This window comes from Pristis pectinata, chromosome 35, assembly GCF_009764475.1.
Source record: "Pristis pectinata isolate sPriPec2 chromosome 35, sPriPec2.1.pri, whole genome shotgun sequence".
NCBI classification, from domain to species: domain Eukaryota; kingdom Metazoa; phylum Chordata; class Chondrichthyes; order Rhinopristiformes; family Pristidae; genus Pristis; species Pristis pectinata.
In genome coordinates this window covers 4,384,684-4,445,631 of record NC_067439.1, presented here as the reverse complement: position 1 = coordinate 4,445,631, position 60,948 = coordinate 4,384,684, and the positions used below count along the sequence as shown (strand labels likewise).

General features: G+C 43.1%; 2 protein-coding genes across 3 annotated transcripts in view; one reads left to right on the top strand and one right to left on the bottom strand.

Annotated features, from left to right (window-relative positions):
* Positions 1–1,213: 1,213 nt before the first annotated feature.
* On the bottom strand, positions 1,214–42,078 carry sars2 (seryl-tRNA synthetase 2, mitochondrial). Of its 2 annotated transcripts, none has more exons than XM_052044406.1 (16): positions 41,816–42,078; positions 39,493–39,588; positions 36,957–36,986; positions 35,618–35,758; positions 34,056–34,110; positions 32,274–32,337; positions 19,303–19,408; positions 17,850–17,897; positions 16,108–16,216; positions 13,069–13,114; positions 11,630–11,717; positions 10,659–10,771; positions 8,395–8,488; positions 6,793–6,885; positions 4,326–4,391; positions 1,214–3,271 (listed from the first exon to the last, which is right to left on the bottom strand). In XM_052044406.1, exons 1-16 carry the CDS (start codon positions 42,056–42,058, stop codon positions 3,140–3,142), a joined length of 1,524 nt encoding a protein of 507 aa, XP_051900366.1. In that variant the 5' UTR covers positions 42,059–42,078; the 3' UTR covers positions 1,214–3,139. The 2 variants fall into 2 exon arrangements, with proteins under 2 accessions (XP_051900366.1, XP_051900365.1); XM_052044405.1 differs by having other exon boundaries at positions 10,659–10,775; positions 11,631–11,717; positions 41,816–42,068.
* A 2,126-nt stretch (positions 42,079–44,204) lies between these two features.
* LOC127586320 (alpha-soluble NSF attachment protein-like) overlaps positions 44,205–60,948 on the top strand; it is a 24,579-nt gene continuing 7,835 nt past the window's right edge. Inside the window, 5 exon segments of the mRNA XM_052044162.1 lie at positions 44,205–44,342; positions 55,104–55,183; positions 56,863–56,979; positions 59,237–59,283; positions 60,843–60,920. Of these exon segments, the coding sequence (XP_051900122.1) occupies positions 44,245–44,342; positions 55,104–55,183; positions 56,863–56,979; positions 59,237–59,283; positions 60,843–60,920 (420 nt within the window). The 5' untranslated portion in view covers positions 44,205–44,244.

The following is a 60,948-nucleotide window of genomic DNA, read 5'->3' as shown; positions in this document are numbered from 1 at the left end:
TGTGCATATGACAATAAACTTGAAGATCCCAGGAAGCTGTGGAAAGTGGTACAGGGAGGAGAAACAGAACTTGACCCCAAGGGCTACACAGGAGGATTCCTTGGGCCTTCAGTCTGGGAAGATGTCCAGTCACTTCATATGAGATCATTTCCAAATGTTGAAGGGATCAAGCAGAACTATGACTTTAAACTCTGTGTGGGTAAACTGGTTTATTATTGTCACATGTGACTGAGGTGCAGTGAAAAACTTGCCTTGCATACTGTTCATACAGATCAATTCATTACAACAGTGCATTGAGGTAATACAAGGTAAAACAGTAACAGAATGCAGAATAAAGTGTTTCAGTTACAGAGAAAGTGCAGTGCAGATAGACAATAAGGTGCAAGGTCATAATGAGTTAGATTGTGAGGTCAAGAGTCCATTTTATTGTACTAAGGAACTGTTCAATAGTCTTATAGCAGGAGGATAGAAGCTGTCCTTGAGCCTGGTGGTACATGCTTTCAGGCTTTTGTACCTCCTGCCTGATGGAAGGGTGGAGGAAAGAATGTCTGGGGTGGGTGGGGTCTTTTATTATGTTGGCTGCTTTACTGAGGCAGCGAGAAGTGCATACAGAGTCCACGGGGGAAGGCTGATTTCTGTGATGTGCCATGTCCACAACTCTCTGCAGTTTCTTGCGGTCATGGGCAGAGCAGTTGCCATATAGAGCCATAATGCATCCGGTCAGTGCTTTCTGTGGTGAATCAATGAGAATTGGTGAGGGTCAAAGGGGACCTGCCAAATTTCTTTAACCTTCTGAGGAAGTAGAGGCACCGGTAAGCTTTTTTGGCCGTGGCATCTATGTGATTAGACCTGGACAGGCTATTGGTGATGTTCACTCCTAAGAACTTGAAGCTCTCAACCTCAGCACTGTTGATGTAAACAGGAACACGTGCATCACCCTCCTTACTGAAGTCAATGACCAGCTCTTTTGTTTTGCTGACATTGAGGACATGTGTGTAGAACATAGAAATGCTCTTACCAGGTGTAACCTAACAGCAAGTTCCTCTACTCACCAGGAACGTATACGTGGAATAAACTTGCAGATAGAAAACATGAGAATCATTTGAGAATCAAGAATGGTTGTCTGCACATATGATTTAAGATGGTTTTAACTGGTTTTTCTCATTTGTGAAATGTTGTCATCTGCTGAAACAGGATGAATATTTACTTTGAATGCCATTTGGGTATTAAAAAAAGTTCATTGCCAATTCTGTAATATCTTTCACAACCACAGTTCATCCCAATGGATTTGACGGCTTTGCAGTGAGTGTTGTAATGTAGGAAGTGCAGCAGTCAATTTGCAAATGTAAACAGCAGTGTGCTGATGATAATGATTCAGTGAGGAATAAATGCTGGCCCCAGTACACCAGACTAACTCTCTGAAAATGGGGCCTCAGACAGCCACCTGACAGGGCAGGAAGGAATCATCTGAGGGTACGGTGCTAGCCCAGTACTGTCCTGGGAGTGCCTGCCTGGATCCTGTACTTTAGTCACTGAAGTGGGACTCAGAAGCACAATCTTCCAACAGAGGCAAGAGGAAGCAACTTACAAAAGGTTGCAGGTCAGAATGGCTGAAAGATTAACAATGGGTAGACTCTCTCTCTTTTCCAAGCCAATATGGCAAGCTGCAAAGCAGCAGTGGAACACCAATACAAACATACTTCAACAGTGCAAGAAGTCCCAGGTCATTGCCTGCATAACTACAATACAATTGCCAGACATTCTCAGAGCAGTTTACGAAGTAAGATTGCAAAAAAAAACTTTATTCTCTTGGTGCAAATAATTCTACCATCAGTGATTCACACTCAAATCCTTTTATGTCGTAAACAGTGATCTCTACTGAGATTCATGATCGCCTGCAGTAAAATTAAAATTCCACCATCTGCTCTGAAGTTTTCTGCAACTGCTCCCGAAGGTCCACTCCCTGGACGGTCTCAACTGACGGTTGAGCATGGGGATCTGAAAGCCTGAAGTCAAGGTCAGCTAAGGGCAGTTAGTCACACAAGTACCCTGCTGGGTGAGCACACTGTGCTTGGGTTTGCAGGTAAGGTGACAAAAGATGGCACAGTTTGCCCAGGACTAGGGGAGTTGCAGCTGCACGATATGTTGACCATCACCACCTTGGCTAAAGGGTTTCCAGAGGTTACAGAGTCAGAGAGAGATGGAGACAGGCCCTTCAGCCACCCATTTCTATTCATCCCACCTTAATTCCTTTTGTTTTTATTCTCCCCACACTCCCTTTAAACCCTCCCCTTCTCCCTGATTCTACTACTCACCTACACATTGGGGGCAATCTACAGTGGCAAAGGTTAATGGAGACTGAAACTGGCCAAGAATCTCATAGATACTTCAGGAGGACAACAGCAGAGGAAGACATCACCTCCAAGGTGTGTACCATCTCAATGGAACACTTGCTGCTGCTCCACTCTCACTGAAGAACTCTGTGCCTGATCCCAACACCATCATAAGAAGCCAAGGAAGTGGTCCAGGGAAGGCCAGCCTTGCCAGTGTCAATCCTGCCCATCACAGGGTCAGCCAATCACCAGTACAGTGCATGATTCCAACCAGTTTCTGGTGGTAAAAAGGAGAAGGGCACTACCTTGTTTAATTGGTTACAAAGAGTGGCTGATTATGTCACGCCCTGGTTAGCTTTGGAGTAGGCAATGCTGAGAAATGAGAAATTCTTCTTACCAAAGCAAAACACATTAGCTCCAACTATTGTCGACACACACTGATTTAGGAAGGATACCTGCTCCAGATTGCTCACCCATTGACACCAACTGGAATATTATGTTTAGGATGTTATTCAAGGTACAATTAGTCCCCCCCAACCTTTCTCCGCACCACAACTGCCCCCCCAACTTCTCCACCTTCTCTTCTCCCTGTACCCTCCCAACAAGTGTTCTTGGCTCATCTCTGGGTCAGGTACAGGAAGAGCAAGACTTTCCTTTGAGGATCAGGCAGAGGATGTATGCTTCCAAACCCAGCTGTAGAAAAGAAACTGGAGGTTGTCTGGTAAGACGAGTGCTCTTAATCAAGCCTCCATGACAACAGCTTCAACAAATCACAAATTGAAGGGATCCTCAAATCCATTTGCCCCTCAGTCTGAATGGTTGAGATTCCTCTGGTACTGGTTAGGTCCAATATATTGTAGGGGGCTGTGTTTGGGGTGACTGATCACTTCTTTGCCGAGATATGGTTGCAAGACTGTTGGCACACGAACACTGCCATCCTGAAGAATAGAAATGCATTACCACTTAAAAGAAATAAAAATATCTCCGTTTACCACTCACCACCCCCCAATTCCCTACACCACCAACACCCCCTCCACAAAAACTATCCAGCTTATCCTTTATCAAACTGGTGCTAACCAGAAGGGTTTCTGGTTTCTTAACTGTTTTTTGTGCCAAACTCAGCGAACCATGATGCTGCCAGTGACATCAACAGAAGAACGCAAAAAAGAGAAGCAGAAGGCAAGTGGGCCCCACAAACCTGTTCTGTCATTCAATAAGATCAAGGACAACTCTGCAACTCAAGTTCACTTCCCCATCCGATGCCCTGATCCCTCATGTCCAAAGGTCTATTGGTCTTGATCTCAACTTAAGCACTCAGAGTCGTTTGAGGAGTTTCAAAAGACTCACAACCCTGTCAAACAACAAGTTTGTCATCTCCAGTAATAATGGCTTCCCTCTTATCCTGAGTGTGCACCGATTTCAGGCTCCCCAACCCGAGGAAGTAGCTTCTCAGCATCTACCCTATCAATCCCTCTTGACGAGATCATCCCTCGGGTCCTCTGAACTCCAGTGAACACAGCTAATCTTAGTCTTTCCTACTCGTCTTATCCCTCAAATCAATCTAGTGGATCCATACTACCATTCCTTAGTACACCTTTTGTTCAGTATGGTTAGGGGAATAAGCACTCTACAGTCAAACAGCCTATCAAGACTCACCAAGAGTCAGCACTTGAGGGTGAAAAGGAATAAAGAAAATGATGGGTTTACAGTAAGCTAATTTATGCCTCGCTAGTACTGTTGAGAAGTGTTGCTGGCCATTTTCCAAATGATATTGAACAAATATAAAAGGAAAACAAAATCATGGTGCTATGGAGCAGTGGCAGGGGATCAAGACTAATTGGAGACTCTTAAAGCACAAGCAACGTGGGAAAAATCAGCACTCTCTGCTCTGATTTTATGGCAGGGATTGTCAACAAAATGCAGAACATTCCACAGATTATCCATCTTGCTGAAAATCACTGTGACACTGAGTCTGAAATCTGCAGGGTTTACCTTCATCTGGTTACATTCCAAGATAGCGATCAGAGTGCGCGGAACAGCACATGCAGTCCCATTGATCTGTGTTGGAGCAGAGACAGAGAGAAAAGTTAGCTGAATGGATGATTGCCTGTCAAAAAACATTGAGCTGAAATAAAATAAATTAAGAAACATGTCCCTCTGTTCCTAAAAACCACAATATGAATTCAACAAGAACTCCAATACAATCTGGATAGGAGACAAAATGAGTTTCTAACAGAGATAAAATCATTTTACCTTTAATTGTCAGTCTTACTTTCTGCTGTCTTTCATCACCATAACATAATAAACCTTCCTTCCAATCACAACACTCTATACTTTCTTTTCCTCCCCATGTGCATTCAAGTACACAAAAGATTATGGTAGCATTTTGAAAAATAGAATAACATTTCCATAGAGCTTTTTAAAGCCATCCCAAAGTAGTCAATGAAGTCCGCTTGAAGTGTGGCCACTGTTGTAATGTAGGGAACATACAGGCCAATTCACACACAAGCCCTGACATGTGTCAGTAAGATTAATTGAGGGAGACATACTCGTCAGGATATCATGGGAACTCACCTGCTCCTCTTCAAAATAAGGCCACATCCAAACAGGCACTCAGTCTAACGTCTCATATGGCTCCTCCAAACAATGCAAATTGCCACACTGCACGAGAAAGTCAGCTGAGACTTTTGTGCTCAAGACTCTTAAGTCTGACTTAATCCACAACCTTCTGACGCGAATGCGAGGCTGCCGACCTCCAAGTCACAGGTTGCAAAGGGAAGAGTTATCCCTTGTGCCTGGCTAATATTTTACCCTAAATTAACATCACTAAAAGCACAGATTGTCTAGCAACTATCACAATATGGGAACTTGCTGTGCACAAACAGGCCACCTTATAAAAACTACTCGAAGTGGTGTATAAGTACAAATCATTCTATCTGTGTTGAAGGTACAATTTCTCTCAATGCCTTTACCTGTAATCACTTTTATTTGTTGCTGCTTCCCCTTCTAGGACTTTTAATATAGTATGCCAACACTCCCTCCCCTCATTTTATTGTGAACTTACAGGTTTTAAAAAGATAACCAAGGTGTCAGGTGAATGTAAAAGATTCCATGACATTATTTTGAAAAGAAAGAACTCTGGAACAGATAAAGGCCATTCAACCCCTCAACCCAACAAGATCATGGCAGGTTTAAGTTTGAAACTCATCTACCCCACATTTACCCCATTTCCCTTCATACCAGTGGATAACTAACACCCATCCATCTTAGATTTAAATTTAACAACTGGCCCTCAATATCAATTGTTGGAAAGAGCAATCCAAATTTCTCTCATTGTGTAGAATGGTGTTGGAACTTCACCCTTGAAACCCTGGCTCCAGTCTTTAGACTCCTTTTCCTAGCCCCAATCCTCAACCTGAGCAAGTTGTTTCTGTACCATTATCAAATCCCTTGATGGCCTGTAAACCTCTATCAAATTGACCCAGTCTGCAAATTCCCACGGAATGTAAGGTTGGATTGTGCGCACTCTCCATATAATTGAGTCAAGAGATGCACTCCTTCCATCTTCCCAGGGTTGATCCCTCAGCTCACACCTAAAGTTCTTATCAGATCAGAGATTGGATCAGAGAAATTTGCATCAGAAAGCTGTTCAGCCCATCGTATCTCTGACAGCAAAACAAAACCATCTGGGTTCATCCCACTCCCCGGCTCTCCTCCCACAATCTTGTGGGTCACAGTTCCTCAAGATTGTCAGAGCTCGCCGTGGGCTATTCCCACCTTACAACAGTGACAATGCTTCAAAAGATGTTTCACTTTTTCCAGAGTCCTCCACGGACTCTGTCTACACCTCTCGCTGCCTCAGTAATGCAGCTAACATAATCAAGGACTGCTCTCCACCCCAGACATCCTCTCTTCTGCCCACTGCCCCCCCCCCCCAAAATCAGGCAGAAGATTCAAAAGCCTGAAAGCACGTACCACCAGGCTCAAGGACAGCTTCTATCCCGCTGTTATAATACTATTGAACGGTTCCCTAGTACGATAAGATGGACTCTTGACCTCACAATCTACCACATTGTGGCCTTGCACCTTATTGTCTGCCTGCACCTTCTCTGTAAATGTAACACTGTACTCTACATTCTGTTATTGCTTTCCCTTGTAATACTTCGATGTACTGATGTGATGAAGTGATCTGTATGGATGGCATGCAAAACAAAGTTCCTCACTGTACCGTGGAACATGCGTTGGGTGTAAAGTGCTTCAGGGCACCCAGTTGTGAAAGGTGCTGTAAAAATGCATTTTTCCTCCTCTGGCTTAAGAGCAAGTCAAACTGGTTCAAGGTCCTCTGCGCTGAGCCAATCTTGAAATCATTCCTTTGAGATTGGAACATCGAGGAGCAATTGAGACGACTAAAATGATAACAGGATTTGAGACGATAGGTAGTGTTTCCTTTCTTACTTACAGTGTGAGTGTACTTTAACAGAGTTGCTTCATCATAGTACATGATATTCAGCCTTCTGCTTTGGTAGTCTGTGCAGTTGGAGGCACTGGATAACTAACAAAGGGAAAGTAAAAAATTACTGTCACAATCTTGAAGGTAGGAGGAATAAAAGCAACACGGGAGTGGAAAGAAAGATTTACACTTCAGGAAATGCTATTTTCCAACAGCAGGGCGAAATCTCCCTAGAATGATGGATGACGACCATTGTATGAGATACAGTGCAGAAGGAGTCCTGTGTCCCAGAGGCCATTTACTCTCTGAAATACTGATCTAGTTGGTCCCACTTCCTGAGTTTTGTCCCCTCCATAGCTCTAAATATTTGCCTATCATATGTAGCAAACACTGTACCAACATTGACAGGTACAGGTGGTTGGCCCACACACACAGCATGACCTGAAGAATCAAGGAGCTCTGTAGTGAACTTGTAAATGACAAGCTGTGAGATACAGGAATACCAAATGTGTTGCCATCGCTCTTTCGTGTTGTAATTCCCAGATCTGCTTGCACAAGACCCAAGTTCACACAGTGAGCCATCTTCACACCAATGAATCAGAGCTCATTCAGGTACCCTGGCTGGTTTAGTAATCTGGATAGAGTCAGTCTGAGCACTGTACATAAAAGAACATGAGAAATTAGAGCAGTGGGCCATTCAGCCCCTCATGTCTGCTCTGCCATTCAATAAGATCATGGCTGATCTTTTAATCACAGCACCACTCTCCTACATTAACTCCATACCCCTTAATTCCCATAATATTGAAAAATCAATTGATCTGTTTTGGATATGCTCAGTGACAAAGCTCCATAGTACTTGTGTAGAGAATTCTGGGTGAAGAAATTTCTTCTTCTCAATGTCCTGATTGTGTCTAGTCACCTCAGCCAGGGGAAACATTAGCTCTCCGTCTACCCTGTCACAGCTGGTTTCAACGAGATGGAGTTTTCCATGTTCTGCTTTACGCCACTTCCCGTTTCAATGGCCTAGTACGGCAATTCCAACACACAGGAATGCAAGAGGCGGCAGAGAGTAGTGGACACAGCCTGGTCCATCATGGGCACAGCCCTCCCCACCACTGACAGCATCAACATGAGCTGTCGCCTCAAGAAGGTGGCATCCATCTGTTATCAAGGATCCCTACCGTCCGGGCCATGCCCTCTTCTCGCTGCTACCGTCGGGCAGGAGATACAGAAGCCTGAAGTCCCACACCACCAGGTTCAGGAACAGCTACTTTCCTACAACCATCAAGTTCTTGAACCGACCTGCACAACACTAACCCTACCTCAGCAACGGAGCACTATGGACCACCTCTTGCACTACCATGGACTTGTCTCCAGTTGTGTTTTTTTTGTACTAATGTCTTGTTTTACACTTTTTTTTCCTTCACTGTCTTGTATAATTTATGTACAACTTATGTTCTGTGCGTTGTTTGTACCTACACGTCAGTGCTGCTGCTGCTGCAAGTTTTTCATTGTACCTATAAGCTCACCATGTTTGTGCACGTGACAGTAAATGTAACTTGGGGTTATTTGCCATGTCAACACAGTCCCCTGTTAATTCCATCAACCTACCTCTCCATAATCACCCCTCCCAGGCATCCAGGCTTCGATGTCAAACTTGCGGTAAGCTGGTAGCCCCAGTTCCTGGGTTGGCATATCCAGAAGTCTGCCAAACAAAACAGCCAGACAGCAACAATGCTGACACTCACAGGATTATAGTAGAGAGACAGGACGGGGCACAGGGCAAAAGTCAAGCTTAGAATGGCAGGGAAGTGCATCATCACACAAAGAGCATCCACGATCGGCAATATGATCACTAGTGGGTTTCAGCTGGGAGCTCAGTTTCCTCGCGGTTAGTGTAACACTATTACAGCACTAGCGATCCGGGTTCAATTCCCGCCGCTGTCTGTAAGGAGTATGTATGTTCTCCCCGTGTCTGCGTGGGTTTCCTCCAGGTGCTCCTGTTTCCTCCCACATTCCAAAGACGTATGGGTTAGGAAGTTGTGGGCGTGCTATGTTGGTGCCGGAAGTGTGGCAACACTTGCGGGCTGCCCCCAGAACACTCTATGCAAAAGATGCATTTCACTGTGTGTTTTGATGTACACGTGACTAATAAGATATCTTATCTAAGACCTGCCAGTAAGTAAATGGGTATGTGACAACAGAATCAAAAGGGAATTGATGGGTAGGTGAGAGAAATGTGTGCAGTACAGTGGTGTAGCTAGTACAGCGGTGCAGCTTGTACAGCCACTGTCTCACAGTGCCAGGGGCCCAGGATCAATCCTGACCTCAGGTTCTGTCTGTAAAGAGTTTGCACGTTCTCCGTATGGGTTTCCTCCCACATCTCAAAGGCGTGCAGGTTAATTGGTCGCTGTAAATTACCCCTCGTGTGGAGGTGAGTGGCATGCCCAGCGAGTTGGGGAGAATTAAAAATATGGGATTAATGTTGGATCAGTGTAAATGGGTGGTTGATGGTCAGTGCAGACCTGTGGCTGAAGGACCTGTTTCTGTGCTGTATCTATGACTAGGTTGCATGACAACAGGTAAATAAGGAGGGGGATTGTGACCGATGGAAAAGGTTCATAGAAGAGCATGGAAACAGGCACTACAACCTTTGCACCATTCTGCTGTTTTGCGCTTGTTGATATATTTATTGCTTATTTATTACTACCATGTACACTGTTTACTGTGAGCTTCATGCGAACAAGGAATTTCATTGCACCCTGGTGCATATGACAGTAAACTAATCTAATCTAATTCAGTCGACAAAGTCTGTGCAGATCATCTAGAACCCATTTACACTGATCCCATTCTATTCTCTCCTCAACACCCACTGATAGGGTGTCTCTTGCCCTTCAGTAGGCCCTCGAGGGTTGTCTTATTTATTCCCCCAACCTTCCCTTCAAGAAATTTGCCAGATGAGTTATTGCGTGTTTTGGAATCAAGGCAGGTGAATGAAGTTATGAAACAGATTAACTAGGCTGATATGATGGAACCGTAAACTACACAAATTCTAACCTTGTATAGCGTATTTAAAGTGGCAAAACGCCCCTAGACATATCGTAGGAGCATTGTCGGACAAAATCTGGCTGAGCCTCATTAGGGGGGTATTGGGGCAGGTGACCAAATGCACGCTTAAAAAGGTGCGTTTTGTTGTGTATTTTAAAGAGGACATAGGCAGGGTCAGAGGGGTTCAGGAAGAGAATCCATGAGGTTAGGCAGAAATGCAGACATCGCAAGGATTATAAGGCTGGAGTAGATTACAGATAGAGAGCGACCAGGCCATGAAGAAAACTGAAAATGAGAATTTTGCTTACTAGTAGCCAGGGTATGTCAATGAGCACTGGGGTGGTTGGTGCAGGTTGGGACAGGCAGCTTGATGGACTCAATGGCCTCCTACTATTTTAATTCCTCAGCTGAGGATGTTGGCTCCTTGCTGGGTGAACAGGTCTCCACTACCTTGCCCAATAGTAAGTCATGATAGTCTTCTCAATTGGCTACTCAAGGACAGGGCATTTCAGATGAGGCTTTATTCATTATTTGCCAACCACATTCAGGCAGTCTCTTCAGGAACCAGCCACAACTTGGAATTGGGTGCAAGAACCTCAACAGGGACAGGAACATCCGGACCAGAGCAACATTAAAAAGATCTGGTGGCAACCATAGCAGCAAGACTCTTCCTAGAGTGAGAACAGCAATGGTCTCACCACAGGAGAGGGCTAGATGATAATTAGTAGAGAAATTAAATAAAAAATCTGCACTCTTTACAGTATCGTAGCAATAAGACGACCCTCAACCTCCCCAGTAGAACAGACTTGGCCTGGAGTCATTCGTACTTGTAATGGAGTCCAAGGTCAGAGAAGATTTCCTTCTGTAGCGACACAAACTCGTCCAGTAACTCCTTGCTCTCACTTCCAGTCTCTGCAGCAGTCACTCCGAACATCTCCACCTTCAATGGAACACAAACAAACTGCCAAAAACCAATCTAGGTGCAAGGCCTTTGGGGAACAATAAGCTTTAGAAGAGAGGCATCATGTTACAACTTTACAAAACTCTGGTTGGGCCAGCCACACCTGAATACTGTGTGCAGTTCTGGTCACCACACTATAGGAAGGATAAGATTGTGCTGTAGAGGGTGCAGAGGAGATTCACCAGGATGTTGCCTGGATTGGAGCGTTTCAATTATAAAGAGAGATTAGATAGGTTGTTTTTCTGCGAAGCAGAGGAAGCTGAAGGGTGACCTGATAGAGGTGTCCAAAATTATGAGGGGGATAGATTGGGTAGATAGTAAGAATCTTTTTCCCTTGGTGGTGTGGAGATGTCTAAAACAAGAGGGCATAAGTATAACTGAGAGGTAGGTGGTTTGCAGGGGATTTGCAAAGGAATTATTTCTATACAGAGTGGTTGGAATCTGAACTGCAGTGCCTGAGGTGGTGGAAGCAGACATTTAAGAAACATCGAGACAAGCGCTTGAATCACCAAGGCAGAGAAGGCAGTGGATCAAATGCAGGTAAATGAGACAAGTACAATAGTCAGCATGGATATGATGGGCTTAAGGGCCTGTTTTTGCACTGTACAACTATAACTCAATGCCTTTGTCACTGCAATAGTCACTTTGCACTAACTATAATATGGGTGTATCTTAACCACTCAGCCTGGGAGAGACTCCAGAAGATGGCTCACCTTGGTTTTTTGTGTCACAAGCTGGGCCAGCTGCTGAGCCCCTTCCATTCCCCACTCCCCTCTTTCCCCCAATTGTTGCCCATACCTCAAGAACAAATCAAATCAAGCAGCAAGTGAGTGGTACCTTGGTAAAGTGGTGAACCCTGTAGAGACCCCAAGGATCCCTTGCTGTGTCCGTCTCTGCGCGGTAACACGTACTACTGCACACCATCCTGGAACAGAGGAAACATGATTCACCCGGAATCGATCAACAACCCCCCTCCTTCTACACAGTGCCTTCAGCACAATAAACTGGCCTGTGGTGCTTCATGGGAACAACAACCAGATTTGACGCTGAACCATGAGAGGAGATACGAGGAGAGGTAATCCACACCTTGGTCAAAGAGATTGTTTGGAAGAGAGAAAGCGCAACGCCTAGTCAATAAGTTCTAGAGTTAGGGACTCAAACAGCCAAAGGCATAAACACCAACAGCGAGGAGAAAAAAAAACCAGATTTAGAGGCTGAGGAACAGGCAACAATGTGCATAAAATGCAGCCACACACTGAGATGATAGGAAACAGATTATGTTTTGTTGATCAAGTCTAATAACGGTCCAGGGCATAGGGAGAACTCCCCTCCTCCCTCTCCAGTGTTATTAGTTTATTATTGTCACATGTGCTGAGATGCAGTGCAAAGCTTTTGTTTGTGTTCCATCCAGACAAATCATGCATACACAATTACATCAAGGTAGTGAATAGAAAACAGAATATAGTGTTGCAGTTACGGAGAAAGTGCAGTGCAGGTAGACAAATAAAGTGCAAAGGCCATGACGAGGTAGATTGGGAGATCAAGAGTTCATGTTTTAGTATATGAGAGTCCATTTAAGAATCTAATAAGAGGAGAATACAAGCTGTCCTTGACTCTGGTGGTTCGTGCTCTCAGCCTTTTGTGTTTTCTGCCCGATGGGAGAGGGCAGGAGAGAGAATGACCAAGGTGGGAGGGGTCCTTGATTATGTTGGCTGCTTTCTTGAAGCAGTGGGAAGTGTAGATGTAGTCAATGGAGGGGAGGTTAGTTTGCGTAATGGACTGGACTACGTTCACAACTCTCTTCAATTTCTTGCAGTCTTTGGCAGAGTAGTTGCCATATTAAACAATGGGATCTTTAATATCTACCTGATGGTCTCACTTTAACACCTCTTCCAAAAGACACACCCCTAACACTGCAGCACTCTCCCAGCAGTGCACTGGGAGTGTCATCTTGAATTCTTTTGCTTGGAGTAATATCGAACCCATAACCTACTGGGTCTGATGTGAAGAGGGTCTACAGAAAGAAGGATGTGCTAAGGTACATTCAGAATGCGAGCTGTTTTGTGTGCATTACACTTGGTCTCTTGACAAGCTGGATGCATACCTCTGGAGCTATACCTAGCATAATAAGGGCAAGGGGAGAAAGTGGAAAACTAAAGGCTGCAAACTGGCAAAGCCACTCAACATATATGGCAGATTTAGGAATTAATCGAAGGCAGATGACTGACAAAACTTTCCACCAACATCCAGCCCTCCTCAATAATTCATCAACTTACCTCATGGGCAGATCCTGAATGTTAACAGCATGATCCATGAAGTACCCTGGAAAACAACAGTATCTTTCAATGGGAGAACAGCTTATAGAACAAAGGCACTGAGTATTCACAGCACGGTAATTGACTGTTTGGCTCCACATGAGCCTTTTTCCATTGTCTTCATCTCACTACCTTCAGAATCACCTACTACTTTCCTCTCCTGGCTTATCCAGCTTCCCCTTAAATGCATCTGCTATTCACCTCATCTACTGCCTTTGGGAGCTAGAACCACACTCACCTCCTCCAGGGTCAAAGAAACTTTCTCTGTCTGCATTTATTGGTGACCATCTTGTATTTATGATCTTTAGCTGGTCTCACGTTACATCAGGCTGGTACAATCCAGTTGTCTTGTATGGCATGTCCACCATCATGGTGACAGTGTTGTGCGGTGGACCACAGTATCCCAAGCATTTCTACACAAGCTTAATGCAAGAGATTTGCTTGGTTACAAATGCTCAAGGTGCAGTGGCCCTCTGTACAATACTGTCATCACAATGGTGGACGTGCTAAACAGGGCAACACGGTTGTCCCAGTTTGAGCCCTCGATTCAGGCTCGACTGACTTCCCTGTCCTATTCCCGATCCCACACACTTCTCTCTCAGATCCTTGGCAGGTCACAGCCACCAACTTGAGAATTTTCTTCACAATTTTCCCCCCTACCTAGTTTACCTCCCACCCCCCCCCCCGATATCTCCCTGTGCCTTCTCTAACATCACCCAACTCTAGGTGCCTTCTTGGACTCCATTTCTGCCACCAGTTTATGATGTTTCACTTTATTAAAAGGAAGGTTCAGACTCACAATGTGGAAACTGGTTAACAGAGGGAGGTTCCTTTCCAAACCCTCCCTCCCTCAAAATATCTCTTTCATCAGGCGAATGATCACCCGTTTGAAAACTTCTATGCAGCTCCATCTCAAATGTTGTTTGACATTTTGACAAATGTCCCATGACATTTCATTACACAAAGACACTATATACTTGCAAACTGCAATTGTTGAAAGGGGGGTTTTGACCAATGTTACAGTGGTTTGAGGAGCGTTTCCTGGACTAAATTTTTATTTCTCAACTCTTGGATTTTCTTAAATATTATAGAACTGCAACATTGTTCCCATCAGTATGGTTAGGTTGTGAGTTAGCGGGCAGTGGGAATATTATCCCTCTAGTGTTCATTGATCTCGTTACTGGAGATTCAGTCTCACTGGACCTGCCACTTTGATTGGGCCCATGCCTTCATTATCCTGGTCCCGCTCCACTCGCCTTTATTGCGACCTGTGCCTTATTCTTGATTCCATATCTTAATTGGGTGGGATAGCGGTCCCAGGTATTGTAGCCGTGTATGTGAGGTGGGACCGGGGGGGTTAAATTGGGTTTGTGGAGGGTTTTTGGCAAGGGTTTGTTGAGCAGTTGGCTAGGGTTGTGGGATGTTAGGGTTAGGTAAAGGGCTGGGGGTGGTGGTGAATTTTGGAAATCTGGGTTAAGTTATCACACCAGCAACTAGTGTTCTGGGCCATTGACCTAAATACACAAGGCCAAATCCCACCACAACAGTTGTTGAATACTAATTCAAGTAATTAACTAAACTCTTAGTAACAGTAGCCATGAAAGCTTTGGATAAATCGGATTCATTAAAGTCCAACAGGAATGGAAATTTGCCATCCTCAATTAGTCAACAATGTGCGACTGTAGGCGTAGACTCCTAACAACTATCTCAGTTCAGGGGCAATTAGGGATGGATAATAAACGCCAGTATTACCACTAATGCCCATATCCCACAAACATAAGTAAAAACTGCAGAGCTTCCAGTTTCAGGAACATAGGAAAAGCAAGAGATTATTCAGTCATTTAAGTCAGATACTTGTTTAATTAGATTACAGGTGACCAAGCAGCTCAACTCCAATTATCCATCTTATTCCATATCAAAACAAAACTGTACCACCCCAGCCTTGAATTTTACATCCCTGAATGGCCTGTTCTAACTTTGTTAATCATATTTCCTATAACACAGGAGGCCATTCGGACCTTCGAATCTATGCCAGCTCTCACAGCAAACCCATTATCCCACTTACTTTCCCGGAACCTCTCTCTCCTACATGAACATTAACACATCCCTGCCACCCAAATACACTAGGGGCAATTTACAGTCACAAATTAGCATATTAACCTGCACACCTTTGGGATGTGGGAGGAAAATGGAGCACCCGGAGGAAACTCACAGAGAGAATTCCACTCATCACTTGTCATTTCCACCTATCACCTCCCAGCTTCTGACATCATTCCTGCTCTCATCTGCCTATCAGATCAGATCTCTTTATTAGTCACATGCTCATCGAAACACAGTGAAATGCATCTTTTTGCATAGAGTGTTCTGGGGGCAGCCCGCAAGTGTCGCCACGCTTCCGGCACCAACATAGCACGCCCACAACTTCCTAACCCGTACGTCTTTGGAATGTGGAGGAAACCCACGCAGACACGGGAGAACGTACAAACAAATTCCTTACGGACAGTGGCCGGATTTGAACCTGGGTCGCTGGCACTGTAATAGTGTTACGCTAACCGCTACGCTACCGTGCCTGTCCCCTCCCCCCCTCACCTGGATCCACCTATGATCTGCCAGCTCTTGCTCAACACCTTCCCTTCACCTCTTTATACTGGCTATCTCCCCCTTTCTTTCCAGCCAGATGAAGGGTCTCAACCCGAAATGTCGACGGTCCATTTCCCTCCATAGATGCTGCCTGACCCACTGAGTTCCTCCAGCACCTTTTGTGTTGCTCACAGGGAGAATGTCCAAATTCTACATCAGACATCAGAATCAAATCTGGGGTCACTGGAGCTATGAAGCAGTTGCACCACCTCCTACACCACTTCCACCCTGTAGTGTCAGGCACCCACTATATTCCTTTTTCTCTCCTCTTTCTCCACTTTAATCCACTCAAGGTTGAAGTAGGTTGATACTCAAGGGAACACAATAGGCACCTCCTAGCTCATTCTGTCATGCCTTTACCTGCGATGCCAACCTCTGCTGTCCCTGCTAGACAGACATCTTCAAAGCGAGTAGGGTCGAGCTGGTAAACCTGAGAGGATTTGGCATTGGGCCTCATACCGCAACCCTCCTGCAAAAAAATAGGAAATTCAAATATTACAGGCATCGGAATAGGAATTCATCCTCAGTCACACGTGTCTAGTGCACATGTACACCATACAGTACTTCTAAAATTCAGTTCCAGTATAACTGATGGAAAGCACAGCATGCAGCTGCTAATATATTGTGTGTTTAGCACATGCAGGAGAGCTCAACGTTTTTGTCTTCTATGTTAAACGAGGTCAAAGGTTTGCCGATGGTTCAAGGTCAGCCAATGAGTTGGCGGTCAATTACTGTACTTGGAATCTGTTTAAGGAGCAGAGGAGATGACAAAAACTAAGGCAACTTCTCTCAATAAGGGCACGGTAGCACAACAGCTAGTACAGCTGCTTCACAGTTCCAGCAGCCCAAGCACAATGCTGAATTTTGGGTGCTGTCCACGTGGAGTTTGCACATTCTCCGTGAACGCATGGGTTTCCCCCAGGTGCTCCAGTTTCCTCCTATAGGTGTGCTGGTTGGTAGGTTAACTGGCTACTGCAAATTACCCTTAGGGTAGGTGGGTGGTCAGAGAAACAGAGTGGAGCTGATGGACATGAGAGAGCGAATATGCCATGGGGAAATAGTGGAAGAATGGATGAGATTGTTCTAGACTCAATGGGCTGAAAAACCTCCGTCTATGTCATTATAACATGCGAAAAATATACTGAGAAACTTCTCTAGACAAGTGCAGAGAGCGGATGGAAGCTGTATACTAACTGTGTGCTTACAATCAATCTCAGTTACCTCCAGTTGTGTGGCTACCAAGCTCGAATAACGCGGAATTACCCAACGATCTCCCCTCTGCCTGGGGAAAACCAGTATCACCATATTCAGTTTTAAAATAATTGATGAATAAGCTGGAGGAGAATTGAAGAGAAATTTCCTAACAGAGGTGATACCATCCGGAATGCATGAGCTGATTTTTTTTTCCCTATCTGATTGCAAAGAAGCTTTAAAAAAAACTAATTGTATGGACTTAAAAAGGACAAATTTGTTGAGCTGGGTTGCGTGGCTAATTTTGCCCAGCTTGATCAAAAGCTGACACAGGCAAAATGGGCTGAATGACCTCCTTTCTCTCCTATTAGGCTAGTAATGTGGAAATACTCAGCATTCACACGGCATCCAGCAGTCAGCCCTGACAGGCTATTGCATCTGGGTCAAGAAGCCCTACTCCAGAGTTTTGACTGTCAAAATTTAGGCCATCCCTCCAGTGCAATACTAAGGTGTCATCTTTTGGATAAAATGTTAAACCAAGACTTTCTCTGCCCCCTAAGAAGGTAAAAGGACAAATGAAAGTATAGGGACATTCTGCTCTACTCGAATAGAGCTTCTACTCACCTTTTACTTCTACTCAAACCGTTGGACGTTGACGTAATACTTGCCCTTAAACCAACATCATTAAAAAAACAGAAAGAATGTAACTCACCACAAATAGATGAAGCTTTTAAGGGGGAAATTGCAGACACATTTCAGGAGAGAGACACGAAGGGAAAAAGGAATATGCTGATAGGGTGAAATGAACTGGGCAGAAGGAGTGTCATACAGAGCATAAACACCAGGACTGAGGATTTGGGCCTGTTTCAGTGCTGTTAATCTTGTGAAATGCCAAGAATTTCTATACTTACAAACACAGCCCCTTTCAACATATCCGGAACAGTTATTGCCACAAATCCCTGAAAAGAGAAAAAAAAGTCATGGAAAAGTATTAAATCTGGCAGCACAACTATCATAGAATCATACAGCAATGGAAACGAGCCATACGACCCAACTTGTCCACACTGACCAGAGGGCACCCTTTTGTATTAGCACCATCGCCCAGCGCTTCGTCCATAGCCCTCTACGCCCAAGCAATTCAAGTGTTCATCGATACAATTCTGAAATGCTGTCACTGACCCAGCTTCAACCACTCTCTCAGGAAGTGCCTTCAAGGTACTTACCACTCAGATCACCTCTGAATCCCTTCCCCCTTACCCTACACTTATGTCATCTAGTTTAATCCACCACTGATATGGGGAATGATGAGGAGCTCATGCTACTAATGACAGCAAAGTATTTCATGCATTGAGACTTAACTTTATAATCAGACATTTTGCCTTGAGTTTTCTTCAAACTCAAACCGTTGGGAACAATAATCATGTTATGTTACACAAATATTTTAAACGATCAGGATGAAAGGTCAGTGCAGAAATAGGAACTCCAGTTCTCTTTCTAATCTCCTCCATCCGGTTGCCATTGCCGATGATTTATCAGATTCAGGTGGGAGTGGTTGAGGCCACAGTTCAAAACACACGCACACTAAGTAGACATCCAGGGCGATGCCACTATCTGGTTGGAGAGAATGTTCCTTTGGATGCCAACAATCCCATGGCACAGCAGGAACCTCCTGGTGCCCCAGCTAACATTCATTCCTTAACCACCATCACAGAAAAGGAAGGACTGTGGCCATTTACTGCTACGTGCACAACATGGCTACCACAGTTCCCCAAATACAGAGCGTGCTTGGACAGAACTCACAACATTCAAACTGCTTTGGGTAGAATTACCTGAGGCAAGAAACATAACAGAAGACTTGCAATTTTATGGGAAAAAAAGACTGCAGAAATCTGAAATAAACTCTGGGTGGGAGGAGAGGGACTGAGAGCAGAAATGTGGGAAATAGGACAGACGTAGTTGAGAGCCCTATCAACTGTAGTATAGCGGACCATGGTTGAGGAAATAGGAAGGCATCTCAGAAACAATGTGGATGGTGTTGATTTCAGAGCAGATGGGAGCAGGAGAATCTGGGAGAAAGGACTGATCCATACAGGAAGCTGGATAGAAGGAGGTATAGTCAAGATAGCTGTGGACTTACAAAGGATATTGGTCACAAACTTATCCCGAGGATGGAGACGGAGAAGTTGAGAAAGGGAAGAGTCATGGAGATGGACCATCTGAAAGTATGAACGGTGTGGAAATTGCAGCAGAAGTAATGATATTTGAGTTCTGCACGAGTACAAGAAGCAGCAACAATGCAGTCATCAAATGGTATGGAGAAGACGAGGGAGGAAAACAAGTTGGATTTCGTTCAAAACAGCTCACCTTTTTGAGGAGCTTACTCATTGTAAATTGGACCAAAGCGAGCTGCAGTTCACTGCCTGCTCCTCGGAGGTAGTAGGTTCGATGGCCAGACACATGTGAGAGCCGTCTGGATCAGGAGCAAATGAAAAGAGTTTAAGGTTTAAAATCCAAACTGGCTGCCATTATCCAAGATGTCAGGCGATGATCCAGCTATATATTTTTTGAAAGATGGTTACAGGAGCTGACTGGATAGATTGGTAGGGGGAAGCAGTAATAACCTTAAAATTACAGCTGGGTTGCTCAAGGAAGAAGCCATGATTCCAGTATCAGCTTTTTGGGAAGAGAGCTCAATGGAAATTTTTAGACTGAGATTAATTTTTACAAAAGCAAAACACTAGAAACCTGAAATAAAAATAGAAAATACTGGAAATACTCAACATGTCAGGTAGCATCTGTGAAGTGTTAATGTTTCAGGTTAATGAACTTTCATGACAACCGTTGAGGCTTTCTCTGGATGAGAGTATAAGAGGATATGGACCGTAGGTGGTGAATGGAGTCCAACATTAATATAATTGAATGGAGAATTGGCTTGAAGGAGAGAATAATTTTCTTTTACAACTTCATTGAAACAAGAGTCAGAAATATTTCATTTGCCAATAATATCCAATGTTCCAATATTTGGTCTCCATGCTGTAGTGTACTAAGTCCCAGAGACCCTGGAGTTGACACAGATAGGCAGACTCTAATGAAAGCAGCCAAAGATTCTCCTGATACTTATCAGCCCTGTTCTGTTCACACCCAGTTGCAGAATGACCAGGTACTAATGTGATGACCTTCCCAGTCAAACAGCCAATCAAGAATCAGAGCCCAGCCTTCCCTGTGAAGAACTGCATCTTGTGGTGGACTTTCACTGGACCAGGGAACAAGTCAAGAGTCAGTGCCTCCTGGAAAATACAAATAAACTGACACACAAGTGGGTGAGAGTGCCACCTTTTGCCTGCCTCCAGTTAAAACATCTCCACCAATTTTTGCCTGTTTGTTATTCCATTAGGAAACTGGCCAGAGGCTCTTGCTGTTGTTCTGTGGAAAACAGCTGTTTGTAACAAAAATCACTTGGCCTGTGGTGAAAAAAAAATCAACCCAACCTCTTAATAATCTGCTGCAACAGCAGTTTAAATTGTCTGTCACTGTCAGCTGCAGGACAGATAGAGAGATGTAGGAATGAAGGACAGAGCTGTCCGTGAGACTTGAAGGAAAGATAGCCACAGGGGCTACTTTCATTTGCTCCACTGCTGTTTTGCAACTGATGGGAAGACAGAATCTTAAACAATACAATGCTTGCAAGAGGCAGAATCATTACCAGCACTTAGTAACAGAGACTGCTGGCTGGTTCTATACATATTAAAACAGCTAACACTGCCATCACACAAGATTGGAAAGTGACGTTCAGTGACGTGGGACTTGGGCGTCACTGGCAGCATCCCTAAATACCCCTGAGAAGTCAGCAGTGACAACTAAGAAGCTTTTGAGGGAATTTCAGACGGCAGAGTCACCTACATTGCTGTAAGTCTGAAGTAACACATAGAGAAGGCCAGGCACGGCAGATTTGTTTCTATCGAAAGACATTAGTGAACCAGACACAAGAGAGACAACAGACACAAAATGCTGGAGGAACTCAGCAGGTCAGGCAACATCAATGGAGGGAAATAAACAGCTGACATTTCGGATCAAGACCCTTCATCAGGACTGGAAAGTAAGAGGGCAGAAGCCAGGATGAAAAGGCAAAGGGAGGGGGAGGAGCATGAGCTGGGAGGTGATAGGTGAGTCCAGGTGAGGGGGGAAGGTAGGTGGGTGGGGGATGGAGGATGAAAGGGAATGTGAGAAGCTGAGAGGTGATAGGTGGAAGAGGCAAAGGGCTGAAGAAGAAGGAATCTGATAGGAGAGGACAGTAGATCATGGAATAAAGGGAAGGAGGTGGGGAGTGAGAGGTAGGTAGTGGCCAGGTCATGAGGGTGGAGGAGGGAAAAGAGAAGGTGTGAGGGTGCCACAGGAATGAGGGAAAACAAAAGGGGGGGGGGAGTGGTTACCGGAAGTTAGAGAAATCGATGTTGAGGCCATCAGGTTGGAGACTACCAAGACGGAATACGAGGTGTTGCTCCTCCAACCTGCGCCTGGCTTTCTCTGATAGACATGTCAGTATGGGAATGTGAAGTGGAATTAAAGTGGCTGGCCACTGGGAGATCCTGGCTGTTGCGGCGGATGGAGCGAAGATGCTAGTGATCTAGTTAGTTTTTAATGACAATGTGATAGTTTCATGGCCACTGCTCTCAATACTGGCATTATAATTCCAGATTTAGCCAATTAACTGTACTTAAATTCCCCAGTTGTCATTGTGAGATTTGAACTCACTTCCCAAGATTCTTGGCCCAAGCCTCTCGATTACTGTTTCGATAACATAACAACTCTGCTAGTGCATGTGGAAAACACAAATGGGACCAATGGAAGATTAAATTAATAGCTACCTGATAGAAGGAAATCAGACATAAACTGGATTCTCTAAACCCCTCCACGCACATTTGATACATAGGCACTTACCATGAGGAATTGGTAGGTGACAGTCAATAGAAGAAATAAGCCAGAATTATTTCCCCAACCCCCTTCCCACTCCTGGGGAGTTGCTCCTAGTATCTGGCAACATTTGCCCCTCAAATCAATGTTACCAAAGTAGATAACAACAAGAGGGTCTTTGCTGTTTTTGTGGGAGCTTGCTGTGTGCAGATTGCCTGCTACATTTATAACAGTGTTCAAATATCATGAGGTAATCATAGAATAAAAGGGAAAGTCTTGTATTAATTTATTGCCTTTTAGGGTGCCCCTTATAGGAGGGAAAGGAGGACTGCTCAAGGGAAGAGGGAACCTTACGAAAAATGATGCAGGTCATTCAGTGCCGAGTGGGTTCCAGTGAACCAACAATTTTACAAATGTTCTCCTTTTCAAATGCCTCCATGGTCTTGCCCTACCTCTGTAATCCCTCTGGTCCTTAATCATGTGACATTTCTGCACTCCTCCAATTCTGGGTCCCTAATCATCCCCAAACTTAATCATTCCATCACCGGTGGTTGTGCCATCAGTGCCTGGATCCCAAGCTATGGAATTCCCTCCCTAAAGCTCTCCCATCTCTTTTGCCTCCTTTAAACCCATTTAAAATCTACCTTTGATTAAACTTTTGGTCACATACTAATAGCTCTATTTTGGTCAGGCTTACATTTTGTCTGATAATGCTCCTGCAGGACATTTTATACACAGTATTTTCCCCAGGGTACGGGAGTCCAAAACTAGAGGGCGTAGGTTTAAAGTGAGAGAGGAAGTATTTTTAAAAGGGTCCCGAGGGGCAACCTGTTCACCGAGGCCGGTGTGCATATGAAGTAAGTTGCTAGAGGAAGTGGTAGAGGTGAGTACGATTATGACATTTAAAAGACATTTGGAAAGGTACATGAATAGGAAAGGGTCAGAGGGATATGGACCAAACGCAGGCAAGTGGGACTAGCTCAGTTAGGCAACTTGATTGGCATGGATGAGTTGTGTTGCAGTGCCTGCTTTCGTGCTGGATGACTCTATGAATCATACAGTTGCTACTGTTACGGACTCAGTGAAAGTCCCTTTAAGATAGAGAGTGTGTGTGTATGTGTGTGTGGGGCGTGCTTACGTCAATAGAAGATAAAGGACGTAATGACGTTGTAGAAGAAGAAGAAGAAAGAGAGAGAGAGAAGGGAGAGAGACACCAGCCTGCTTGTTTTTCTCTATCGATGGATGAGAAACAATAACTGTGTTTACCACTGAAATCCATGTATGGAAGTTGGAAGTAATCCGGTGGAGTTCACTTTGTTGCTGACCTGTAGAAGGAAACAGGTATTTGTGTGTGGACGACCACGGTTCGGATGCTTTTCGGGGTGAGCAAGTCACTACCGAGTAAACACTGAAGTGTCGTTTGGGTTCCATTGTGGAACATTTGGATTTCGTATGTACTCTCTCTATGTTTTTCTACATCTACATCTTATCTTCAGACAACGGTGTTTGTTGAAGAAGCCCTTGCTCATGTTTCACCTTATGGCTTGCAGAACTGAACTTTAAGAACCATTCAGGAACTGGGAGTTTTGGACTTTGTCACACACACACACACACGACGAGTTTAGTTTTGGGGTTAACGTTCGAGGTTTAACATTTTTGAATTCTAACATACTAACATTTTAACTTTTATTTTACGTATTATCATAAGTAGTGATTAATAAAATAGTTTTTAACACTAAATCATGCTCAGTGTGTTTCTTTTGTTGCTGGTTTGTGACAAAATTGGGGGCTCGTCCGGGATAGTTCCCAAGGTTAACGAGTGTCATCTGGGATCGTTCCCCAGAGTGACGAAATTTGTTCGAGATTCAATCCAAAGATTTTTGAGGGAGGTCTGATAAATTCTTTTTAATTGGCTTGTGTGTGTGGAAACCAGCAGCAATGGATATTAAGGCATTTTTGGAGTCACCAACCCAAAAGGGATTGGAGGTGGCGAAAAAGGATGATCTGATAAAGATTGCTACAAGGCTAAACCTTACAGAAGTAAAGCAGTCTATGAGAAAGGCAGATATTCAGAGACTGATAGCTGGCCATTATGTGGAAAAGAAAGTGTTTGAGAAGGAAGTGTTAAAACAGTTTCCTGGCAGTGAAATAGCAATTTCTGAGGCACAGGTGCAGCTGGCAAAGATAGAGGCTGAACGAGAGCAAAATAAATTAGAAGCTGAACGAGAACAAAAGAGATTAGAGGCTGAACGAGAGCAAACCCAGTTAAAGATAGAGGCTGAACGAGAACAAACCCAGTTAAAGATAGAGGCTGAACGAGAACAAAAGAAATTAGAGGCCGAACAAGAGGAAAAGAAATTAGAGGCTGAACAAAAGCTAACTCAGATGAAGATAGAGGCTGATCTAGCAATGAAGCAGATGGAATTGAAGAGGATGGAGCTGGATAGTGAGGAGAAGGAAAAACAGAGGCAGCATGAGTTACAAATGAAGCGTAGGAGTTCGGAATCTGATTCTGATGATGGTTTTTCAGCCAGCAGGGAGGTTCGATTAGTCCCTCCGTTTGAAGAAGATCAGGTTGATCAGTATTTCCAACATTTTGAAAAGGTTGCTGTGAGTTCAAACTGGCCAAGGAAAGGATGGGCTCTTATGGTACAGAGTGTGATTAAAGGTAAAGCTCAAAAAGCTTATTCTGCTTTGTCTGTTGAGGATGCAGCTGATTATACCAAGGTAAAACAAGCTATATTGAAGGCCTATGAATTGGTCCCTGAGGCTTATAGACAAAAATTCAGAGACTTGAGGAAATCTGCAGATCAGACTTATATGGAATTTGCCAATGGAAAGAGAATATGTTTTGAACGATGGTGCCTGGCTAAAAATGTAGATGGGGATTACGATAAATCGACAGAATTGATACTAGTGGAAGACTTTAAAAGATGTGTTCCAGCTGAATTAACAACATATTTAAATGAAAAGGCAGTGGAAACGTTACAAGAAACTGCTAGGTTGGCAGATGATTATGCTTTAACCCATAAATCCAAATGGGGACAACCTAAAACCTTTCAAAAGAGTTACAAAGACAATCCAGGTAAACCAGAGATTAAATTGGGAGGTAATCAAAAAGGAAAAGATGAAAAGAAGCCAGGGCTGGAGAAACCTGTTGAGCGTACTTGTTATTACTGTAGGAAACCTGGCCACGTGATATCTAATTGTGCCCTTTTGAAGAAAAAGAAGGAAGCTGGGCCCAATGCTTGCTTTCAGGCAATTAAAAATCAAAAAGGTTTAGGAGATGCTGTTAAAGATCAGTCCTTGCAAGAGGGAAAATCGGAAAAGTTGGAGGAGGTGAGAAAGGAATTCCGTTCGTATGTATCAGAGGGTTTTGTTTCACTGAATGATGAGTCACCCCAGGTGCCAGTGAAAATTCTTAGAGATACTGGGGCTAGTCAATCTCTCTTGCTGGACAGTGTTTTAAATTTTGGTGAAGAAAGTGTCACTGGTGAAGTAAATCTAGTACGAGGTGTTACAGGTGAGACCATGTCTGTCCCTTTTCACAGGGTGATTTTAAAGTCAAAGTTCGTAGAAGGACCAGTCGAGATAGGGATAAGGCCTAGTTTGCCAGTGGAAGGAGTTTCTTTGTTATTGGGAAATGACCTTGCAGATGGAGAAAGTGATCCTGTGGTACGGTTAACAACCAAACCAAGGATTGATGAGTCTGAGGATGATCCAGATGTTTACCCATCATGTGCGGTGACTCGAGCTAGAGCTAAAGAATTAGCCAAGACAGACAGTCCGGTGCAGTCTGATGTGGTTCCTTGTGACAGTCCTAAACAGGAAGAAAATTATGATGCCTTATCTGAGACTTTTCTGTCTTCACTGGAGGATCAACATCCTTATAGTGAGACTGAATTTAAAGATTTGTCTTTGTCGAGGAAGGATTTTATGGTGGAACAGACAAAGGACCCTGAGTTGACAGAATTGAAAGAAAAAGCACTCTCATGTGAGGAGATTGAAAAGGTGCCAACTGGATACTATGTCAAAAATGGAGTGTTAATGAGGAAATGGAGACCTCCCCATGTCCAAAAATTTAAAACTCGGTTGGAGAGAGTCTGCCAGCTAGCAAGAGAGAATTTGAAAACTAGCCAGATAAGAATGAAGACATATTTTGATAGACGTGCTCGGCCTAGGACATTCGCAGTGGGGCAAAAGGTGTTGGTATTTTTCCCTAGCCAAAATAATCCCTTGCAAGCTCGTTTTTCTGGACCCTATGTTATTGAATCTCGAGTGACTGATCTAACATATATAATCAAAACACCAGATAGACGCAAGAAAACGCAACTCTGTCATGTAAATATGCTAAAACCTTATTATGAGAAGGATTCAGTTGTGGCCTTGGTGGATGATGTAAAGGTTGTTTCTAGAATGCCTGATGTTGATGTTGAGGAAGGCCAATTTAGACCAAATATTGTTCCATCGAAACTGAAAAACCAAAATATCATGGAGAACCTTGAAACGAAGTTGGACCATTTACAAGTTTCACAAAAACAACAGATGAGAGAATTAATTTTAAAATTTAAAAATCTGTTCCCAGATGTTCCAAACAGAACATCGATAATTACCCATGATGTTGATGTTGGGGATGCAAAACCAATCAAACAACACCCATATCGAATGAATGTGGAAAAAAGTAAACTTGTTGATCAGGAAATAAAATACATGTTGGAAAATGATATTATTAGACATTCTAGTTCAAATTGGAGTTCGCCCTGTGTTATTGTACCTAAACCTGATGGAACTGTTAGATTTTGCACAGATTACAGGAAAGTGAATGCTGTAACAAAGTCAGATGCTTACCCTATTCCTAGGGTGGATGATTGCATAGACAGAGTGGGAAAGGCAAAATTTCTTACAAAGATTGACCTGTTAAAAGGGTACTGGTGTGTTCCATTAACAGATAGAGGAAGGGAGATTTCAGCCTTTGTAACCCCTTCTGGATTGTATGAATACAATGTTTTGCCATTTGGAATGAAAAATGCTCCGGCAACATTTCAAAGAATGATTAATTCAGTGATTCATGGGTTAAAACATACAGATGCCTACATTGACGACTTAGTGACTGGGAATGATACTTGGGAAGATCACATCTCTGCGTTAGAAAGGTTGTTTGAAAGACTTTCCAAGGCTAACCTTACAGTTAACTTGGCTAAAAGTGAATTTGGCCATGCCACTGTGACGTATCTTGGTTATGTTGTAGGTCAAGGCAAGCAAGCTCCTGTTCAGGTAAAAGTTCAAGCAATATCTGAGTTCCCTATTCCCACAGGTACGAGGACTGTTAGAAGATTTTTGGGAATGGTTGGATATTATCGAAAATTTTGTAAAAATTTTGCTGATATTGCTCTTCCCCTAACTAATCTTCAGAAGAAGGGAGTAAAGTTTGTTTGGACAGATTCTTGTCAAGAAGCATTTGAGAAGCTGAAAGCCATTTTATGCTACCATCCTGTGCTCAGAACACCTGACTTTGAAAAGCCATTTTCATTAGCAGTAGATGCCAGTGATGAAGCTGCAGGAGCTGTGTTGTTGCAGAAGGGTGACCTTGATGATATTGACCATCCTGTAGCTTACTTTTCAAAGAAATTTAATGAGCATCAAAAGAATTATTCCACCATAGAGAAAGAATTACTGTCGCTTGTTTTAGCCTTGCAACATTTCAGTGTATATGTTTGCACCGCTCAGAAACCATTGACTGTATATACAGATCATAACCCACTGGTGTTTCTGAGCCGAGTCAAAAACAAGAACAGAAGGCTGTTAAACTGGAGTTTAATTTTGCAAGAGTTTGATCTCATGATAACTCACATTAAAGGCAAAGATAATGTGATTGCTGATTGTCTTTCCCGATGTTAAATGGGAAACATGTATCTGTACTAATCTGATAGTCTGTAGTTGTGTAGCATGATAATTATTAACATTACTAACTGTATGCGCGGTTAAAATTTTCTTGGGAAAATTTTTTTTTAGGTGGGAGGTGTTACGGACTCAGTGAAAGTCCCTTTAAGATAGAGAGTGTGTGTGTATGTGTGTGTGGGGCGTGCTTACGTCAATAGAAGATAAAGGACGTAATGACGTTGTAGAAGAAGAAGAAGAAAGAGAGAGAGAGAAGGGAGAGAGACACCAGCCTGCTTGTTTTTCTCTATCGATGGATGAGAAACAATAACTGTGTTTACCACTGAAATCCATGTATGGAAGTTGGAAGTAATCCGGTGGAGTTCACTTTGTTGCTGACCTGTAGAAGGAAACAGGTATTTGTGTGTGGACGACCACGGTTCGGATGCTTTTCGGGGTGAGCAAGTCACTACCGAGTAAACACTGAAGTGTCGTTTGGGTTCCATTGTGGAACATTTGGATTTCGTATGTACTCTCTCTATGTTTTTCTACATCTACATCTTATCTTCAGACAACGGTGTTTGTTGAAGAAGCCCTTGCTCATGTTTCACCTTATGGCTTGCAGAACTGAACTTTAAGAACCATTCAGGAACTGGGAGTTTTGGACTTTGTCACACACACACACACACGACGAGTTTAGTTTTGGGGTTAACGTTCGAGGTTTAACATTTTTGAATTCTAACATACTAACATTTTAACTTTTATTTTACGTATTATCATAAGTAGTGATTAATAAAATAGTTTTTAACACTAAATCATGCTCAGTGTGTTTCTTTTGTTGCTGGTTTGTGACACTACGCAAATATAAATTTCTATTGTTGGTTGGGTGAATAACAGCTTTTAACTGTGCCTTGCTGATAGGGCAATTGATCTAATTTAATAATTTCAAACACTTGCCCTGCAATCTAATTAAGTCCATGGCTTGCTTGTGGATCTCTCTTTCTCTCAGGTAGTCCCTGGGGATCCAGGATGATTTGTTTCCACTCCAGAGGTTCTAAAAGCCACTGTTGGACCTGCAGGTTGTCACAGGTGGGGCAGGATGTGCTTGATTGGGCAGGCTCTGGAGCTTTTGGGAGATGGTGAGATCCTTCCATCATTTACACTGGGTGCTCCTGATGAAACTAATGTAAGTTCTCCGCACCATCCCAAATTCTCCTCCTCTATTAGTCAATGTGGATATTACATCTTCAAGGAGGCTTTTGAGAACACTCTTGAACTGTTTCCTCTGTTCACCCAGAGCTTAGACTAAAGTGTCTGTTTTGGGAATCTGGTGTCAGGCCTGTGAGCGACACGACCCGCCCAATGAACTGCAGTTAGGGTCTCAATACTGGGGATGTCGGCCTGGGAGAAAATGCTGCCATTGCTTTGCCTATCCTGCCAGTGAATTTGGAGGATTTAGCAGAAGCAGCATTGGTGACCTCTCCAGTGCTTTAAAGTGTGTGTTACAGGCATGACGGGAGCAAAAGGGAGGGCAGGGATCACTTCTACCTGGTAGACCACAAGCTTTGTGTCTCAATTTGCCTCCACTGGTGTCTGCTGCATAATAGCACACAAACCACACGATCTTTATCAATGGGTCTCTTCTGGACCCATTCTCAGTGCAAGGCTGCTTCCTCACCCCAGTGCTGCACCTCACTTCATGCCACTGTGTTTTGTTCAACATCTTAAAGGAATTCTCCATGTACACAGCTGCTGGAGTGGACCTAACACACAAGATAAATGGAAAACTCCTCAAACTGTGTTGTTTCCACTCTAGAACCAAGGTCACCCCAACTGCAATCATCCAGGTACAGTACCCATATGATATTTGCATATGCAGACATTCGGAGGCCAAGCTCCAAGTCATTATCAACTCATTTGATAAAGCATACAAGAGCACGTGCCTTGCACTTAACATCCACAAACATCCACTACCAATCAGCCCCCACTGTACAAACTCACTTTCCAATAAATTGCTTCTGATATCAAGGGAGCCACCTCTCACTGAAGGCTGGCATTGATGATATTCACCAATTCACCAGTGCACCTTTGATTGATTGAGGAAAAAAACGTGTTTGAAGATCAAGGCCTCAAATCCAGCACCAAGGTCACAGCCTGATGGGTAGCTGTGATCCCTACCCTTCTTGTATGCCTCTGAGTCATGGACTACCTACAGCAAGTGTCACAAAGTGTTGGAGAGAGAATACTGCCATTGATCTGATAATATGCACTTCTAACACTTGTGCTGCAACATAATTAAGTTCATGGCTTGCTTGTGTGTGATTACTGACTGAACCTCCAGGGAGCCCAAGTGATGGGTAAATGATATGAATTTAAGTTGCATTAAACAGCTGGAGACTAATTGCTTCATTTGTTTAGCAATGCCAGAGTGTTGTTTTTAATTATTCAGCCTTCAAAGACAGCATTCCTTGTTGGACTCCTCTAAAGAGAGAGATAACCTTAGATGTGTATTATTTGAAATCTGGGACATAACATAATGAGGCTATTTCAACTTCAAAAGCAAATGTGATCTTCATTTGTATAGACTTTTGTTACTTTGTACATTATATCCGAAGGCAATGAATCACTTTCGTAATGCAGTGCCTGACATGTAGGCTTACACAATGAGCCAACCATCATTAGCAAAAGGAGACCGGCACTTCCTCCAAACACTGTCCCAACGTATATCAAAAGGATAGATTATATTGAGGGCCAAAACCGTTATTTAGTATTTCCTCCCTTTCTGTGTTTGGCCCACATTTTGTAAGTACATAAGGAATTTCCATAAGGCAAATGCAAACCGCTGCTGGAAACAATACTTGTAGCTTTTAGCCAGAAGGCAGCACTACGAAGCGAGTTCTGAAATCTCACGGTCTCCATGTTGATTAAAACAGATTTAGCAACTTATCCTGGGAAGGGCTAATGGCAACTCATTACGAAAATAAGTTAGAGTGATACAGCACAGAAACTGGCCTTTTGGCCGACTGAGTCCACACTGACCGACAAACGCCCACCTACACTAATCAACCCCTTTCATCTCCCCCCACATTTCCACTTGCACACTAGGGCCAATTTATAGCAGCCAATTAATCTACTAACCTGTATATCTTTTGGATGTGGAAGCAAACCAAAGCACCCGGGGGAAACCCATGCGGTCATAGGGAGAACGTGCAAACTCCACACAAACAGCACCCGAGGTCAGGATTGAACCTGGGTCACCAGCGGTGAAAGGCAGCAGCTCTGCCACTTGTGCCACTCACTAGTAGTGCAGGTGGTGCACATCTGCCCCACTCCAATGAAGATGAATACGTGATCTTTATAATGTTAATGTTATCTTTCAACAGTCATATTCAACCTCCTGAGCCATCAGTGGCTAGAAACACCGAGAGTTCCCAAGCTACGACAGTAGATATTGACCAGTTTGACTGTTAACTATAACCGCCATGCTCTGGGCTCCTGTGAGCAATGCCATAGGTGATTGGATTATTGTAAGGGTGGGGGGGGGGAAATATCCTGATGGCTTACTTGGTCTTTGCCTTACCTGGTGCAAGAGTGAGCTGTCCAGAACAAGATTCAAAAGCACCTGGACGGTGAACTATAACAGGTTTCCAGCATCCCAAAAACAAGCAACTAACAGTTCTGATGAAGGGTCTTCGACCTGAAAGGTTAACACTGTTTCTCCTTTCACAGACGCTGCCTGACTTGCTGAGTGTTTCCAGCATTTTCTGCTTTTATTTCATATTTCCAGCATATCCAGTTTTTAGATTTTCAATTAATATTTCAACTGATATTGCTGTCGTACTTGGCTCAATCCTTTAAAATCACTACCATGCTTTAGTTGGTAATACACAATCTGCAGAGAAGACCTTGCAATGCATTTCAACTCAATCAGTTTTAGAATTCAAATGTCAAACTCCAGCAACAGAACCTTTCCTGCTCAACCCTGCCATTTGGAATTCCAAAGGAACTAACCCAGACCCATACACTTCCAACATGCACAATCCCAGTAATTAAACAGTTTTCCATTAACTTGCAATGCAGAGTTTTAACAGAATTAATTTCACCTCATTTACTCCAAATCTATATTGTAACCCTAATATAATAAGTCTCTCCCCATAGCACAGAATCTCAATGAATTAACTTTTCCATTCACTACTACAACAAATTTAAATGCAAAATATCCCTTTCAATTCATTCCTACTCTACAGAAACCCAATTGAATAAAGCCCATCCCATTTATTTGCAATAAATAGAAACCCAACATAATAAATTCTGCTAATTCTATCCTACTGAATTAATCATCATTCCCTTGCTCCCAATGCATTGAATCCCAAAGAATTAAACTCATTCCCATTTATTCCCATTGTGTAAATTGCCAAGCGACTCCTCATCCAAACCAATCATTGCCCAGTTAATGCTCAGTCAATCCACTGAAAGTCTCACCTAAAAACCCAGTGCAGGTTCAGTCTTCTACTGCCAATGGTCTGAGATAAGCAAGTTCATCTTACCTCTGTCTAATAATGTCCAGCTCTTCACCGATTTGCAAATGACCCTTGGGTTCAAAATCAAACTCTAGAAAACAGAAGGAAAGGGTCAGAATGGAATTGTGAAATTTCAGACCATATAAAAATCAAGGTTGTTCATCATGTTGATGTTCCTCCAATGCCACATGTAGTGGCTGCTTAAATGCTTGACTGCTCTGTCACTTTAAGGATTTCACTTAAGCACATCTTGTAAATTACTGAGATCAATTACAATTAAATTCCACGTCAATGACATATTTATAGGTTTCAGGCTCAAGATCAGAATTCCTAAAGAATAACAAGCTTATCTTTTAAAAATATACTTTGCTTCAACCTGCAGGCTAATGCAAGATCAGGAATGCAATGGGCACACTAAACCTTTATATTTCTTAATGAACTTTTCTAACATTGCCAACAATGAATCCAAGGTTATACTGGGTGCAAAATGAGTTCTTGAATGAATATGGAAAATATTTTTGAGAGACATCTACTGGAGAAAATGGACACGTTTTTCTTAACAGGTCATTTTAGGTAACCAACAACATTTCAACTGCGTAAGTAAACATGTTCAACCAATTTCTAGGTAAAAGGCTTTTTTTTCCATCAATCAACATTGCCAAAGACAAATTAGAAAGAGATAAGATTAGCATTGAAAAGTGTATTTTTCATTGTATAAATGAAAATCTCAAATCAAACCAAAGGTTTTTAAACATGAAAGAAATATTTGTTTTAAAAGTGTCATCAATGTTGCATTATAAAAAAACAAGAATGAATTTGTGCACAGCAAGCTCAAACAAACCACAGCAGGATAATGATCAAATGATCCATTTTCATCACGTTAGTTGATGGATACATCAACATTAGGCAGGATTCCAGGTAGACTACCCCTGCTCTTCCTAATGACTGTGCCATGGGATCTTTCATATCCACTTGAGAAGAAGGCATCTGAAACTCTACGTCTGAAACTTTACATCTGAAATTCAGCACATCCAACAGTGCCATATTCCTTCTTGCCAGTGGGAAAGCAGGTCTGGATTTCTATGCTTAAGTCCCAAGAGTAGGACTTGAACTCTCATGCTCCCTGTTCAGACAAAAAGACCTGACCACAGTGGCACAGCTATTACCTATGCAGGGTATATCATATCATATTTGGGATTTATATCAATGGATCATTACAATGTTAATGAATTACTAAGTGACTATAATACAAAGCTTTATAGTTATCTGGACTGTTAAAGTGTTAAACTGAGAACCCATCTGCCACTTCCCATCAAGATTTCAACCACCCAAAAAAACTCTTGGTGACCTGGTCAACATTACTCACTGGAAGTAATTCACCGAGGCACTATTATTTCTATCCACCAAGTGTAATTCTCTAGGCAACTGCTCCTGCTGCTTTAAAATCCCTCCATTACCTCAGCTCTCCCTTGCTCTGCAGCTTCCTCCAGCCATACAACCCTGCATTCTTCCAATTCTGACCTCTGTGTACCTCAAATTTTAATCACTCCATCAGTAGAGGCTGTGCCTTTTGTGGCATTGAGGCCCCAAAGGTCTAAAATTCCCTCCCTAAACATCTCCTCGTTCAATATGCAATTTAAAAGCTACCTTGCCGGGTAAGCTTTGATCACCCTTCTAATGTCACTTTACATGGCCCAGTTGTTTGATAATGTTCCTGTTTGGGGTGTTTTACTGTATAATGGAAAGTTATTGTTGTTTGTTGTAAATGTTCTCAGTACTATGGCCATTGGTATCTATAAAAACCCTCACCTGGTTTCTCACCAACCATCTCAACCACGACAGCCTGACTTTCATCACCTATGGGCTTCCAAGAGAAAGAGAATGATTAGAAATTGGAATAAAACAACAGGAACAAGTTTAGATTATCATTTTCTCAACAAATTACCACAACAAATTCCTAAAACTGGGAAATGAGGGAAAGTGATTGAGGAACGCAGGGTTCCTGTGGTGTGGTAGTGAAGCACTGGACTGGATCAAAGGGAGCATGTTCACCATAGTAGTGCCAATGACAAGTAATTACAGTCTCTCATCATCATGTCCACAGCAGAATTTGATAGCTGTGAAATGTAGATAGTGGAAGGAGGGGCAAGGCCACTTGCACACTATATGAAACAATATTTTGTAACGACAATAATCTCCTTATAACACACCTCTCAGCAATACCACCATCCCAGAAAATGGGGAGGCATTACAGTGGATAGCTGCAGGTTGAACTCCGACCCTGGCAACCCAATACCGATTAACTGATGTAACTGGAGGTCTGTCCTAATGACTCATAGTGAGGCACAAGTTCAAATCCCAGCTTGGCAGCTGGGAAATCTAAATTCACTTAAATAAAAATCCAAAGTGGAAAAGGAACATCAACAGCACTTGTCCGTGTGCGTCTTACACCAGAATGGTAAAGGATGGTCCACATGACACACACATTTTGTTCCCTGAAGGACATCAGAGAATCCGATGGGCACATAACAAATGCATGCACATATGTATGCAGTGTTACAGGTCAGGTTGTTATTTGGTGAATGTCCCTTTAAAGCACCTGGATAGTAGAATAGTAGTGTGTGTGTGTGTGTGTGGTGTCATCAAGACAGCAACAAGATAACAATGTATTGGCTGTTGTGCTCAGTGAGTCGAAAAGGGGAAAGAGAGAGACACTGACTGCTGGTCTCCGTAACAATGGATGAAGAACAATAGCTGTGTCTGTCACTACAATCCATGTATGGATTTTTGGAGCAAACAAGTGGAGTTCACTTTGTCGTTAACCCGTAGTGAGAACGTAGAGAGAAATTACGAAATCCACATGTTCCACGATGGAACCCATATGACACCTCAACCTACGATAATCTCCATTGCTTTGTTCCGAAGTATCTGCCACCCCGAAGGCATTCGATGTGTGGCCGCCCACACAAATACCTGTTTCCCACTACAGCTTAACAACAAAGTGGACTCCACTTGTTTGCTCCAAAAATCCATACATGGATTGTAGTGATAGACACTGCTATTGTTCTTCATCCATTGTTATGGAGACCAGCAGTCAGTCTCTCTCTCTCTCTCTCTCTCTCTCCTCTTCTCGACTTACCTTGATTCACTGAGCAAAACGGCCAGCACGTTAGCTTCTTGCTGTCTTGATGACACCACACACACACACACACACACACACACACACACACACACACACACACACACACACACACACACACACACACTCTCTCACACTACTGTCCAGGTGCCTTAAAGGGACATTCACCAAATAGCAACCTGACCCGTAACAGCAGGGGTAACTTTCCACACATGCACGCATTAAAGCTTACCACACTTGGATGAGTCCAGTTGGGTAGTTTCAATGCTTTCAGATAGAAGTGTTCATCAAGCTGGTTCTCTTGATGATACAGTACATTTAATTCCAAGCGAATTTCCTTTCCGCGATTTCGCAGCCTTGAGAAGTCAGGGTGCTGTTTCCAATAGTAAAATATATATAGACGTTAAAATAATTCTTCCCTTTCCGGCCACATTCATATTATGATCCTCACTGGGCTTTCAAGCTCACTTTACCATCTGAACAGCAGTGAGATTTGCTAAAGATACACAGGGAAAACAATAAACTTAACCACATACATTGAAATAAAAAATGTACAAAAGTTTCCTTTTAATTTCCACTGTCAGAGCTGCTTACAATAATCTTATTAAAACCACTTACTGCATGCCCAACATAGTGACACACACTGTGGCACAAACTGCACATCAGGAGTACAAAACAGAGACCTTCCAGTGTATTGAATGGGAGACAGTGGAGTTGGCGAGGGAGGGATCAGCATCACCAGCAATCAAGTTCCTTACTAGACCCTCATCTACTGACCTGCCTTCAAGCTGCCACACAGTCAGTGGATGTTGCTGAGGAGGTTCTGGACAAGGCAAAGCCTGTGCACTGTTAACCTCCACTGTTGGGGTCTTTGCAACAAGCCACACTGTAGTTGCTGCAAACTGCAAGCCGTGTTCTATGGACAATGTGCAGCTATTGAAAACGAGTTCAGCAATGGGCTAGGAGAACTGGGCATGGCCACAGAAGACCCAATCACATAGCAAGTCAATTGCAACAGCCTAACTCTCACCTGTACCCGTGGCTATTGTTACCCAGCATGCATTTTCAGCCAGCTTTCTGCATCTGACTATGGGGAAAGGGTGGAGGAATGGGATTAATGGAGCTACTCTCACAGGAACTGGCAGGGGCTTAATGGGCCCAATGGCCTCCTTCTGTACTCTAATGATCCCTAGGAATCTACATTTGCAAGCCCACCAACCCATTAACCATCTGTTCAAACCAGTCCCACTCAATCTTCCACCCACATAGCACCTCTCTCCCAGCCAGGTATCCCCTCTTTTCAATACCACTACCCACCCTGCCAATCCCCTCCCAACCCACTTGCTCCACAATGTCTTCTCTCTGCACTGGAGGAAGCCCATTCTACCCTGCGTGGTGCTTTGAGTTTCATACATGATGGAACAGCAGAGCCTCCACGTCAGGAGAGGCCCCTCCCACAAGCCATACCAAGAGGTTCTATGGGCCAAGTTCCATAACCGTGGCAGCTCTTGTGTGGGCTTTAGCCCACAACCCACACTCGTATCTGGAAAGATGAGATGGATGGTACTTACTGACTGAAGTGCTTCTTTGTTTTTCTTATCCTATATATAAAAAAAACAAAATTACCAATTCAGATACAAACATCTAAACATACAGAATATTTGCACATAACTTTTCCCATCTTTTCCCCCTGTGCATAGAATTCCAAATCCTAAGCATCCCATCACTTTTCCCTCTTCTGCTTCTTCCTCAGCTTTTCTGCTCCAGTTGATCTAGTGACTGCTACACATGGAAATCCATCAATGGCTTCATACAAACTATCGAGGAATGCACACAGCTACAATTTCAGTTTACCCAATGCTGCCAAGTGAGGCGGAATCTTGATGGTTCCAGTCCCATTCCAAAATAACTAACAGAAAAAAAGAGAGTGCACTGCTTTGCTGACACTGCCTTCTTTCAAGAAGAGACTTTCATTCTACTCTATTTAATGTTCACAATGCAGCCTCCTCTATATTGGAGCCACTTTGTTCAGAGGCAATGAGAAGTGTCAGTGAAGGCCACATCCTGAATAAAATCCCCAGGAGTGACTCCGAGCTTCCAGTTGCCTGCCACTTTAATTCACCATCTGTCCGACCTCTCCACCTGTTGCCTCCTACCATGTTACGACAAGACCCAACGCAAGCTCGAGAAACAACTCAGCTTGTTGTCTGGATGTACTGTAGCCTGCAGCACTCAACATTGAATTCTCCAACTTCAGGTAACTTTATCTTTCTTTTGTTGTACATTTATTATATTCTGAATGTTCCAGTAGGCCAGATTATATACTGTATCACCCAGACTTCACAACATTAACAGCATATTCACACAAAGGAGCTTAACTGTCCATTCAATGAATGTCCATTAAATTTCACCCTATTACTGACATTCCCTTTGTCCTCCCCCACCTTCTGTCCTTTTCTCAGTTCAGATGAAGGGTCTTCGACCTGCAACGTTAAATGGCTTCTCTTTCCACAGATGCTGCTTGACTGGGTGAGTTCTTCCAGCATTTCTGTTTTTACTTTACTGAAGCCCATTCAGCTCACTCAGGCAAATGTAAAAGAGCCAATGGTTTTATTCTGAAGAACAAAGGACATTCCCTCGGGCTCCTGGCCAATATTTCTTCCTTAAATCAAACACTCCTCTTACTCAATTACATAATGCCAACACTGAGAGATCCTCCTGAAGCAAAGTTGTATATATGGAGTTTATACATACATGTTATTCGTCAAAAACAGATACATTCTGTTCAATCTTTCTGCTGGCTGATCTTTATTGACTTCAGGTCCAGCAAAACCTTTAAGATCCTTGTCCACATTTTCAAATTCTGATTTTGCTCCTTCCTATCTGTGCAAATCTTCCAAATGAATCATGTGCTCTGGCAACATTGCCCTCTTGTGTGTGTATCTGATTTGATTCCTTCATTATCACCTGGGCTCTCCATAAACCTCTATGGATCTCTCCGCTAAAAGGTTTCTTTTACCTTTACCCCTTGATCAATCTTTTCCTTACATGGCTGGATGTCACATTTCGTCTGCTATCACTTCCGTGAAGCACTTTGTGACATTTTACCATACTAAAGGCACTACTTAAACATATTGTTGTTGTCTATCTCATGAGGAACATTGACTAAAGAGTTGAAGCAGCAGAATAATAAACCCATTGGGATAAATGGATTGTTCACGTCCATTAACTCTTACGGCAAACAAAGCCATTTGAGAAGATTAAGAGCATCCTCCTCGATTATACTTCAGAGTTCTGCTGATCTTTACGAATTTTACATTTTATGAATTTTACATCTGTGATTTGAGAACATAGCAACTTTGAAAAATTCTCTCAATATTGTCATTGAGCAAAGGCATGGATACAATGAAAGGGCACAATCTGTGAGCTGCATTAAAACCAACTCACCTTAACATTGTGAGATATTCAGATCATCACATAAATTGCCCCCTCACTGTCACTGTGCCTGACCCTGAAACTGCCTTTCACCCAGATAACATGGCTCAAAAAGGTCTTTCCTCAAAGGCCAAAGTTGAGTGTTTGCCACAGCTCAAAAAGGACAAAATATTACAAACTTATGCACTCATCACTGCGCTTCACTGAAAGTCTGGTGACCACATTTTTCTAAAAAAATAATCAGACCTACATTAAATGTGTTTCTCAAAGTGGATGCAGATGTATGGTCATTGTCCTCAATCGTGGATGATCAGTGACCTAGCTCTATGTACCTCTCTTTACTGCATATCTTTTGATACTTTTGATTAAGAAGAGTCTTAGATTTAAACTTAAAAATAATCTGGTATCAATTATCATTTGTAAGTTCCAAGTTTCCACCATGGTTTGTTTGAATGCAGAACCGTTCTTTATCTCATTCCTGAAATCCCCAACTCTGATATCTTAAGACTACTTCCACTAATCCTAAACTTTGCAAACAAAAGTAGTAATTTCTTTCCACATGTCCTATCTGTTCCCCTTAATACCCTTAACTCCTTAATCAAATTACTCAGCGAACTAACTATCACCTTCATTTGTCCAACGTCTTGCGTAAACTCCAAGCATCATTCTTACCAGCAGGGCTTTAACTGAATCACTGATAGCTCTTTTCTCATTCTCCAACTTCTCAATTTCCTCTTTTGTTTTTATCAGCTGTTGCCACGTAGATATCTGTTGGGGTGGAACAATTGGAAAGAGTATTGGAAAGAGGAAGGATCATTGTGTTTTACGCCCTCAAAGAGCTGAAGAAATATTTTAAAACCTAATAAAGCTTTCTAATAAATCGATTTTCTACACCTTATCTCACACTATGCTTTCTTTATTAAAAATTATACAATTAGCTGTTAACTTTTTCCATTATACGCTAAGTCAACATTTATAACCGAAACTTCTTATACATTTTAATTCATTCACAGAATGTGGGAGACCCTGGCAAGGTTGGCATTTGCTGCACAATCCCAGCTGCCCTTGACAAGTGAGTCACCTCGTCGAACCAGAGCAGTTTTTCTGATGGTGTTCCTACAGGGTTGCTACAAAGAGAGATCCAGGATTAAGACTCAGTGATAAAGGAATGACAATATATTTCCAACTCAAGACACCACATGAATCAAAGGGAACATGCAGTTTGTGATAATCTCATGCATCTGCTGCTCTTGTTCTTCTTGATGTGATCACAGAACTAAAGAAAGGAGGGCCAGAAAAGAAGCTTGAAATTGGGATTGAGTCTGGTCCAATCAACTCATTCCTTCAACTGAAGTCTATAACTGACCTTTTAAGTTCCCAGAGCAATGCTGCAAAAAATCTGCAAATATATTTAGAATCATTATTTTCAAGCAGGAATTGAACAGATGCACAGAATAGAGAAAGAGCTGGACTATGGGACTGGCTGGATTGTTCTTCCAGAGAGCCAACAATGGGAGAATGATCTACTTTTATATTATTGTTTCTCTAACATACATCAACTTTTGTGGTTCTTATCTGTGGTACCCCACGTCCTCTCTTATATCCAACTGATCATATCTGGATACAGTATTCAAGGTGTGGGTTGACTAGACCTTACAGTGGTTTGATCAAAATTCCTCCCGATTTTTGACCCATATAATATAGAAGGCTATTCAGATGGAGAATAGTGGGAAAGGAAAGAACAAAAGGAGAAGACTATGATTGGATGGTGTACAGGTTACAGGGATGATGGTGCAAGATGACGACACTGGGGCAAGTTAAGAAACAAAAGAGCAACACACAAAATGCTGGAGGAACTCAGCAGGTCAGGCAGCATCTATGGACACAAATGGACAGTCGACTTTTCCGGTCAAGACCCTTCATCAGGACTGGAAAGAGGGGAGAGAGCCAGTATAAAAAGGAGGGGGTGGAGCAAGAGCTGGTGGGTGATAGGTGGATCCAGGTGAGGGGGGGGGGGGTTGATAGACAGGTGAGGGAGGGAGGGGAGAAAGAGTGGAAATCATGCAAGAAGCCCGGAGGTGATAGGTGGAAGTGACAAAGGGCTGAGGAAGATGGAATCTGATAGGAGAGGACAGTGGAGCATGGAAGAAGGGGAGGAGGGGTACTGGAGGAAGGAATGTGTGGGTGGGGAAGGGGAAAGAGATGGGGTGATGGGGCTGGTGGACTGCTTTGTCAAGCGCATTTGCTCCATCTGCCGTAACAGCTGGGATCTTTTTAATTACACTCCCTATTCCCACACCGACATGTCTGTCCACCGCCTCCCCTACTGCCAAACTGAGGCCAGACACAGATTAGAAGAATGGCACCTGATAATCCACCTAGGCAAGTCTCCAGCCTGACAGCATGAACATCGATTTCTCTAAATCTTGCTAACCCCTCCCTGTCACCCCTCCCCCTTTGTTTTCCTTATCTCACTGGCCCCATCACCCCTTTCTCTTTCCCCTCTCAATCTGCCCATCACCCACACACTCCTTCCTCCCTCCATGGTCCACTGTCCTCTCCCATCAGATTCCATCTTCCTCAGCCCTTTGTCACTACCACCTTCCACCTCCCAGCTTCTTACATCATTTCCACTCTCACCTTCCCTATCACCACCTTCTCACCTGGATGCACCTATCACCCACCACCTCTTGCTCAACCCCCCCATCCCCACCACCTTTTATACTGGCTATCTCCCCTCTTTCTTCCCAGTCCAGATGGAGGATCTCGACCCGACATGTCGACTGTCCATTTCCCTCCACAGATGCTGCCCGACCCACTGAGTTCCTCCAGCGTTTTGTGTGTTGCTCCAGATTCCCAGCAGCTGCAGTCTCTCTTGTGTCTCTAAGAAACAACTGGAGAAGGTATCATGTGGGGCTACTCATTTATGTGTATTCCACTGCAGGCACCGGTCCAGAGGGCGGTGTGAGGTGTCCACTGCACCCATTGAACCTACTATGTCGGACACATCTTCCCCGGTCAGCTCCCCCTTGCGATTCCGCACATTGTCCAGCACGGCCTGCGTGTGACTGCAGACCAGCCCCATGTCCAGCCGGGGCCTGTCCGAGTAGCCGTCCCTCACATGGTCGTACAGGCTGCTCCTACTGCACCAGCGGCCGGCCGGGGCCCGCCAGCCGCCGATCAGGGGCCGACACCGGGCGCACAGCCGCCACAGCTCCTTCCACCCGCAGCCCGCCATCTCGCCGACCTTCGACGCCCGCCCCCAGCCGTGACGTGAACAGCCCCTCCGCCAATCAGCGGCCCGCCGGTCGGTGACGAGCAGCTGGAGGCGGGCTGGTGTCACGTGACGTTTCGAACAGGGCTGTTCATTCAATGACCCATGCAAGTTTCACCTCCTGCAGCATACAATGACTACATCCTCAAAGGCCACTTTGTTTAGCATTTTTTCCCTTTGTTGGTTGCCAAACAGTTTAAATGCATAAAGAAATAATTGGATGAAGAAAGAACGAAGTTAAAGTCGAGTTTATTGTCAAATGCACAAGTACATGCATGCACAGGTGCAATGAAAAACTTGCAACAGCTTCACAGGCACATAGCATCATATAAGCAGCATTCACAAGAAAAACAAATTATACACATTTTTTGCAAGTAAGAACACAATTAGAACACAAAAAATCAAAGTCCATTTTACATCACTAAGGACCATCCGGGACATGCCCTCTTCCCGTTACTGCCTTCGGGGAGGAGATACAGGAGCCTGAATATCCACACTCAACAATTCAAAAACAGCTTCTTCCCCTCCGTCATCAGATTTCTGAACAGTCCACGAACCCATGAACACCACCTCATTATTTGTTTTGTTTGCACTATTATTTTTGTAATTTACAGTAATTCTATGTCTTTGCACTGTACTGCTGCCACAAAACAACAAATTTCACGTCACATGTCAGTGATAATAATTCTGATTCTGAAGTACTGTAGTGATTAGGGTTGTGCCAATTGCTTCAACAACTGAATGGTTGAAGGCAAGTAACTGCTCTTGAACCTGGTGGTGTGGGATTTCAGGCTTCTGTAACTCCTGCCCAATAGTAGCTGTGAGAAGATGGCATAGCCTGGATGGCGGGGATCTTTGATGCTGGATGTTGGGCCTGCTGGGTATTCCCACACCCTGCTATTAACAACACTTAACATAGGCAAATCTGTCTCATTAGACGCATAATCTACCTCTAACTGCCGTATGTACCTCACACACGACTCCCATCTGCCCTCCCAATCTCCCTCCCTTTATTCCATTCTTTACCCTCTCCTATCAGATTCTATCATCTTCAGCCCTTTGTCACTTCCACCTATCATCTCCCAGCTTCTGGCACTATTCCCACTCTCTCTTCCCTCATCTACCTATCACCCCCCCCCTCACCTGGATCCATCTATCACCTGCCACCTCTTGCACCACCCCCTCCCTCCACCTTTTCCTACTGGCTACCTCCCCCTATCTTTCAGTCCAGATGAAGGGTCTTGACCCAAAACATCAAATGTCCATTTCCCTCCGAGTTCCTCCAGCATCTTGTGTGTTGCTCCAGATTCCAGCATCTGCAATAACTTGTGTCTCCTACTCATTTGTTCTCACTTCATCAGGAATATTCCCTTTGTTCTACGTATCCCTCCCCAACTTCTCTGTAACTAAAGCTACCTTTTTTTTTCTCTTTTTGGCCTGAAACTTTATTTCTGTCTCTGTTTCGATAGATGCTGCCTAACTTGTTGGGTGGATTTTCTATATTGTGTTAGACTCTACTTCGTTAGGAGTTTGAGGAGATTTGGTATGTTACCAAAGACTCTTGCAAATTTCTATAAATGTACTGTAGAGAGCATTCTGACTGGTTGCATCACCGCCTGGCATGGAGGTTCCAGTGCACAGGATCGCAAGAGGCTGCAGAGGGTTGTAGACTCAGCCAGCTCCATCATGGGCACAACCCTCCCCACCATCGAGGACATCTTCAAGAGGCAGTGCCTTGAGAAGGCGGCATCCGTCACTAAGGACCCTCACCATCCGGGACGTGGCCTCTTCTCGTTACTACCAATGGGGAGCCTGAAGACTCACACTCAACCATTTAAGAACAGCTTCTTCCCCTCTGCTTTCTGAACAGTCCATGAACCTATGAATGCTACTTTTTTGTCCCTTTATTTTGCACTATTTATTTATTTTGTAATTTTTAGTAATTTTATGTCTTTGAACTGTACTGCTGCTGCAAGGGAACAAACTTCACAACATATCAGCCATTGGTAATAAACCTGATTCTGAAATGATAGTTATACTTGATTGACAGGACACCGGCTACCGTGTCACGTGTCAGACAGTGTGGCTTCAAAGGGGGCGGAGCTCGGCGCAGGAAGTGACGCAGAGCAGGGGGGTGAGTGGGGTTAGACATGGACAACTCAGCCAAGGAGCGGGAGGCTGTTAGCCTGGTGGCTGAGGCAGAGAAGAAGGTCCGCTCGGCGCGCTCCTTCATGGCCACCTTGTTCGGGTGAGAGGCTTCGGCGGCGCCAGGAGCGGGGGGAGGGAGGTCCCGAGTGTTGGTACTGGGCGCCGGGGTGGGCCACAGCTCATGAACCCAGGCCTCTGTGGATGGGACGGGGGTGGGGGTAGGGGGACGGGGGTTACACTGGTGACGGGGGTGGGGGTAGGGGGACGGGGGTTACACTGGTGACGGGGGTGGGAGTCTGTCATCGTCTGCTTCCTAACGGGGGCAGGCAGGGGAGGAGGAAGGGTTGTTGACATCTGACTGATGCCCTGGCGAGGGAGGGGGGGAGGCGTCTGAAGGGTTGTTGGCGTCTGCCTGATGCCCTGGCGAGGGAGGGGGGGAGGCGTCTGAAGGGTTGTTGACATCTGACTGATGCCCTGGCGAGGGAGGGGGGGAGGCGTCTGAAGGGTTGTTGGCGTCTGCCTGATGCCCTGGCGAGGGAGGCGGGGAGGCGTCTGAAGGGTTGTTGGCGTCTGCCTGATGCCCTGGCGAGGGAGGGGGGGGAGGCGTCTGAAGGGTTGTTGGCGTCTGCCTGATGCCCTGGCGAGGGAGGCGGGGAGGCGTCTGAAGGGTTATTGGCGTCTGCCTGATGCCCTGGCGAGGGAGGCGGGGAGGCGTCTGAAGGGTTGTTGGCGTCTGCCTGATGCCCTGGCGAGGGAGGCGGGGAGGCGTCTGAAGGGTTGTTGGCGTCTGCCTGATGCCCTGGCGAGGGAGGGGGGGAGGCGTCTGAAGGGTTGTTGGCGTCTGCCTGATGCCCTGGCGAGGGAGGGGGGGAGGCGTCTGAAGGGTTGTTGGCGTCTGCCTGATGCCCTGGCGAGGGAGGGGGGGAGGCGTCTGAAGGGGTGTTGGCGTCTGCCTGATGCCCTGGCGAGGGAGGGGGGGAGGCGTCTGAAGGGTTGTTGACGTCTGCCTGATACCCTGGCAAGAAGAGTGGAAGGGATGCATGAAGGATTGTTGTTGGAAACACGAGACTGTAGATGCTGGTATCTGGAGTGAAAAGCAAGCTGCTTGAGGAACTAAATGGGTCAGGCAGCACCTGTGGAGGGAAATAATTGACATTTTGGGTTGAGAACCTTCATCTAGACTGAGAGAATGGAGGGGAGAAAGTCAGTATAAAGAGGTGAGGGGGGGTGGAGCAAGAGCTGGCAAGTGATGGGTGGATCCAGGCGAGAAGTATTGTTGACACCTGGTTAATACACTGTGACGGGTGGGGAGTTGGTTGTGATTGTATGAAGGGTTGTTAATGTCTAGTTAGTAGACTGGGAAGAGGTTTGACGAAAGATTGATGTCTTTTTTAATAAACCTAGTTGGGGTAAACTGATAATTGGCTTCTCTGATACTGAAGCATGTCCACAGACATCTGCCTTTGGAGCAACACCATCAAGACATACTTCTAAGTCTTTGACAGAAATGTTAATGATGCACAGTCTTGGTGCTGATCACATCTTTTTGGTTAAAATGTCTGCCTTGGGCTATTCCAGCGTTGTTGTTGTTCTCAAAAAGGGCCTAATGCAATAAAAATGTCTGTTGTGCAAGAAAGTTTTGAATTATTGCGTGTTTTATTTTTAACATGCTATTTTTGATTACAGTTATGTGTTTTTAAATTGAACACAAGTAGTGTCCTGTTATGATTAAATGGGCCCTGGTAAGACTGTGCCTGGAACAATGTGTACAGATCTGGTTCTCCAAACTAAGGGAGGATGTACTTGAAATAGAGCACAAGCCTTCACTGCACCTGCACTTATAATTAATCGATTCCTGGGTTGATGGAATTGTTTAATTAAGCAGTCTACAGCTATCCTCTGAATTTGGAAGAATGAGAGATCTCATTGCAGTTATGATGCATCTCCTGACTGCTGTGTCTAGAACCAATTAAAAAGGGGTTGACCTGAGGTGAGAGGACAGGTGAGTCTCTAGTATTGTCAATTCAGGATGGCTGTGAAAGCTTAGTTGCTGTATACAAGGCAGGTTGGATTTTGGTGAATTGAAAGTTAATATAAGAAAATGGTGCCGAGGTAAAAGATCAGTCACGTCACTATGTTGTGGTGTAGGCATGAAGGGATTAATAGCCTGCTTTTATTTGTTAGTACTTAAAACTTGTAAGCAGATTGTTGTAACATATGATTTGGAAATCCTTTGTTTTTCAGTGAAGAACCACTAATTACGTAAGTAATGTAAATTACGTAAGTAGTGTAAATGTAGAAGCTGAAACTCCTTGCACACTTTAATTACACTTCATATTATGAAATTAAACACATGCTTCCAGTGGTCTCTGTATCTGATTTACTGAATTGTTACTATACAGTATGATACCATTTGGCTGTCAAATCCATCACAGCTTCCTGTAGGGTATACCTATCAGTCCATTTCCTCTGCGCCTTCTCCATAATCCTGTAAGTTTCTGTCCCCCTTGTGCCAATCCAATTCCTTTTTTGAAAACTTTTTCTCTTGCCACCACACTTGCAGTGAGTTCCAGATTGCAACCCATCCATGTGCTTATATTTTTAAAAAATTTTCTCTCATTCCCCCCTTTCTTCTACCCATCACTTTGAATTTATTCCTTGGTTCTTGAATCATTCACTACTGGGAAGAGCATTGGCACTGTTGGTGACATGACTGTACTGTTAAGACACTTAAGATATTTTCAGTAATATCCAAACCTATAAAGAGCTCATGCAGCTCTCAGGTCTCCCCTCAATCGCCTTTGCTCCTAGGAGAACAACCCCAGCTTTTCCATTTGCACCTTTCATCATCCTTGGAACCATTCCAGTAAATCTTTTGTGCACCTTATCAAGGACCCTTGCAAACATCCTAAAGTGTGGTGACCAGAATTGATACCAGTGCATCTCATTCCTTTAAGTTCTAATCTTTGTTAAAACACTGGATGGGGTATACAAAAGTTTACATACACTTCCTGCTCTTCTTTTCAATGTCTTTATGAAGCCATTTTACTAACTAGTTGTTACTTTCAAAAATTAATGCACATCTGTTCCTGTGCACCTTTCGAACTCAGTGTATATCATCTCCTTATTCCTTTTGTCAGTGTATTACCTCACACTTCTGCATTAAATTTCACCTTGTATACAGTCTGAATCCCCTTGCAGTCGACTACGATCTGCCTTTTTATCACATTGAAGTTTGGTGTTATCTACAAACTTTAGAATTTTACCCTGCATACCCTTCTCCAAACCATTAATGTATAATCAAGCAAAGCAGTGAAACTAGCACTGACACCTGTATACCATTTCTAGCCAGATGTTGTGATCAATTGTTTGTGGATTTACCCTTGTGGCAAGTGGCATTGTATACTATTGCTTTCTCATGATATTTTGGATGGTGGGAATCCCTGACATAGTTCACTGGAAAGCCACACTGGTCCACCTCGCAGCTCCTATCCTGACTTTTGGTGCTGTCTATGTAGAGCTTGCATGGTCTCCCTGCATCACATGGGTTTCCCATGTGCTCTGAATTCGTGTGGTTGGTAGGTTAATTGGCCACTAAACTGCCCCTAGTGTGTAGGCTTAGTGTAAAATGGTTGTTTGACGTTCAGCGTGGACTCTTGTGGGCTGAAGAGTCTATTTCAGTGCTGTATGATTCTATGAACCACGAAATTATAGCTAGAAAAATACCAGTGCACCTCATTCCTTTAAGCTCTCATCTTCATTCTGTTAAGAGAGATCAGAAATTTTTAGTTTTAAAAGTTACCTTGAAGGCATTGAAATAATCATATTGGTGCCAATGCCATTATCCACCCCAAACTGAGTTTTCTCCTGCAAATATACTGATTAACATATTGCACCATTTCAGCAGGCCAATCCTGAGCTGGACATTTATTTTCTATTTAAGTTTGCGATGACCGCATAAAGATGAAGTAACTATGTACTTCTGACTATATCAACCAATCAATTTTGAAGCAATGTATTAGAATACCAATGTCTGTCTGTTGGAGATGCTTCTCCTGCAGTAATTAAACAGTTGTGTACCATGAATATTTAGTTGAGGTCACTAGCTTGAAACATTTCAAAATCCTCCTGTCCAAGTTGTTTTTGAGGCCTTGTAAGTAGCTCAGAAAGCAATAATTGCTATTTCTATTTATTTTTGCCTGAGTAATTCTCTGAAATGCCTCAGATGTTTTTCTCTAAAGTTCTTGAGTAATCACTAAGAATTAATACATTTCATCCTGAAAGTGAGCATTTAAAACATAATTAAGTATACGATATTGCATAACAGTTGCTCCTCTTGTCTTTTCCAGTTAGTTGGAAGATAACACCCCTGGTAAATCTTTAACTGATCATTCAGAACAAGAATATATTATAAACTTCGAGACATTGCTGGAGATTTCAATAGGATTTGTATCTGATTGTATTTTGGACAATGCAGACAAACCATACTGTATATGTGAAGCAAGAAACAAGCTGCTGGAGGAATCCGGCAGGTCGAGCAGCATCTGCGGCAGGGAGGTACAAGGAATTGTTGACGTTTTGGTCAAAACCCTGCTTCAGGACTCATTGATTCAGTTGTTCAGAGTCTCCCACTGAGTTCCTCCAGCAGATTGTTTGTTGTTCCAGATTCTAGCATCTGCAGTTTCTTGTGTAACCAGGGATGTGAATCTTTTGGTTGCAATTTCAATACAGGATCAATTGCCTCTTGAAGTGCAAATGTTTTATAGTTCCATCTTTGAGCAGCTGGTACGTTGTGCTCCATCTGTTGAACTGCCTACTGTCCAGTTTTAGGGAAGAAATCTGTTCTGTAATTCTAAACCAGCTTTATCCATAGTGCTTCCATATAACTTTGATTTAAATGTTACTTTTTGGGTTTGTTAACCCACTGTTTGAACTTGATTTCAAATGTTATATGGCAGAAGCTAATCTTGTAACCACGTATATGGCTACAGAGTTGTACTTTATCTGCTACTACCAGAGCAAGGAGTATCTGATATACAAGGTGCAGTAAGTAACTCATTCCCTGGTTGCACTTTAACACTAGTTGCATTTTAAGGCACTGAGAGGAGTTGGGTTTTAAAGTCCAGTTTGTCCAGTGCCCAAAATCCTTGAGGTTGCTACACCAGTCTGTTTGCAAATGATGTCATGCTGAATGAATGGGAATAATGTGTTGCCATAAGTAGTCCAGGACCATTGTGTAAAGTTTAACCAGCTTGTGGGTAGTCAGTAGCAACACTCAATAAATCAAGTTATTATAAACATTCTCCCTTGTGACTGTCAATTAATGAAAGATCCTTCCTACTACCATTCAAGGGTCTTGACTTTCTCCACCGCCCCCCCCCACCCCCCAAACATTCCTGCCCTTTCCTTTCCCATCATTATTATAACTTCTCTCAGATTCTGCTGCAATAATTTCTACATTGAAAGGCATTCTGGATGTCTGTTGTATGTCTATCTTCCAGTGAAATTTGAAAGATATTTTCCACCCCCCCCCCCCCCCAAAATAGACCACTAAAGCACTTTTGAAAATGTCCTCCTGACTGTGAAGATAATTAAGAAGGCCAGATGTGGGGATTCTTGTGGATAAATGGTCTAACTGTGGTGCTTAATTAAGAGATGGAGTCATCACATTTGATTAATATTTAAATAGCATATTTCTGTCATGCCACCTGTCAGCCATTCTAGGTTTGAAGTCCCTTGGCTTGGGCATATGTCTTGGCTATTGATGTAGCAAAAATGAAACCATTTGTACATGATCATAACTAAGGCAGAAAATGAGCTTAGTATCAAGAGAAGTATGTTAGTATAGATTGAAGTCTGGTTGTCACATGTAAGACAGTCAAAATGAATTATCTTTATCAGGCTGGAAGGATATGACCAGTGGAGTGCCCGAAGGGTTGCATCTTGACATGCAGTTATTTACTGCTTATATTAATGACCTTCAGAGGGTAAGGTATCCGAGTTTGCTGATGACACCCATCGGCGGGAGGGCATGTTGTGCTGAGGATGTTTGAATTCTGCAACAGGATATGGATAGCTTGAATGATTGGGTCAAAACTTGGCAAATGGAGTTTAATATGGAACAGTGTGAGATAATTTCTTTGGCAGGAGGAACCAAAAGGCAGTCTTTTATTCAAGTGGAGAGAGATTACAAATGAGTGCAGAGGGATCCAAGTACACGAATCTCAAAGTTGGCAGATGCAATACAGTTAAGAAGGTAAATGGCATATATTGCAAAGGGTGTGGAGTATTGTTACAATTGTACAGAGTATTGATGTGGCCACATCTAGTCTACTGTGCATTGGTCTCCTAATGGAGGCAGTCCAAAGAGAGATTCACTCAGTTAATTCTTCAGATGAGAGGCTTGAATGATTACGAGCAGCTAAAGAAGTTGATCTGTATTCTTTGGAGTTCAGAAGAATGGTGGGAGGGGTGCTCTTATTCAAGCATGTAGTTAGAAGGGTCTTTTAAAACTGAGATGTGGTGAGATTTTTTTCCTCAGGGTGACGAGTCTGTGGATTTCTCTATCCTGGAGGGTTGTAGAAGCCAAATCAATGGAAGTATTTAAAAATGAAGTAATTTTGTTTTAATTGAGGGCTGTGGGGAATGGTACAAAGAAGGTGAGGCCTGGTGCAGATCAGCTGTGATGCTGAATGGCAGGGCAGGCATGAGGGTCCAAGGCACCTGCTCCTGTTTCCTTGTGTGTCACCCCTTCTGTGTTCAGCTGTTTAACTAAAGTGCAATCCCCCTATCCAGATGTTTCTCATGAGTTTTGCAGGTGCGGTGGTGCTTAAGAACTGGAGCCATTCCATTTGATAAATGCATGAGCAACATATTTCTGTCATGTCAATGATCAGCCACTTTGAGCTATTTGGGTAGTCAGGGTTTGAAGCCCCTTGGCTCACTGCCAAGGCTATTGATTATAGTAAAACCATTTGTACATTATCACTAAGCCCTTGGGCAGTAAAGCACCTACTCATGGGCTTCTGTACTAAACTGTTGGTGAATCCTCCATTTACATTCCTGATGGCGAGTCTCAGCAACTGCTTTGGTCAGGAGCTCTAAAATTTCCTCAATCACTTCTTGTTTCTTTTCCTCAACTTGCTGCTTTAACCAGACTTTATGGCGTCATTTCTAATATATTACTTAATGTCATGAATTGTCACAGGGTAGAACATGGAACATAGAATATTACATCACAGTACAGGCCCTTCAGCCCACGATGTTGTGCCGACATTTTATTCTACTCTAATATCTATCTAACCCTTCTCTCCCACATCGCCCCCCATTTCTTTATCATTCAAGTGTCTATCTAAGAGTCTCTTAAATGTCCATAATGTATCTGCCCCCACAACCTCTGCCAGCAGTGCGTTCCACGCACCCACTACTCTGTGTAAAAAAAAAACTTACCTCTGACATCCCCCTTCCTCCAATCACCTTAAAATTATATCCCCTCGTATTCGGCATTTTGGCCCTGGGTAAAAGTCCCTGACTGTCCACTCGATCTATGCCTCTTATCTTGTACACCTCTGTCAAGTCACCTCTCATCCTCCATAGAGAGAAGACCTAGTTCACTCAACCTATCTTCATAAGACATGCTCTCCAATCCAGGCAGCATCCTGGTAAATCTCCTCTGTACCGTCTCTAAAGCTTCCACAACCTTCCTATAATGAGGTGATGTGGAAGCTTTCTCCTAAAGTAGTTGCGAACATTGCACTTCAGAATATTAACATCTGTCTGTTAAAACTGCCCTTTCCAGCACTGAGACATTTAATTCTTTTCTCCTTTTTCTTTTTCCTTTCCATGGAAAATACGACTGTATTTTCTTCAAGCACTTCACAATCCCAAGTAAAATGCCTTGGAGTGTTTTACTTTCAGTGTTCAATATTATAAATGGATGGCTTTGAGGCTGTGGATTCAAGCCCATTCCCAGAGACTTAGGCATCAGTCTGTGCTACAGTTTAGTGGATTGTTGTAGTGGCTGCATAGAATGAAAAGCAATGCCTTCAACTATATATTCAAATGAGGATGAAAAGCTTCATATCCTGATTTGAAGGGCCTTGTCATCCTCTACCAAACAGATTAATTTGCTGTTCCTTGTCTCTTAGTGGGAGCTTGCTTTCTATAGTCATTTATTATAAATTAAGACTGACTGTACTTTGGCCGTTAAATTCTTTGAGATGTCCCTTGATTGTAAAAGGCTCTTAATGCAATCTCTTCCATTTGTTCTTGTGTTAAATAAGAGAGCCTGCAAACTGCTTTTACTTCCTCATAGACTTGTCAAAAGATAGAAAGCTCAGGAACTGTTCCAAATCATGGAATGGTAACAACAGAAAGAAGCTGGGTGACTCTAGTTCTAGTTCTCTGCCCGAGCAATGTAGCATGCCCCTTTTGCTGGTTCTGCAATTTTTTGTACTGATTTAGTACCCTTTGAAAGTGAATTTGCCTTCCATCATTATCAGGTAACCCACACTTGCTTTTGAAAGGTTTTCCTTGGTCACCTTTTAATTCTGTAATCTTTGGTTGTCAATCATTCAACCGATTGGGGAAAAGCTGCTTTTTATCTACTGTCAAGGGACCTCATTATTTTAATACATCTGTCCTATCCCTCTCCACCTTCTCTGCAGTAAAGTAGGTAATCCCAGCTTCAGTTTTTTCCTTGTAATACATAACTCATGTAACCATGTAATTTGTGGTCCTAATAAATCTTTTCTGCATTCCCTAAAGGCCTTTACATCCTTGCAGATTTTTGACTAGAAATGGTTGCAATAGTCCAAGTTGCTGCTGAACCAGGGTTTATTGTGGTTCATTCCTGATCTTGCTAATTGAAATTGGTGGGGACTTGAAAGCAGCATGTTTCTTTAACAGTTTGCCCGATAGTTTCAGATCAATTGGTAACAGAGCAGCTTGAGTAGTTCCTTTCTGTTGAAACCACTTGTCAATGCAGATCAACATCAAGTGTTCCAGAGAATGATTTGTGACCACAATATGACAGTTCATCCTTCTTCCCTGTCACCACTCCACTCCGTGTTTTCTCGTAACATAGACCATTTTTGGCTTATTGAGTCTATGCCAAATCGTAGTAATCCCAATCCACCAATAACTGCTGTTGTAACTACTGTCTCCACATTCCAATCAACTTCGCACACTGGCTTCTACCACTCACCGACACGAGGAAAATCTTTTGAAAGTAAGTGGTGAGTATCCAGAATGAGTTACCTGTTAGTGATGGGAGTAGCCATTTAACCTACTAATCCATGGTTGGGATATGGGAGGAAGCCAATGCACCCAGGAGAAACCTGTGTGGTCATGGAGAACATGTAAACTCCACACAGACAGCACTGGAGGTCATGATTAAATGTGGGCCACTGGAAATCCAAAGCCAAGTTTATTGTCATATGCACTAGTACATGTGTGCACAGGTACAGTGAAAAACTTACTTGCAGCAGCATCACAGGCACAACGTTTACAAGACAAACATATTATTCTGCGGCTCACAGCTGTGTCAGTGTGCTGCCTACACCCACTTCAACTTCCTCAAACATGAACAAAGGTTTGAGAATGTATCACTCAGTTTATGGTGCAATGTCTCAAGGCAAGTGAAGAGTAACAAGTTCATATCAAGTTGTGGTAAACTCATTTGAAAAGTCAGCTGCTTTAAATGGTCAAGTACAGAGTGGCCCGATCTATTATGTGTGACGATGCTTGCCTGCTATTAATGGAGGCAATGTGAGAATGCTAGTTATTCTAATGGGAACGGTTCATGGTCTATGTCCATCTTGTGCTCTTCCAGCTATTGTGGTTTTAAAAAAAAACAATAAACCATCTTTTGCTATCTTGGTCTACATGCTGGAGCCCCTATCCTGGGTATGCCATCTGTAGGAAGTGGTTCACAATGATCATCACCACTGCACAAGTAAATGGAGAAAGGCAATAAATACTGCCCTGTAGATATCTAAAATGTTGTCATTCCTTTGTCTCTGAGGACCTTCTGATATCACATTGTAGGGTTAATGAAAGACGTGATTTTCTGGGCTGTTGGTCTTGGCCAGGCACATCAGCTTCTATAGTACTTTCCTGTTCTGCACATAAAACATGTTGTCTTTGGAGCTTTGTTTTAATTTGAAGCATTACAGCACTTCAGTAACTTGCTTTTGGCTATGTAGCCTCTTTCGTAACCTTGGTTCATCACAAAATATACTTTGCTAATAGTGTGGTCACTATTTTTAAAAAAAAAGGAACACAACAGTCTCTTGCACAACAGTCTGATTGTGGTCAGGTATTCTTCTTTGGAAGTTACAAAGGACTAACGAATTGCCATAATGTCAGAGATCTCGCTGACCCCTGGAATTAAGTGCTTTGATTTTCTTTTAACATCCATTAAAGTATAAACTTGCACTGTGATAAGGACTCCAAAGATTCTCGAAACCATAAACTCTGGTTTCCTGGAGACACCAGAGACTGTAGATGCTGGAATCTGGAGCAACAAACAATCTGCTGGAGGGACTCAGCGGGTTGAGCAGCATCTGCGGGGTGGGGGGGGGCACAGGGGGTGGGGTGTTTTATACCAGCTATCTCCCCTCTTCTCTCTTAGTCCTGATGCAGGGTTTTAATCCGATTGATTTGACAATTCCTTCCTCCTCCTTCCCCCCACTCAACCTGCTGAGTTCCTCCAGCAGATTATTTATAACTGATTTTTATTGTCAATGGCTGATCCAAACCATGTGATTAATTTACAGTTCTCAATCTTTGGTTTCTGAATGTTGGATCTAAAAACCTTTTTCCTCTTGCCCTGATTTTGATCTCCTTCCATCTTGTTTAGGGGGTCTTCTAAATTGGAAGAAGCATGTGAAATGTATGGCAGGGCTGCTAACATGTTCAAGATGGCTAAGAACTGGAGTGGTGAGTATAGGTACCAAATGTCACAATTGTCTGTGTGTTGACCCCTTTCATAACTATATTTGTTCAGTTATTTGTAACAATGAATAAATAGCACATTTACTTCATGAGCCAAGGACTTGTATGCTTCTGAAAACCAAATTTGATGCAAGTGTACATGCTGAAATCCATAACCCTATAGCTACCAGGAGCTCTGGAAGGTAGCTTGTGATATTGGAGAAACTGCATGTTGGTAATTAGGATCGCTAGAAATTCACAACAAGGAAACAGGACGTTTGGCCCACATCCATGCCAGCCAAAAAGCTATCAATGTTGCAGTTCTTGGTTAGGCACATCAGGTACTTTATAAATATTATGAAGGTTTCTGCCTCCACCATTTGGGATGCAAATTCTAGACCTCCATTTTCTGGGGAGGAAGAAAAATTCTAACTCTATTCCTTCTCTGTAATCATACATCTGTGCCCCTCCAGGTTATTGACCCTTCTGAGTGGAATTCTCTCAGTCCTAGCCTATTACATGCCTGAATTAAATATACATGTATCGGGCAATGTTTGGTATGAACATCACCCAAAGGGTGGTCTGTATATGGAATGAGCTGCCAGAGGAAGTGGGTGAGGCAGGTACAATAAAATTTAAATAGGTTTATTATTGTCACATACACTGAGGTACGGTGAAAAACTTTGTTTTGCACGCCGTCCACACGGATAATTTCATCACGTCAGTACATTGAGGTAGTACGAGGGGAAAACCATAGCGGAATGCAGAACAAAATGTTACAGTTACAGAGAAAGTGTAGTGCAGGCAGACAATAAGGTACAAAGCCATAACAAAGTAGATTGAGGTCAAGAGTCTATCTTATTGTACTAGGGAACTATTCAATAGTCTTACAACAGCAGGATAGAAGCTGTCCTTGAGCCTGGTGGTATGTGCTTTCAGGCTTTTGTATTTTCTGCCTGATGGGAGAGGGGAGAAGAGAGAGTGTCTAGGGTGGCTTGGGTCTTTGATGCATTTAAAAGACACTTGGGCAGGTTCATGGATAGGAAAGATTTAAAGGGACATGGGCAAAAGGGTCTAGCTTCAATTGGTGGCATGGACAAGTTGGGCTGAAGGGCCTATTTCTGTGTCTTTCTCAATGTACAGTGCCTGTGTAGGTTGTCATTTGAATTTGGCATGATTCCATAACCCAAAAGAGCAATTAACTGAACAAAAAAACAGAATGCTGGAAGAACTCTGGACTGATGTCAGTCTTGACCTGAAATGTTGACTTACCTTTTGCCTCCACAGATGCTACTTTTTTTTTGTCGTAGGTTCCAGCATCTGCGGACTTTTGTCTGCAGGGCAGTTTAAGTAACCTGCTGCTTGTCTTCTATGCAGTAACAAGACAGCTTCCAACATAGCTCAGATTATGACAGCATTAGCAAAACACTTGCTCGAGTGCCTCTGCATTTGAATGCTACTGACTCCTCTCTGCAGGCTGACTTGGATCTATGGGGAAGGCAGATAGTGTGAAACCCAGTTGACAACCACATTAATCTGAAGCTGAGTTAGAAGCCTTTGAAAAATAGTCTGGTTAACACGGCCAGACTCATTTTGAATCTGTCTAGTGTGTGTGGACTGCATTGGCAATTATTCTCATGAGCATCATATGCAGCTGATACCCACTCATAATATTTTCTCTTTAGCCGCAGGCAATGCCTTCTGTGAGGCGGCTAAGCTCCACCTACACTTGCAGAGCAAACATGATGCAGCAACAAACTTTGTGGATGCTGGAAATGCCTTTAAGAAAGCTGATCCTCAAGGTAACTGTTTTAACTTGCAAATATTTGTAAAGAATGCAGAATAAGTTTTAAAAGTTCAAAATGTTTAAAATTGGCATTTTGGCTCTTGGGTACCTTTCAATAGTGGTTTTACAATGCATCAACGTGGAATCAATACCATTTGTATACTTGCTTTATGTAATGCAGATGTTATTATTTCAGCAATTTTAAAAGTCCCTTAATGAGGATGAATATTTTTGCAGACCGGTTGATTCCCTCACTTAATCAGTTAAAGCTGGCTTCTGTTTATTATATAGAAGTCAACCAACTGACCTGTCTAATCTACTGGAATGTAGATGCAATCCGAGTGAAAGAACATCAATATCATCTGTCTGTATGCTGGTGCAAATCTCCATACTGATTGAAATTCTGGTTGGCTGAAGTAGCAGCTGAGCTTGACAGTTGTGTAAATGGAATTGTGGTTCAACTTGGTTTCCCTTTTAAAATGCTCCACACTAAATTTTAGCCTCTCAATTGGAATAATATAAATTTGGATATCAATGTGGAAAAGTTGGTGGGTGCTCGTAGACTTGATAAAAGATGAAGTGAGCAGTAGGAAGGAATTGTCTTCACTTGGGAGGACAGGAGGTATCTCCAGTAAAGGTGGAGGTAAAAGTCAACAAGGAATAAAAATACTCCTGGTTATTACAATTAACCAGGAAGTAAGAGCTGGTGGCAAAGGTAATCCACTACTCGTGGGTCTTCAATTATCAACAATGTTTCAGAATTGGGAGTTTTGGAAGCAGCACTGAATGATCCAATATTGAATCAGCTGGCTCATGAGGGCAAATAGTTGTTTAAATTCTTCCCATGTAGAAATGAGAATGACAAAAAATAAATCTTGGATAATGAATCTCAAAGTGGCAGGAGAAATCCATTACTATGAGTAAATGGCTGAATTTAAATAGGCTTGTCTCTGACTTAACAGCAGAAGACCAGAAGGTCTGTATCCCAGGTTCTAAAATGAAGGCTGCACAGATAGTGCTTGTGTTAGTTAAGATCTTCCAAAATCCCCAAGATTCCTGAGTAGTCCCAGCAGAGTAGAAAGTAGCAATGTAACGATACAGCTGATGTCTTGCGTTACAATGGAACGGGGTTAATTAGTGACCTCGTGATAAGGTACCTCTAGGAATAGTGATTATTTTGTATGGTCGAAGGGGTGGAATTTAGTTGGAACCCAAGTCTTGAACTTCTGTGAAGTAAATTGTAGATTGAGGGTGAATTTGCTGAAGTAGATTAAAATATATTCGGCAGGTAAATGTGTAAACGTAAATGGATTGTGTATTCATTAAGAACTATTTTAAATAGTGAGAAAAGTGATCTATGTATGGTATTAGATTAGACTGAAGAAAAATTAGTTGACTGAGGGATTAGTAACATTAGTAAACCAGATGTGCAATGTGTAACAGAAATGGTGTGGATCCAAGGGTCTTGTAAAAGTGGTGAACTTGTCATTAAAGAATACAGGAGAAATTAAGGAGAACAGAAAAGCCTGCATCCCAGGATTTTAAGAAATTACAAAAGATAGTCAGAGTAAAAGTGACTTCCAAAATGCTGAAATAGTCTCATCAGATTAAAAGGCAGCACTGTAAGTGCAGTAAATTGCAGATGTGAATTCTGTGAGGAAGAATGTGGCATAATGTCACTGTACTTGATTGGTGTTATCATTGACTTGAGCAGTGCTAGCTCCAGTAAATCTTTTGGTCTCCGGGCTATGCACCAGAGGCATATCCTGGGGAAGCTTCAACATGTTGCAAAGTTGAGTAATGATCTCCTTAAATGGTTAGACATTTCTGATTACAATGGTCAATGTTAGTGGTGGTGGGTTGCAGGGAGGATGGTGGGATGTTATTATATTGCCCACAATTTGTGTCGGGTAGCAGAGTGATGTATCTAGTAGTACTGCTGCCTCACAGCCTCGGTGACACAGGTAGAATTCTTTATGTAGTTTGCCTGTTCTCTCTGTGACTGCGTGGGTTTACCCTGGGAAATTGGGTTTCCTCCCACGATTTTAAAAACCTGCTGGTTGGTGGGTTAATTGGCTGCTACAATTTGGCCTAGTGTGTAGGCGAGGGGTAGAATCTCGGAGTTGATGGGAATGTGGGGAGAACAAAATTCAAACTTTAAAAGATCAGGCAGAAATGGGTGTATTTTCTGTTTTTTAGTAGCCTAAAAGTTTTTTTTCACTAATTTAAAATTTTTTTTCACTAATTTAAAATTTTTTTTCCCTCCTTTTCAGAGGCCATTAATTGTTTGAACAGGGCTATAGAGATTTACACAGATATGGTAAGATACTGCCTAAGGAATTGTTGTGGGATAAACATCAACTGCATTGCTTGCATGTTTGGACATGCTTTCATTATCTAAGTGGTTTGCAATCATAAAGTCCACATCCCAAGTTCTGACTGATTTTTGTCAATCTCCCACTTTTAATCTTCTGTTTAACTTTCACAGGATAAACGCTAAATTCTTTGGGACTCAGCAGGGTGGATGCAGGAAGGATACTTCTCCTGGTTTAGAACCAGAGGTCACAGTCTTAGATAAGGAGTAGGACGTTTAGGACTGAGGTGGGGAGAAATTTCTTCAGAATTCTGTACCCGAGAGGACCATTGGTCATTGAGTTCATTCAAAACAGAAAACAAAAATCTTGGATATAAAGGACATCGAGGGATATGGGGGTAGTGCAGGGAAATAAAGCTGAGGTAGAAGATTAGCCATGATTTTGATAATTGGCAGGGCAGGCTTGATGAACCAGATGTTTTGCTCCTAATTATCTCCTCTTTATAGAACAATAGAACACTACAGCACAGAAAACAGGCCATTCAGCCCTTCTAGTCTGTGCTGAAACTTTAATCTGCAAGTCCCATTTACCTGCACCCAGTCCATAATCCTCCAGACCTCCCCCATCCATGTATCTATCCAGTTTATTATTAAAATTTAAGAGTGAGCCTGCATTTACATCAGATGGCAGCCCGTTCCACACTCCCACCACCTGACTGAAGAAGTTCTGCCTGAACCTTCCCCCTTTCACCCTAAAGCCATGTCCTCTTGTACTTATCTCTCCCAATCTTGGTGGAAAGAGCCTACTCGCATTAACTCTGTCTATACCCCTCATAATTTTGTAAACCTCTATCAAATCTCCCCTCATTCTTCTACGCTCCAAAGAATAAAGTCCTAACCTGTTCAATCTTTCCCTGTAACTCAACTCCTGAAGACCCGGCAACATTCTAGTAAATCTTCTCTACACTCTTTCAATCTTACTGATATCCTTCCTATAGTTAGATGACCAGAACTGCACACTATTCTCCAAATTTGGCCTCACCAATGTCTTATACAACCTCACCTGTGATCAAACTTGGCTACCTTGTCATTACAGGCGCTTCCAGATTTAAATGAAAATGTGAACTTGTAAACAATAGGCTGTCAAGTCCTAAGAGTCAATAAATTTTAGACTGATCTTCACTCCACTCTATTGTGTTGCTTTACTATCCAAAAAAGGCTTGAGTCTTTGACTTAAAAAATCAACAACCTGAGGAGTGGCAATCTGCTGTAATAGAGAACTTCTCTGCTTAAGAGTCCTTATCTTGAGATGCTGCCCCATAGTTGTGTTCTCCAGCAAAGGAAATGGCCTCCCAAGGCTACCTTGTCAAACTCTAATAATATTCTTTCAATGAGATCCACATGGTGGCTGTCATCTGGTCCATTGTGAATAGGTTGGCTTTTTGGAAAGGCAATTGCCCTCAATCCCACATTTTGGATATTTGTTCTTTTCTGGATGGAGTTTGTTGCATCTTGTCTTCTATTTTTTCCTACTAGTTTGTGATAAAGTTTGTGTTTGTGTTTAGGGCCGATTTACAATTGCAGCGAAACATCACATATCGATAGCAGAAATTTACGAGAGCGAGCTGGTGGACATCGAGAAAGTAGGTATCTGAGATGCAAGTGAGCTGG

What these genes read in the sequence shown, in the direction of transcription:
- sars2 (XM_052044405.1), bottom strand. Translation starts at nt 42,058, where the DNA reads ATGGCGGGCTGCGGGTGGAAGGAGCTGTGGCGGCTGTGCGCCCGGTGT. An exon ending in CTGGACATTATTAGACAGAG is followed by an intron (nt 19,409 to 32,273) that starts GTAAGATGAACT and finishes CTCCTGATCCAG; the next exon opens with ACGGCTCTCACATGTGTCTG. An exon ending in ATTCAGGATCTGCCCATGAG is followed by an intron (nt 11,718 to 13,068) that starts GTAAGTTGATGA and finishes CCTCTGTTCCAG; the next exon opens with GATGGTGTGCAGTAGTACGT.